At 38.2% G+C, this 72089-nt stretch overlaps 1 long non-coding RNA gene across 1 annotated transcript; it reads right to left on the reverse strand.

Annotated features, from left to right (window-relative positions):
* Positions 1–8883: 8883 nt before the first annotated feature.
* Positions 8884–55931, reverse strand: LOC116486499. The gene is made up of 3 exons (XR_004252959.1): positions 55766–55931; positions 47323–47442; positions 8884–8972 (listed from the first exon to the last, which is right to left on the reverse strand). It is a non-coding gene; the product is annotated as an uncharacterized LOC116486499 (long non-coding RNA).
* Between the last annotated feature and the right edge of the window lie 16158 nt (positions 55932–72089).

The following is a 72089-nucleotide window of genomic DNA, read 5'->3' on the forward strand; positions in this document are numbered from 1 at the left end:
AAAAAATAAAAAAAAGCTTCTATTCCTCAAAATATTTCCCTGGGGGGAAAAAAATATAAATATATATATATATATTGTTCATTATTGTTCATATATATATATATATATATTGTTTATATATATATATATATATGAACAATAATGAGAAAAAAAAATACATTGTCAAAATTAACACTAGTCTAGCCATAAACTTAGTGGACGTGTGTATCTTGCAGTCTTAAAAATTGAAGTTAAATGTCTTTGCTATAAATTCCACCTGTCAGGTCACTCAACAGTAAGCTCAAGTGTAGCTGCTGCAAGTTACTGTGTCATCTTAGAGATAGGAAAGGAATTTGAGGGGAAAAAAATGAAACCCTTAAAAAAAAATAATAATAATGCAGTCTAAATAATGCACTACCTATGCTGGCACATTGTATCTTTCAGGGTGGGCAGGGGGAGTGTTGTATTTTAGTTTGGTTTGGTTTATTTCTGCTCTCTTCTCTGGAGTTATCTTTAATGGTGAGTCATTTGAAAATCACATTGCTTCAAGTGCAGAAAAAATGATCTCTCAGTTATGAGTGTTTCCCAAGTGGTAGACAGTGTTGCTGTTAGTTATTTGTGCATATGTTTTACAACAAGATTTTCTCTGTTAGGCAGAGGTCTACAGGCCTGTTTGTTCTTCACATTATAAAGCCAAAGTTCTATGAATGAGCTTATAACTACTTCATTTCAAGAGCTAATGAATGGTGAGGAGACAGTAGGTGGTGTAAGAAGAATTTGGCTATCCTTCATCTAAATATGCAACAATGCCTGTCTAATACATTCTTACTCTATTCAGGCTCTTACTTCAAACTACCTTCACTGCATGTACTTTCACTAGTTTGTGGATTTTGGAACTGTTTTGGAACAGTCAGGAGAAACTGTGGAATCTCGGAGCAGCCAGGAGTCCTGTCAGATCTAAAACTTGCTGTTCCAAGTTGTCTTGCAGCACTTAGATGCTAATGAACAGGAAATAACTAGTTGTCACAAACTGCTACACTACTAGAACAGTCACCAGACTCTGCTTGCTATATCGTTAGATAACAAAAAGGTCTGAGAGCTAGAAAGCTAGAGACCCATTCCATTCTTTTCCACTATTGTTTTACTCTGCACTTTGTTTCAGCATTTTTAAAATGAAATCTTTCTGTTTCAATATTAGATAATATTTTTCATTTCTTTATTAAGCTGAATTTTTAATGGGGTTAAAGAAGCACGGGGAAAAATTTCAATGTTTCATTTAATCCAAAACACTTTTCACCAGTTTGATGGTATGTTCTTTTATGGAGAAGAGCTATAAGGATCTGTTATACAAACAAAAAAAAAAAGTTACTAATGGCTGTAAATAAATGTGGAATTGGAATTAACAAAATACAGATAAGTAATTATTGTTACGAATTAAAGAATAAAACAAATAATTTTCAAAAGTTTGTTACGTAATCCATAGAAAAAACTACAGCTAAAAATTCTGAGAACTCTTTATTGATCTACTTTATTGCACTTCTAGAAGATATGATGAATAAAGTTTCCCATCTAAGGGTTTGTTTGTTTGTTTTCAATGTTTTTCCATGGTTATTGAAACCTACAACTATGGATACTCTGCTTCTTCAATATCCAAAATCTTTTTACGATTAATAGCCTACAAAATATGAGATTAAAAGTTCCTCAACAGCAGAGAATATTCCTCCTGGCTTCACCTCTTTTTGGGAATCTGAAAGTTAACTAGTCAGACTACAACTATGCGATGGGATCCCTCAATACCACAAAATGCATCTCTGGAGTGAGATTCACTCCACCATCAGTGAGATTCACTTCCATCTGAAGAAAGGGATCCAAAGCAGATCATCTAAATTACCCTCTACTCACAGAGAAGACTGGATAATAAATTGTAAACTTCTGGAAAGCAAACTTAAGTTGAAATTAATTGCATCTCCTGCTGTGTAATGTTTGTCTTCAGCAACATGAAAATAATCTTGAGATTTAAACAGTGAAATCCTTTCATTTTCTCCAGATGTTTAGAGATTCTGGGCTAAAAGGTGTTGCCAAAATACAATAGAGGTATTAGTGATGCTCAGGGACTTTTTATATACTCTGTAAGGATCAATAACCAGGTTTCTAGGCTGCAATTATAGATTAAGCTATTCCCTTTCTTAGTATATTTGATTAACTGCAAGGGTGTTTTCTTTGTTTGTTTCCACAGCATCGAGTGTTCAGGCAGTAACGCTATCTGGCCGTTAAAACAAAACCATGTTTCTGGTCTTAAAAATTCTCAGTGAGAGGATCTGTGTGCTGCACCTTCTCAAAGTAAAGGAATAAACAAAAAATAGATGCTTAATACTCCACCTTAAAAATATAAACATTTCCATGTTTCTTCCTTTTAAAGGCTGCTTGTCCATAGTCTTACTTATATCAGCCATCCTGTGCTGGTTCCACTTTACCTTCTTGTCTTCCTCCACTTTGAAAAAAACTGCAGTGTTCATTGAATTATTAAGATTTCCATCCAGATCTGTCCTATACTCATAACATTATTACATAATTGGAAAATGATTTAGCAACAGCCTGTGAGCAGAAAAAAAAAAAATAAAATAAAAAAAAAAACAATAGTCCTTGATAATGAGATCTGTCCTACTTGTTCTTAATCAATTATTCAAAAAAAAAAAAAAAAAGCATATTACAGGAGGTGCTGCACATTAATAATATTGCAAGCCTATGTTTTGTATTCCTATTATACTAATAAGCTCTTGTGAGGAAGGGTGAACTCTGTTTAAACTATCATTCATCTTCATTTCATATCCTGCCAAGTTCCTAAGCAAGGCCAGAAGGGCATGAAGCTTTTGTGAAATAACAAACTATTCCTAACTCTGAATGGTGATGATATTATCTTTACTTAACTGATAGAGCATCTGTTTTCTACCTCATTAATCACAAACATTAAATTGCAATAAACCCCTTTTTTGAGTCTTAAAGAAAAAAATATTTAGCTTATTTTGGTCTCATCTTTTTGACAGGCTCTGTGGTGCCTACTGTAATGGCAGAATTGTTTTCCTTTTATGTATTTATATTTCGGTATATCAACTTATATATTTATTCAGCAATCTATAAAAAGTAATTTTTTCACTCTTTTGATATGTTGGCTTCTGATCAGATAATTTCACTTTTAAAGAAACAAATTCCATTGCCATTCAGATTAAACAAATTCCCTATGATAGTCATTTTGGTTTTGTTTTTTGCTTGGTTTGTCTTTTAGTACATAAGAACACCTGAGGTAACAATATGCCATTTAGACCTTGACCTGCACTGGTTGCATGATAACTTCACTGCCTCGAGAGAACCAACAACAGGAGGAAATTCTGAAGCCTCAACCTGAAAGTCTTTTTTGGTTCCCCTTTGCTCTAGTGTCCCCACTAACAAAGACTTTTCAGTGAGAGTTTGATTATTAATTTCTGCAAGTCACAAGATAATTCATCTTCCTTTTTCAAAAGGATGCTAAGTTATTTACAAAAATATAATCAGGAAAGCAAACAGCTTTCAATACAAAGAATGAATACAAAGAAAAGAGACTTTTCTAACACTTCAGCACCTTTTTCTCTCCATTCTTCTGTGTTAATACACTTTTCAGTCACAGCTCAATCACACAAAACTTCAGCTATGGAAAGCCATATGTAATATCTGACAAAACTACCAGAGAGCACAGCAGGTATCTGAACAGGTGGTACAGTTTATTTCATTGTATAATTTACTTTAAAAAGAGCTTAGTAGACCGAATTTAAAGCTGTTCTTCCTCATCAGCAAAGTAATAAATATTTTTAAATCTTCCTAAAAGAGTCAATGACAGGGATATTTACAGGTCTTCAGATGTCTAATAATTTATATCATAATCTAATATGTAGAAGCTTTTGATTACTTCATTGAAAGTTGAAACTACTGACAGTCATGTTGTCAGTGATCACCTCATACTTCTGAGGCCTACATCTTTCAAAATTCATAAGGGAAGACAGATTATGATAAAGGTGGACAGCTGGGGCATGAAACTACCTTTTGTTGTTGTTGTCTTTCCTTAAACCATGTTTCTTCACAAATGTTTTGATGTCAGTGCTTTGGGTATAACAGCACACCACCAACAACATAAAAGATATGAGCTTTCTGGTGTGATTTGTAAATACTGACATCCATAGAAAATGCCATGAAAGAGAAAAAAGTCAGACTTGAGAACCAATGAAAGACTTGTTGAGATGCTTACAGAAGAAAAGCTTAAGATCATATCTGATCAAGAAATTGCAAAAAGACATGATTAAATATTCATATTTTGGTGTAGTTTAATGGCAATGACATTTTATTTCTGTTCTGTATTCTTAGTTAGTGGCATGAATTTGGATGAATACTTCAAAATTTCTCCATAAGAGAATGGCTAGAAACTGTCTTTGCTAACAAGAGCTACATCTCAGCATTCACCACAGGGTGTTATTAAAAAATAAAAATAAAATAATACTCAGAAACTGGCAAGAAAAATCAAATGAGTTGGCAACACCACCTACATAAAGTTCTTCTGCAAGTGACCAGAATCTGTCAATTCTCTAAAAATAGGAACACCAAGTTCAGAACTATCATTTCTATGGAGTCATTCTCACATGTTCAGAGTTTTATAGCTAACATTTCATTTGAACCAAGTCTGTTCTTGTCATTTTAACTTAAATGAGCAACAAACCTTATTATCTTTATGATCATCAGCGCACATATCATAGTTTGCCAAGTTCACAGCAGCACATATGTCAATGTCTACAGTTGATTAACAGCTTTTAGAGGTCATCTTTCTTGCACTCTTATCTTTCATTTTGAATGTTGGCCTTCCTGATTAAGTAATTAGGAACTTTCTGTAGTCAGTAATTGAACTAGCTAACAATAAGCTCACAAAATAATTAATGACCTGGAGATGCTAAGTCAATTTTTCAATACAATGAATTCTATTTCTGAGAGTTGATCCAATCTCAAGATTTCAGTCAGAGGAAGAATTCAGGCAGAGTTAAATATATATTTATTTGGTCAGCTAAGGTATTAGATATGAGAACAATAATATAGATGGAAAATTTTATCAAATATGAATTTTTAAAAATTCTTATATAACCCAAGAATGATAAACAAGACTTGTTTCTGTAGCACAGTCATAAGCATGGCCCAACAAAACATCTGTGGTAAAGGGAATTCTGTTCCAGTTCAGATTCTCATCTTGTACCCAGTACTGAGCTTTATAATACTATTTATGCTGAGATCAATTGCCATGCATGTGCTGTAGATTCAGAGTTGCTGAGTCTGTGCATGGGAAAATTAAATAGGCTTTCATATGGGATTGATAGCATTCCCAAAGCTCTTCAGGGGCGAGCGTACAAGTGCCATAATAGTGCTCAAGGATTAACAGTCTAACAGGTGAGCTAGCTAAGACAGAGAGCACACTCTTCTACAAACTTATGTAGGCAAATTAGTTATCTCATAATGAAGGAAAAAGGAGCTCCTTTTCCTGCCTGTGTGAAAAGCAGACAAGAATGTTAGAATTGTTTCACTCAAATTAGAGTTCATTCATAGTGTTGGACCACACAAGTTCCTTGATTGCATGATCTAAATTATCAAAACTAAGCACAAAGCCAATGGTGACTTCAACCTCAGAATCTTTAAGAAAAACACCAGGTATCTTGATACAACTTTGGCCTGTTTATGTCTCTGTTGTTAAAGTTTGGCATTTTAATCTCACAGTATCATCTCTGCTTAGAGAGCTGCAGTAACACCTGCCCACAACCTGGGAAGTCCTGGTCCTGTTGATGATTACCACCCTACTCTTTACTCTCTCACCCCAAAAAGAATTAGCATAAGAACAACTGCAGGGATCTTGAACAGATATTGATTCACACTAATCTGGCTCTGGAGCTTACAGCTAAGATAACACTTTTAAAATAGCTGAGTGCTCTAACCTTGGCCAGCAATACAGAGAAGATGATGGAAGTAACATTTGCTGATAACTGATTTTGATTATCATTCTGTTCTGCCAAGTACCTAAACTGTTGGGGACAAGAACAGGTTGCAATATAGGGAAATAATTTTTCAATTAATTATGAAGACAGACAGAAAGATTAATGGACATGATGTAAATATTTGACCAAGGCCATTTAGAAAGCCCAGAGGTAGCCTTGAAACCAATAGCTACATATCACAGAATCAAAACTGTGGAGTGCAATTGATTTGGTTCTGGAACAATTCCCAGCCCTGCCTTGCATAACAAATAGCTGTAGTTAATAGCACATGTTTACACAGTGCTTTATATCTGAGGATTGTGAAGAGTTAGCTTTTGAGTTAGCTTTTCCTATAGCCCAGAAAAAAATGAGCAATTGTTAGGCTTACAGGTACTGAGGAACTGAGATGATTGCAGAATACCTTTTGCAAGGTATGTAAGAAGTGCTTTGAAAAAGTGTCATTTATGACACTTGGGAAGGGATCTTTAATATAAGTTGATCTTTTTCCTCAACTAAATACATATAAACACATACTCCTTTAAAAACTGCAATGTGTTTTAAAATTCTGCCTACTTTTAGGCCTACTGTCAACCATCAACAGGGAATGTCTCTAAAAGCACTGGTTTTGATGGTAAATGGCAGGAACATCAAGGCAAGATTGTGTGCTCTTGAGCTGTATGGCTGTGTTTGCCTAGCATTACACCATTGGAAATCTCTCCTATATCATACAACCTTGATAAAGTTATCGCTTGCAGCAGCTCACACTGGAGGAGTGCTGCACTGTTCAGCCACACAGACGTGCTCAAGCTAACCTGTACATCTTCCCAGAAGGAAGGCACAGAGCTGTACCTGTAGGAGCAAGTACAGCTCTGTGCAAATAGGACTGGAGAGTTTCTAGCTCACAGTGGTGCCTTCTGTACTGAGCTGCCTAAAGAGGTGGGGTTGTCGTACCTTTCCTTTGGGCAATCACAAGAGGTGATGCTAACCAACAGAACAGTGCTCCGTAGATCGTGCTTTAAACCTTATGCAGAACATATCCAATGTTTGCTCCTTTAATTAGTGGTTCTTGAACTTCAAAACTTTTCCTCTCCCATTTGTTAAACTAAGGGACCATTACAGAACTGCATAAGACCTGGAGTCATAAAGTCTGTCATATTCTTTATTAAGTAATGCTGAACACATCTATAAACATAAGCTCATGAAAAGCTCCTGTCCCACTATGCATTTCCAGATTTCTGCAAAGCTATCATTATCTCACAGAACATTTCACATTGCAACAAATATTTCTGGGTCATAGGAGTTTCTGGAACAAGAAAGAACACGTAGGTGTTGTGAAAGCCTCTCTGTGTTTTGTTCAACTAACAAAGCAATGTGTCCTGTTACTAAAATCTCTGTCCCCTGGACAAAAAGCTCTCTGAATACTGCAACAGATGGAATTCTACATTATTTGTGTCACCACCAGACCTACAAACCAGAGCTAAACCAAAACCAAGGCTCTTCCTGGCTACACTGGTTGGAGTTATGCTAAGCTATGCTCAATACAGAACTGACATTCCCATAGTTCCCATATGCTGATAATAACAGCTATAAAAAGAGTGACAGCAATCTTAATAGTAATAGTAATAATAATAATTATAATAATAATGATATAGCTACATACCTCAAGCTGCACTTAGAATAGTTTAAACACAATAAAACTGATAAAACCAGATTCAGCATGTCACTGTCTGAAGCATCCGCCCAGGAAATTCAGAAACACTTAGCTCACCACAAAGCAAAGAGAAAACAATGAAAACATTTGCAACAGATTCTTGTCAATGGGATACTTATGGGCCAGGGCTTAAACTGGAAAAAAAGACGAAGCCAGAATTACTGATTATTATTCTTTTAAAGTACTGTTTTTCAGTGTTTCCACATTATGACACTGTAAAGTTTAGTGAAAGCTATAATTCAATAATAATCACAGAAATGAGATTAAATTTGCCAAACCAAGGGAAACCCTCAGCCAGTGCAAATCAACAAAGTTACACTGGCATCAGTGAACTTAAACAAACTACACTACCAAGAATTTGGCTGAAAGAGCAAGGAGGAAAGAGAATGCAGTTATGTACGCAGAGAAGCCTGAAAGCTGAAGAAAGATAATTAAAAATACTGCATAAAGTCAGACAATTCATTCTTATTTCAATGTGGAAGAGCCACCATGACAGTCTGGGGAGTGGTGGGTGCTCTCAGGTGGACTTTGATATTGAAAAATAGACACCTAACACTGTTTGAGATGGCATAGGATAGGCAGATTTCCAGATATATAGGGAAGATTTGACAGGGACCTAAGGACCTAGCCTCAATTTTAGAGAAGCACCTGGAAATCAAGCAAAACATAATTTTATTTTTTTCATGCCACAAGAGGCCAATGTCTGATGTTTGAAACCTAGCCTGAGCCCTTGCAGTCAATGAGGACGTGAGGGCCATTCAGCTTCAGAGGTGTAGACATCTTCCTTGTGGTGAGACAAACAAGTGACAAAGTTCCATGCACTGCAGACTGAAATTCCATCCTCTGTAACAGAGGTTCAGAAACCCAATTTACAGGTGAACACACATATGTACCTAAATTCAAATGTCTGAATCTGCAAAGTCATTATAATCCTGCACTCCATAGCAAATGGAAAAAAAAAATGTGCCTTCACTCAACAACAGTTACCTGATCTTCTTTAGACCATCTAGGTTAAAAAATGATATCTTTTCAATACAGAGTGGAGCCAAATTTCTAATTTTCAATCCCTTTCCCAAAATGGACATCTAATCTTAAATGTTCAGTGTTCAATATTCTTAAATGTTCGAAACATTATTTGATGTTCTCTTTTGTCTTCAGTTTCCTTTTCATAAGGACACACTTACCTCCAGAAATGTTAGAAATAGGTTTCATTTTTCTGGACACATGCCTTTCAATCTTCCAAGTATCTGTAAGAAAGAAAGAACATGTTTTCATTGGTAATGGGCTGGTACTGTGAGAGAGAAGTCACTAAGGAAGACTGAAGTGCACAAACACCATGGCTCACAAAAATATGTTTCCACTTAGATGTGACTGAGTATCCAATTTGTCTGCACTTTTTCTCCTGAGATATCAAATTCTTTACTGTGTCTGAATGCTTTGAATCACAATACCTTTTAGCATTAAACATAAAGAGTCTCCACAGCTGGCTTTTCCTTTGTGCTTTTCCTTGAATTCTGTTCACTTCCCTCATCCCCCATCCTCATCTTCCCACAAACCAAACGCTATCTAATGGAGCCTCATTTTTTTCAAATGCTGCCTGCAGAAATATGTTTCTCACTGAAGGTGAACAGGAGCCAAGTGTAAGTATCTTCCCACTTCATCCAAACAATGACATAAAGGCAAAACTCAAGTGTTTTGTGGTGCCTACACGTCTCACACAGCTCCAGCCACAGCAAGGTGGAATTCCCCATCCCCTCATGCTTACACCACCCTTTGAACAACACAAAACTGTTAAAAAATTTTTCAGCACTGCAAAGGACTGATGCCTGAGGCTTGTTTTATTTTCTTTCTCTTGATCACTGTCACTGAAACTCGTGCCGCCTTTCACAGCCATGGCACTCCGTTCTGTGTTTATGACACTAATTCTCTTGGTCCATTCTGCCTGTTTTTTTCTTTATCAATGCTCCTCCATGCACAGGTCCTTACCCCTCTTGAGACTGGGGTGAAGAGCTTGCTCAGTGGCTCTGGAGGCTGCTCCAGAGGCCTCTGAAGTTTCCAGGTAACAACCATGGCAGTGCTCCTCTACCACACATTCCTGAAGGCCAACTCACCACGCTCTCTGAGGAACCCAAAGGAGCTGTAGAGTACCCATGTGATGATGGAGATTTAGGATGTCTCCTGAAAGAGTCTGAGTTAGACTCACTAGTATACTCCTGTATCATGGCTCCTAATCATCAAATAGCAGGATGTAAAGATTTTAGTGTATAACAAGCAAACAAGCCATTGAACATTGAACATTGAACATTGCCTTCTTTTGATTCCAACTCTATTTCCTCAAGCCTAGTTAGGAATACAGGTGTTTTGCCTAAGCAAAAGAAAGAGAAGGAGAGAGAAAAAACATTCACTTCTTTCTTCTTTTTTGTCTGCTTTGAGTTGCTCTTACACCTTGTACCCTGCGTATTTTTTCCTCCTGTCACTACTTCTCCCTGGCAGTTTGAATCCCTTGTAACATGTAGAGGCTTAGTACCAGCACTCTCCAAGTTGTTACGGTGAGCTGAATTGACTCCTGTTGTTGTGGTTACACACTTGAATAGAAAATCACAAGTAAAGCTTTCTCGTAAACATACTTTTATTTTCTGCTTTCAGTCTTGGCTGCAACCCAAAAAAAAAGAGATGCATGAAAAAATGGAAAAAATGTAATGTTTTGTGAGAAGGAAGGATTGCCTTCCTGTATCCAAAATAAATAAATAAATAAATAAATCTCACATGTTACTTTCCTTTCAAAATGCTATAGAGTTCTTTATTGGGAGTTAGCTTGTTTCTGCCAGGACATGCTACAGATCAGGAGCTATGAGATTTGCAGCATGGTAGTGCTTATAAGCTACAGTCCTGGACCAGCATCCATTTCTGCTAGGTAGAACAGAAACATTTTCAATACTTAGTTTAAAATCTAAGACTAGAAAGGAGTGATGCTAGCTGTATTTCAGTAGCTGTTTTAGGTTCTCCAGAAAGTAGTGCTGTAAAGCTCTTTAACAGTAATTGCCAAATTTTAATCATTTTAAAACTGCAGATGAGACCTAAGGTAACAATCCCATCCCCAGTCTGTGCTGTAAAGTGGAGTCATCAGCATCATGCATCACCAGAGCCCTGAGCTAAGCAGAACCCTGTCTCATGGGATAGACTATGCACAATAGCAGGTGACATTAATGCATGGAGCTTCAGAGATAGCCAGACTCATTAAATTCAACTACAATTTCTCTGTTTTAATTTACCGCAAGCAAATTAAGTGACTCATGGTCTTTGATAGGAACTTCTTTCATTTTTGCTATCCAGTAATCTGCCTGTGTACAGGTGGACAACTGCACTATTTATCAACTTCAGAGTTGCAGAGGATGTAAAAAGAGCAGAGCAGAAGACAGAGCAGACAATCTGAGCATCCTCTTGTGCTCATGATATTTGTACTAACATTCAGAGAAACACCTTTATAGCCAATTTGTAGAGACTAGTATTTTTCTCTCCTTCCAGAGCTGAATGAGAGAAAAAAAAAAAAAAAAAAAAAAAAAAAGACAAACAGGTTAGGCTCTGTTGAATTTAACAAGACACTGCATGATTAAAAAAGTCCTGCCCAACTTTCTCTAAATTATAGTAATGCTATTTTCTATCATTTATCCAATAATCTATGTCACCACTCTTGAAGTTTCTTCTGCTGGAGCTTTTGCTACTACTTTTATTGACTTGTTACTAATGAGAACTTTATTTAATCATATTTTGAGTCACACTGTTTTCGTTATGGGGACTGACATTAAAGAAAGCATTTCACCTTGGTCTCAGGAGAATTAGCTTGTGCAGATTCATTAATATCATAGAGCAGAAACACATTTTTGTCACTTTTTTTTTTTTCTTTCTTCTACAACTGCATAAATCCTTTCTTTAAAATCCCTCACTCTAAATTTACTATACACAAAGGCAGAGTAGAGCCCACTGGATACCCCCTTTTCCTCTGTGAGACTGCTTTTTTGCTAACCTGACATTGAAATAAGGACAAAAGAAAGCATGAGGTGCTTAAATTTAGTCCCAAAAAACATGTTATGGAATTCATTGTGGGACTTATACTGGAGAAGTTTTTGTTACTACATCAATAGATCTCATTACCCCTCCAGAAATTCAGTACTCTTTATTACAGTAGGAAGAAAAAAGTACACAGAGATGAACATGAACAATGAAAGGCCTGCAAAAACACACATTTTCATCTAAGAATTGAGATGATGACTTTACCTTGTCAAAGGATTGTACAGGTCAAGAAACAAAGAACTCAGAGAACAGAGCATTTAATGAGAAGGTAACTTGATATATATTACCCTTTACAACATGCTTATAAATATTATTAGATTTGAAGCCTAGAAGAACAGTTGTGATGACCTGATCTGACACGTGTATCAGATAGTCATCTGGTAAGATCTGCAGCAACTCCATGGTGTCCATCTGAATTAAAGCATTTATTAAGACACATACTCTTAATTTTACAACATTCCGATTGATGGATAATCTGTTGCAACTCACATATTAGCCTATTGTTTACTTATTCTCACTGCTAATATTTGTAGCTCACTCCTAGTTCTTTCATCGCTCTAAATTTGATAAAAGCTATTAGCTTTCTCCCCATCACTGGTGGCAGGTTAAGCCATTTTTTATGAATCAGTTTCACCTTCCTTATGAAGATACTGGTTGATGCAATCAAATTGCGTCTTCCACTTCTTTTAAATCTGCAAACCAGATCTGGATCATGAGCCTTATCAGGCAGAGGATCAACACTGTAGCTCTTCCGGTTCTATCCATCTTGCTAATCTCTCTAATAGATAAAGAATGAGACTTAATATTACACCAGGGATAAAGCATATTGCATTTGCAGAATACCATTTCTTGCTTCTGCTTAATTTTCCATACTCTTATCCAAGGATAATTCTTTCCTTGTTGCATCATGTCATGTTCAGACAGGTCTTCACCCAAAGGTAGAAGACCTTTCATACCTTCCAGAGCATCGTCTGACATATTGTAAAACTGGCCTGTGCTTTTTCTTCCCAGATGTGTGACTATTTATTTGGTAGCATTAAAAATAATATTTTCAGTCGTTCTTAGTCAAATAATTCACACTGATGTGTATTATTTATTTATCTTATTAATAACTTCTCTACTAGTCTTTGTCTTACAACCATTTATTTTATACTTTCTTTCATATAACTGACAGAAGTATTAAATAATATTTGGCCTAGGAACACATCACAGGATGATGGATTCCCATATGTAATATTTGGAGATCTACCAGCAAGCCAGTTTTTAATTTAATTTACAGAGTACTATACTAGGTTATTCATTCTTTTCTTCTTGATAGTTTCCATACTTCTGTATACTGTCTGTAACACTTTCACCTTCTTTTGTGGCTGAATAAACCTATAAATAATTTCTGTTTGAAAGCCATGAGTCTAAAAATAGAGTGTGGTGTAGCTGAATATTTTAGGACACAATGTACCTTATTATTTTGTTAAACGGGTGGGGAGGTGAAGTAGCTAACATATATTTGAGCAGTTTCTCAAAACTTCCTGATTTAAAATAGATCAGAAAGTCCTGAAGGACATGTGAACTATCTATCAACACAAAACATGTCCAATCTAATTAATATATGATCTCAACTTTTGTCTAGTAACCACTGCTTCTAAAATGCCTTCATAATCATTGTAGAAACAGCACCTATGAAGAAAGGGAGATACTGCCTAAGTCAGGATCTAAATTTCTCTTTTGAAACTGGATATCTATCTAGACTAAAATAGTTGTTCAGGCTCCCCAGGCAAGGAAGGAGAGATGTGCACCTTCAGACAATTTTAGATACTGTAGTTTGGATTTTAGGACAGGATTAGTAGTATTCTGAAGGCAACTATAACTGTAGAAGTCTAGATGACTACTTTGTATTAAACATAAAATTGCTTATAAAAGTTGAGAGATGAATGAGATGTATGTGCATCAGTGTATGTGCTTACACTCATGGATGGCAATTCCCACTAGAGCCTTACAAAGTATTCCACATCCTTCTGCTGTTACACAGAAAATGTATATAGGTGCTCACAGACTTCACCAAGAACTTCATTAATACATATGTACAAGTGAGATGCCTACATTAGGCAAAATATTTACTTTTATCAGGCATTGCTGCAATCTGATGAAACAGATTTCAAGTTTTACATGTCTTATTTTTCATAAAAACTTGCAAATTGTAATATTTTCACTACCATCCTTTAACTTTACACTTATTACTTTCCAGATTAGTGTTTCTGTGGTTTTGACAAAGATCAGTAACTTTGCTCACATTACCAGTCTATAAATACCAGCATGTGTTAAAGATTTCTGAAGGATTCTTGATGTTTCCTAGAGTTGCAAGATCTGCAAATAAGTGAAACAAAATGTTCAATCCCTTCCTCTGGCATTCAAGGGTGCCAGTCCTGCTCATTTCAGAAAAATATTGTCCTGGTTTCAGTTAGAACAGAATTAATTTTCTTCCTAGTAGCTGGTGGAATGCTGTGTTTTGGCTTAGGATGAGAAGAGTGCTGATAACACCCCGATGTTTTAATTGTCGCAGAGCAGTGCTTATACCAAGCCAAGGACACCTCAGACTTTTGCTCTGTCCTGCCAACAGGCAGGCTGGGGGTGCAGTAAGAGCTGGGAGGGGACAGACCCAGGACAGGTGACCCGAACTAGCCAAAGGGGTATTCCATACCATCTGACGTCATGCTAAACAATATATAGGGGTGGCTAGCCGGGGGGAGGGGGCCGGACTGCTCGGGGTTAAGCTGGGCATCGGTCAGCGGGTGGTGAGCAATTGCATTGTGCATCACTTGTTTGTACATATTATTAGTAGTAGTACTATTATCATCATTGTATTATTATTATTATTATTATTATTATTTTCCTGTCTTATTAAACTGTCTTTATCTCAACTCACAGGCTTCACTTTCCATTTCTCTCCCCCGTCCCAGAGAGGGAGGAGGGAGGGTGAGCGAACGGCTGCGTGGTGTTTAGCTGCCAGCTGGGTTAAACCACGACAAATATTTAACTTATATTGTTTATGTTTATGGTCCTCCCTATCTGCTGGCTCAACAGAAAGTATTTCCTTAACGCTTTATCATAGGAATACATCATCCTGCTTTTCTTCAAGAACGGATCAAAAAAATATTTGTTGAACACTTCCTTTTCTGTATTGTATTTACTACCTTTATCTAGTGTCAAACTGATACAATTGTTAAACTGCTGTTTGTTCCTGACACATTTAAGAAATTCTTTACTGATTTTAACTCTTCTGGTCGGGGGGTTTTCATCAATAACTTGAGCTTCTCTGATTAGTCGTCTACCTTTCCAGTGATATTTATTATCATATATTAATATCAGCTTAAACATTTTTTAATGACCTGTGCTCAAAACTATTTTGAGCTGTTTGATCTGAATATCTTATTGTGTGGGCACAGAAGTGGGGACTCCCTAGTAAATATAGAAGTGACAGCAGAAGGTTATACCAGTCAAAATAAATGACAGAGAAGGGACCTGCCTTGCAACTCCAATCCTTTCCAATTTACTGTAAGATCCAAGCTCCTGGGGTCTTTGTCACCATTTTGACTTAACCCCTTTTTGGCTAGGATTATCTCTCTGGATTTGTAGCTTACCCATATTGGTCACATAACTACAGTTGAAATTTAACTGCAATCATAAAATACAAAAACTGCAACAATATACTCTTGCTGCCAAGTCTCCCTTAGTCTCCTTCTGCTTTACATCTCTTTCCTGCTTACTTGTATATTGCAACCCTGTTGTACTTTCATTTTTCAACCAGAACTTTTTCCCTTTTTTTTTTTTCCATGACTGCACCATATCAGAACATTAACTTTTTTTTCAGAACACTGAACCAGAAGTTTGTAAAGTTCCTACTGTTTATTTTTCTTAAAGCAGATTTTGCTGTTATAACAAGCTGGTGCAACGCTGAGAAACACAGCCAGTCAGCAGTCTGCATTTCAGTTTTTCCTTTTCAGTTTATCACTGCTGCTTAGATGTCAATCAAAAACACTTGTTATGAATAGATTTGATGCATACAGAGACTAACAAATCCAGACCCCATGATGCAATCCTCAGAACCAAGTAGAAGGATATAACATACAGAAGTCAGGATTCAGTGAAGCATAATAGCTATGTCTACTCTGTCCAGATGCTTGGGGGGACCCAGATATGTCAAATTCTTCCATATCTCAGTAAATCACATTGTTGAACAGGAAAATCAAAACACCATCAGAAAGGTTAGTCCCATATGCCTGCAGCCTTTCTGAAGCCAGAAAATGCCAAGAATATCAAGATTTATAGCTCATTTTCTAATCCAAATAAAAATGAGACTGGAATTCTTTCTACTGTGTAGGACTACTGTCTCACTTGTGTATTACAAGGGTGAATGAAAATGCACATGCACTCTTTTCTAACCACCCTGCATTTTTTGAAATTTAAAATACACTAAAAGTTTCAGAAAAAAAAAAAAAAAAAAAAAAAAAAAAAAAAGTGAGATTATTCTACACCCATGAGGTGAGCAATTTACTCATTCTTCAGTCAATGGAGACAGACAAACACCTCTAGAGGGTATTTCTGTTTATTCTGAAAAGGAAGTCAAAGATCATATTTGCTTCCAATAAGTATACAATGAACTTAGGGAAATTCACTCGGAAAGACACGTCTATTTATAGACAAACGCATTCAGCATTAACTGAGGTTAACCCTACACTGCTTTTCCAACTTTCCACAACTTTTATCTTATTTTTTTTTCCTTTCTTTTTCCATGTTCTTGGCTACCCTCTGAATAACCCATAACCCAAAATAAAGCTATATAGATGACCTTCAGTCTCTTCTCTGTGTGGTTTCCTTCCATTCCACAGCTTCCCCAAAGGCCTTTTAGCCTTCAGGTAAAGTCTCTTTCAAAGTTGGGTGCGTTCTACCAAACACATCTGTGGAGATTAAGAGAATATTATGGAGCAGTTATCTTATTAACGGTGGTTCCTGTCACACAGGTAATGTTTTCCCTTTGACATCACAACCACAGTGTGAACTATAAATTTCTGTACAAGCAATTTGTTTTAGCAATTGCAAGTGACTAGCATGGCACCATTTTAAATAGCAAAGATCTAGAGAGGATTTCTCAATCCAGTAAGAGAAGTCAACATTCCTCATCATTCTGGCTTCAAGAAGGTGAACCAATCCTTAATCAAAGAAGTCTGCTGAAGTATTAGATCAGGTGATGTCTAGGTTGCATGCACATACAAATTCACAAGAGTACTTTCCAAGCTGTTATGACTACTTTGTGTATTAAGCTTCTTTTTAACTAGTTTGCAGTTTGATTAGAAAACCATCTGAAGTTGGTTTTCTACCATCATATTTCTACATATTTCTACCATATTGAAGCATCATAATGCTTCAATAACATTGTTCAAATTACCTCGATTCCTCTTATAAAAAATCCTCTTTTTCTGTTTATGAATTTCCTGAACTTTATAACACCACTCAGTATTTTTCATGCTAGGACCATCCATTCTGATGTACACGGAATGGAGGGAGATCAAGAAGGGCAGAGGGACATAGTCTCAGCCAGAGCTACATGCCAATTTCTTTGAATGAGGGTAAGAGATAAATAAGTAATTTTTCCCAGGTGAGAACACTTCCACAAGTGATTCCTTGACAAATTTTTATGTTTCTGCACTTTGAAGCAGTGTATGGAAATTTGCAAGATGAGGAGGGACCAAAAAGGTCAACCCTCCAAATCTACCATCCCTATAAGAATGTTTGGAGAAAAGGAGGTTCAGCGGCGACCTTATTGCTCTCTACAGGTACCTCAAAGGAGGCTGTAGCGAGGTGGGGGTTGGTCTGTTCTCCCACTTGCCTGGTGACAGGGGAGTTTTAGGTTGGATGTTAGGAAGAACTTCTTTACCAAAAGGATTGTTAGACATTGGAACAGGCTGCCCAGGGAAGTGGTGGAGTCACCATCCCTGGAAGTCTTTAAAAGACGTTTAGAGCTTAGGGATATGGTTTAGTGGAGGACTTGTTAGTGTTAGGTCAGAGGTTGGACTCGATGATCTTGAGGTCTCTTCCAACCTAGAAATTCTGTGATTCTGTCTGTGCTGAGTCTTTCTAAAATTTCAATAGTCACACACTCAGTAATGTTTTTCTAAATCATGGAGAAGAAAATTATAAGAATCTGCTCTATTTTCTGTGTGCTGCTGCAGATAGTCTAGCATTTCAGTTAAAAGCAGAGATGCTCCTGCAAATGATATTCAATCTGCTGATACTAATGTGAGCCTCTTGTAGGGAAGTAGCCTGTCCCTAAGCTCCTGCCTTTCATCTATTGTACCCACACAGTGGCCTAGGCCGTGTGGAGCTGAAGACGAAAGACTGTTGTTAATTAGGTAGCAAAGAAGTGGTAGTAGACAGAGTGGTGAGTCAGGATTGGTTGAAGGTTTAGTCAAAAAGACAGATGCTAAATGTTGTTGCCTGCCAAGCAGCAAAGACTTAAACCCAAGACTAAACCAAAAATATTGGTTTGGTAATAATTACATGGAAACCTCTTGGTACACATACATCTTACTTCCATTTGATGACAGGTCCAAATGATAGCAAACTCCAGGTAGATCTGTTGATGATGGTAGGTTTATCAGACTCATTTGTGTTGCTAACATGTATGTCTCAGATTTTCCAGTGACCAACAGGGCAGTTATGGAATTTCTAATTCAGGTTGCCTAATCCACCTCAATTATCTGCTCTGCATATATGTCTGATGACATATTCTTCAATGATATAATTTCATAATTTGCTTTCCATTTAGTGGATGAATGAGCAATATAAATGAGGCAATATTTTCTTTCCCTTCTCAGCACTCATGGTGAAGTTTTAAGCCCCATTTACGAGGAACAATCCAAACTTTTCACAGAAGACGAAATTATTCATTGTCTTATGAGCTTTTCTATGGGCATGCCTACACCGTACAATGAAGGGCGGTGTAGACTCTTTGGAGAGTGCTACCTGAGCCAGCTCTTGAACCAGAAACTTTATTGCCACATCATCAGGGTGCTGCCACTGAGGTAATTAACTTTGTTGAAGCAAGAGTTAATTAGTATGGTTGCAGTATTGTATCAACACAACTTTTTATACATTTGATATCTGTATGGCTGTGCATGTGGATATTTTGACCATCTCATGGCTAACTGGAGAAACTTTACACCATACTCCTGTGGTGGAAATATGCCCAGTGATAGTCATCAACATAACACCAAGTGAAACATACATGTGCATTGTGGCAAAGTACTTTCAAGCCTATATCTTGCCACCTCCCCATTCTTTTACCTTCATTTTAGCAACACTGTCTAACTCTGCAATTGTTTCTTCCCACAAATAAACTGAAAAGCACTTGTCTTCCAAAAAAATAAATAATTTAGAATGTCTACCCCAAACTTCTCTGGAGACCAACAAATAATTTTAAACCATTTTCAAAGATGATCAAGCAAGTTTTCAAGATATTGTGTTTTCACTAAAATAGATATTTTATTTTTTTGTACTATAAATAAGATTAATTTAGCTTCCATAAATTATAGTGATATAATTTAAAAATAAAAAAAAAGAAAAAATGAGGTTCTGAGGACTGTGGTGGCTGATGCTAGTTTAACTACCACTATTCTATAACTTATAGGAAAGCTGCGTAGATAAATACATGAAGACATCAGTTACTAGAGAGAATGTTTTACTTTGAAATTTACTTTATACAGCAGATGTAGTGTGAATAATAGATAGACCGTGTCCATTCCATATACGACAAAAACATGTTAGAGCTTTTCTATTAGAGACACAAATTAGTCATGAGCCAGCAGGTTTGAGAAACACAAAGAGGTAAATTACAAAGCAATGTGCAGGGATTTAGCTGCACGACTCCCATTAACATCAATGGGATTTAACTGTGTGACTCCCTGTGCAACACTTTGCAAATTTACCCTAAATTGACTAGCGTGGTAATTCCTGGACAGCATGCAGTAGAGAAATGACTGCTTCTGTAAACACAAGGAGCTGTTGATTCTCAAATGTCTCCATGCTGCACTCAACAAACATTCAAAGAAACATTTTATTCCCTACATCAGAGGAGGCCAGGAAATAAAGACACTAGCTCAGAACTCCTGCCCCATAGGGGAATCCAGTTCCAGAAATGCAATTTAGGAAAAACAAAATTGTTAATGATCACTGCCACTGTCACATTCCTGGCCTGCTGAGCCAAAAGAATCTGATCCTCTGGTACTACGTGGGAGCTGAGGCAGCAAATAAAGGCAATTCCTAGTTTCTGTACAAAAATAAACTAAGAAATTAAAAAGAACATTTGATTCCAGTACTCTCTTTGATATTGCTCTTCCTGTAAAATTAATCTTGGATTTGGTCAGAAAGGTTTTTAATTTATTTTCTTTAAAAAAAAAAAAAATAGTTAATCCTTTGCTTCTCTCTGCTCTTATAAAATGTCTTCTTTCATTATCTAGCTAAAGATCCTCACTCACATGTTATTACCTTTGTATACTAGTTTGAACGGTTCTATTCCTGTCTGAATAAAAGAGGACAAGAAAAGAGGATCTTGTTCATATTGTGTGTTTCCTAAGGCAGAGGACAAATGTTAAATGAATACAAGAATCACACCTTATGCAGGACAGCAGAGTATTACCATGCAGGTGCTGTTCATTCATGACTTGAGGGGGAAGAGACAGTTAATTGAAAAATTTGGAAAATATTAGAATTCACGATGCAAACAAAAATTGTGTCCCTTTCTTCTAACGGAAGACCTACTTCTGGATTTTCAGAGCTACTTTTATTTTATGTTCTGTATATATAAGAGCAAAACTATATTGCTCTTTGTCTTTTCTTTCACCTCCAGTAACAACACAGACAAAAGGATTCTCGTGGTTGTTTCATTCCTCTTTCCTATATGTTCTCCAAGTGTTCAACAGTAGCTGGATTTTTCAGATCTGGTTGTTGGAGAGGCACAATAGCTTTCAAGCCTGTGAAAGCACTACTGGAATGGTGAAGGCAGTCATACTTGTATATGTCTAAAATGTCACAGTATATTTTAGACATTGCATATGGATATGCTTGCATATCCATCCATCTGTACCAAACAAGAGTTCAAACAGAGATCATGGCTTTGCAAATGTGAGCTGGAAGTAACCATAGTACCCATTCAGTCCAGTATAAGCCAAGGAAAACTCTTTGCCAAGATAGTGCCTGATTCAAAATTTTTCTTAAAAAAAAAATAATAATAATAATAAATAAATAAATAAATAAAATAAAATAAAATTGTAATTATAGGAAAAAGGCAGAGCAAGTATAAATCAGCATAGACTCAGCAATGGTTCCTATCCTGCAAATTTTCCTATCAAACCTGTATTTAACTTACAGCTCATGCCAAATCACTGTGACAAAATCCACTCAAATATCATTGTCAACACAGCCATGTCACCTTTCTGTTTGAAACCATCCTTCTAGTTTAAATATCCTGGGTCAAATCTTGGTCCCAGCTGACTCCAACACACAAGGCTTTTTAAAAGTTTCCTCTTCAAGAAAGAAAAAATTTGATGACTGAGGGGTCAAGTAGAAAGTGTCAACTCAGCTAGCATGAAAAAAAAGCATCTTTTTCCTCTAAAAAGGGGGGAGTAGATTTTGTTTCTTTATTCAAAATATACTTTAAGGATTTTTAAGTTATATTTTCAAGTATATGCAATTTAGTTCCTGTAAGTACTTTTTCAGTTTTTGCTAGGCAGCACCAAGGTATTTCAGACAAAAATCAAATCGGCACCTGCTTAATCTGGGGAAGTCTGTATCCCCATTTTCTGTTTTCAGTGTCTGTCTGTCTTACTGTGATACAGAAAGAATATGAAGGAAAGAGAGATGTCTGATGGGAGGCAGATATCCACCTCTTTTATGTGAATTTATGACCATTCCACTGGATATATCAGAGCTTTTCCGTCAATTTAGCCTGTTACCATGTCATAATTTTTCTTCTGGTCACTGGTGAAACCAGTGACTAAGCACTAAAAGGGAATGAAAAAGGAGAAAGACAAGACACTACATATGAAAATGTTTACTTCATACTTAGTGGCAGGCAAATATTCTTTTCTTCTGAGGGAAGAATGAGGATATGAGAGAAATGACACCTCCACAACATTTAAAATACAAATGCTCTGATTCATAGCAAAGACATATTTTATACTATGTGACATGAATGTGCTGTTCTACTAGAAGTGTAAATGTTGTGGCTGCCAATGACCCTGTTTCTCAAAAGGTAATCTGATAAAAGTTAATGTGAAGAGAGAATTCTGTTCTTGGGGAGACTATAGTGTAAATAACAAATAACAGGATTGAATCCAATACTCCACAGTATTTATTAAGAGAGCAGTTTCAGTTTTGTACCACAATATATTTTGTTTTTCTTTTTCAAGATGTATTTTTTTTCAGCTACTTATGCAACATTAATATCAATGGCATAAATCTCACCTTACCTAGAGCTTGCTAAACACTTCTGAACTGTGCTGGGTACTTCCAGTACCCTTGGCACGAACATGACATGGGGATATGAAATCCATGAAACAATGTTGTAGATCTGCTGTACAAACACAACAGCAAAGATGAGCTATTCTGGTTGTGTTATTCTTTTTGTCAGGTTATCATTACTGCTGTTTATTTTGTTACATATAATAAAATATGGATGGACTCCCTGAGAGTCCCAGAAGTAATACAGCCCATCTCTTGGGTGCAACATTAAGACAGGTAAAGCCATCAACCCTAAAAGAAGGGGCTTGAACTGAGTGATAAAACATGTGGGTGTGAAAAGCAACAGACAGTCAGACACGCATGAGTTATGTCTAAAAAGACATCATTATTAGCCTCTTATACACTTTATGAAACTCACAGTCTACCACCCAGTCCACTACGTTAATTTTTTCCAACAGAAAGCTTCCCTTTCTCCTTATATTAAGGTTTTTCTAGTCCTTAAATATTCCCTGAGTTGGAATATGGAATTCTGGTCTACTGGAATGAATGAGAAAAAATGATAAAGGACAGTCCTAGATGGCATCAGCTTCCTTCCATACTCTTCATTGAGGTTTTTGGTTTTCTTTTTTCCCCCCCCCCCCCCCATTTTTTTTTTTTGTTTTTTTTTTTTGAGCCTGGGGGAAGATCAGCAGGTGTCTATTTCCACCCTATTTTATCTAAGGATTCTCATTTTCATCTTCCCATTTGAGGGGTAAGTAATACTTCTGTATCACTTAGCTCCTCTATTAGCACTGAATCTCCTGAGCCCCTTTAAAGTGGATTCTCAGATTAAAATCAGCTGTCCTCACAGTCTCTTCATTCAAAATGCGCTGAAAAGCACTGAGAGGGAACTGTATGTTGGATAATTATCTCGATATCTCAGTACAGTGAAAGGATACACACATCCCTTTCATGTCTGTGTCATTCTATGGGGTTAGCAGTTCAAAACTGCTCACTATGATTCAAATACTAAAAGAGAACCTGTCCTAGGTTTGATGTCTTTCAAAAATACAAAATAAAATCAATGTATTTTTCTTTATTATTATTACAACATCTCTGAGAAAAAAAAATATATATAGAAACAAAAACAATTCATCCACCACACAAAGTACTAGTCCTATTGAAAGAATACTTTTCCTCCCAAGCATCTTCCTTCCTCAGCAAAAGTGCTCCAGCTGATATTGGAGCGACCACTACTAACCCCAGCAGACAATTCTGCTGATGAACACTGCATGTGCCAAGGCAGAGGGAGACATGGATATGGGAACTCTGACATCATTTTCCATTCTGAATTTCACAGTGCAAGAATAAGCATAGTGGATATTAAATGTCTCCCAAAGTTTTCTATAAATACAGGCTGACTGGTACTGTCTGCAAGCCCTTCTACATGCACTTCATCTGGTCCATAATGTGTAACCCACTGTATTAATCATAGAATCATAGAATATCCTGAGTTGGAAGGGACCCTTAAGGATCATCAAGTCCAACTCTTGACACCGCACAGGTCTACCCAAAAGTTCAGACCATGTGACTAAGTACACAGTCCAATCTCTTCTTAAATTCAGACAGGCTCGGTGCAGTGACCACTTCCCTGGGGAGCCTGTTCCAGTGTGCAACCACCCTCTCTGTGAAGAACCCCCTCCTGACGTCAAGCCTAAATTTCCCCTGCCTCAGCTTAACCCCGTTCCCGCGGGTCCTGTCATTGGTGTTAATGGAGAAAAGGTCTCCTGCCTCTCGACACCACCTTACGAGGAAGTTGTAGACTGTGATGAGGTCTCCCCTCAGCCTCCTCTTCTCCAGGCTGAACAGGCCCAGTGACCTCAGCCGTTCTTCGTACGTCTTCCCCTCCAGGCCTTTCACCATCTTCGTAGCCCTCCTCTGGACACTCTCCAACAGTTTCATGTCCTTTTTATACTGTGGTGCCCAGAACTGCACACAGTACTCGAGGTGAGGCCGCACCAGCGCAGAGTAGAGCGGGACAATCACCTCCCTTGACCTACTAGCGATGCTGTGCTTGATGCACCCCAGGACACGATTGGCCCTCCTGGCTGCCAGGGCACACTGCTGGCTCATATTCAACTTGCTGTCTACCACGACCCCCAGATCCCTCTCTTCTAGGCTGCTCTCCAGCGTCTCGTCGCCCAGTCTGTACGTGCAGCCAGGGTTTCCCCGTCCCAGATGCAGGACCCGGCACTTGCTCTTATTGAACTTCATGCGGTTGGTGATCGCCCAGCTCTCCAACCTATCCAGATCCCTCTGCAAGGCCTTTACACCCTCATTCGAGTCCACAACTCCTCCAAGTTTGGTGTCATCAGCAAACTTGCTCAAAATACCTTCTATTCCTACATCCAGATCGTTTATAAAAATATTGAAAAGTACCGGCCCTAAAATGGAGCCTTGAGGGACCCCACTGGTGACTGCCTGCCAGCCTGACACAGCCCCATTTACCATAACCCTTTGGGCCCTGCCCGTTAGCCAATTGCTCACCCATCGTATAATGTTTTTATTTAGCTGTATGGTGGACATTTTTTCCTATGGGAAAAAATTTTTTCCATTTTTTCCTATGGGAAACTGTGTCAAAAGCCTTGCTGAAGTCCAAAAAAATCACATCAGCTGGTTTCCCTTGGTCCACCATACGGGTGATCTTATCATAAAAGGAAATCAGGTTAGTTAGGCAGGACCTACCCTTCACAAACCCATGCTGGCTGGGACCAATGACTGCTTTGTCCCCCAGGTGCACCTCAATAAGTTCGAGAACCAACTTCTCCATGATTTTACCAGGCACTGACGTGAGACTGACAGGCCTGTAATTGCTAGGGTCTTCTTTCTGATCCTTCTTGAAAATCGGCACAACATTTGCCAGCTTCCAGTCTACCAGGACCTCTCCAAATTCCCAGGATCGTTGAAAAATAATTGAGAGAGGTTCCGCGATGACGTCCGCCAGCTCTTTCAGCACCCGGGGATGAATCCCATCCAGACCCATGGACTTGTAGGGATCCAGGTGGAGTAGCAAATCCCGCACACGTTCAGGGTCAGTTGGGAGTTTGTCATCCCCACCGTCCCGGTCCTCCAGCTCAGGGCATCCTGGGTCCCGAAGCCCATCATCGGCATTGAAGACAGAGGCAAAGAAGGCGTTAAGCGTCTCTGCTTTGCCTATGTCATTGTCTGTGAGGAGACCTTCCCTATCAAGGAGCGGCCCTATGTATTCTTTAGTTCTCCTTTTTCCATTTACATATCTAAAAAAACCCTTTTTATTTTCTCTCACAGACACAGCCAGCTTCAACTCTAGGTGTGCTTTGGCCACCCGAACTTTCTCCCTACAAACACGAACAGCATCCCTGTATTCTTTCCATGACACCTGGCCCTCCTTCCAGTAGCGAAACACTCTCTGTTTCCGCCTAATCTCCATTAGAACATTCCTGGTCAGCCACGCCGGCCTCCTGCCCCGCCTGCCTGACTTGCGATATTTTGGAATTGCCTGATCTTGTGCTTCTAGGAGGCATCGCTTAAAGAGTGACCAGCACTGGTGGACATCGAGGCCTTCAAGAGCAGTTTCCCAGGGGACCTTGCTGACTAGTTCCCTGAGCAGCCTGAAGTCTGCTTTCCCCATATCTAGGGATGAGGTTTTGGTGGCACTTTTCCTTCTGTCACCATAAATTTTGAACTCAACCACTTCATGGTCACTATGACCGAGGCGGCCACCAATCACCACATCTCCCACCAGACCCTCTCTGTTTTCTAGCAACAGGTCTAGGAGGGCACCTTTCCTAGTTGGCTCTGTTAGCACCTGCACCAAGAAGTTATCATCTAGGTGCTTCATGAACCTCCTGGACTTGCTCGTGTCAGCCGTGTGGCACTCCCAGTTAACATCCAGCAAGTTGAAGTCCCCCATAAGGACAAGGGGAGTTAATCTCGAGGCCTCTCTTAGTTCTGTAAAGAATAATTTATCGGCGCTATCATCCTGGCCAGGGGGTCTGTAATAGACTCCCACAACGACATCCCCTTTATTCGTTCGTCCCTTGATCCTTACCCAGAGGCTCTCAACTTTGCCATCGCCGACCTGAAGTTCCACACAGTCCAGCCCCTGCTTCACATACATCGCCACCCCACCACCTCGCCTACCCTGCCTGTCCCTCCTGAAGAGCCTGTAACCATCTATCGCAATACCCCAGTCACAGGACTCATCCCACCAGGTTTCGCTTATGCCGATGATGTCGTAGTTGCGGGACTGGGCCAGGACTTCTAGCTCATCCATTTTATTCCTCATACCGCGTGCGTTCATGTAAAAGCACTTCAAGTGCGTCTCCTTACACTCAGCACCTTGTGGATCTGACCGAAAGACCTCACTGGCACACAGCCCTTCTGATTCTAGCGTACCATCCCTTAGGTCTTCACCGGCGTGCCTGGTTTTAGCCCCTTCCCCCTTCGACTCTAGTTTAAAGCCCTATCTATCAGCCCTGCCAACTCCTGACCAAAGATCCTTACCCCTCTCCGAGAGAGGCGCATCCCATCCGGTGCCATCAGGCCCAGTGTAGCATAGACCTTACCGTGATCAAAGAAACCAAAATTCTGCCGGTCACACCAGTCTCGAAGCCACGAGTTTATGTGAACAGCACGCCTTTCAGCTTCGATCCCCCCTATCGGAAGGACAGAGGCAAACACAACCTGCGCCCCTGATCCTCTAAGTAGTCGCCCCAAATCCCTAAAGTCTCTCTTGATCGCCTTCGGACTTCTCGTTGCTACTTCATCACTACCAGCCTGAAAGACCAGTAGAGGGTAGTAGTCAGTGGGCCGTACCAGGCCCACATAATTTTAATGGCAAGCTTCAATCTGATCATCTCTTTTACTTAAAACCCTCATTCCCAGAACCATGCAATTATAAAAATGATTTGGCTTTATTTATTTATTTTTCCTGGCTGTTTCTAGTTTTCATGCAAACAGCAAGTAGCAGGAAATACCTGCAAATGTGTTTCTAAGCAGATGAAAAATATAAACAAGAAAATCACCTTCTTATGTTGAAATTATTCTTTGAATGTTGTAAGCAATTTCAATACCTAAACAATTAACTTATTTTATTAAAATAATCATTCTTCAGCCAAGCTATGATCTCTTGAGATCCTGGCCTCTGACATATGAATGCTTGGGGCTGGAATATGTCAAAAACCCTGTGGTGGTGACAGCAATCCAGAACATCTTGTGTTGAACTGTCTGCAAGCAAGAAGACTCCTGAATTTCAGTTGCGTTCAGTTGTTGTCTGACTGAAGAATGAAGTCTACACCCACTTCAAATGTCTTATCTCTTCTTTGTCATGACGTACCACACCTTTCTCATATAAAATATACATCCACTAAAACCTGGTCACAGAAGAATGACACACTAAAATTAGTTTAGCCTATAATCAGATTGATGTAACATTTCTTGTGGTGCAGAACTAGCACTTCTCAGCCATCATGTGACAGTCGAATGCTTTCTCATCACCTGACCAGCAGCAGGTACAGTAGCAACTGGCTCCCTCCCAGCTTCTTCCTCTATTTCTTCTCTTTTTCCCCATCCCCTCCCCCCGTGCTTAGTGTCACAAGCAATTGAGTAGTTTCCAAAAAATAAGTGCAGGAATCTCCAGAAGGAACTGAACTCAAGCTGGGGTAAAAACTCAAGCTCCTGAAGCCACATCAGCCTGCACAGCTCCCCAACCCCACCGCAGTGGGAGGATGCAGGAAACCTTACCCTGCAATGGCAGCAGACAGCCTGCCCACATGGCACCTGGCTTTAAACATGGTGGTGTGAAAATCTTCCAATTTATATAAATATAAACTGAATATGCAGTTATTGGGATGGGATTAGCAATAAACATCCACTGAGATACATTCCTAAACACTTCTCTTCCTAGATCTCCAGACCACAGGCTTACTGCTCAGCCAGCGACAAACATCAGCACCTAGAAACTACATATATTTTTTTAATGTAATCTGGGAAAGCAGGACTGAATTTCTACAGCCAGACACATACACAAAATAATAATAATAAATTTTAAAAATCACCTATCTTTGCACTATTTATCTTTTAAATTTGTTTCATTCTTCACAGGGCAGATTTTGATGTACATTCAAAGTAAAGAGGTCAGTCTACTATAAAACTATTGAAGTATTTTATTTTTTGCCTAATAGGACTACCACAAAGTACTGTGCACCATGTGTGGCAACTGTTTTTATTGAAACCTGGAGATTTGTTGACCAGAAATTCAGGTAAACATTTTAAATTCACCAGTTTACAAAATTCAGATAAGAACAAGAACTAAGGATAAACACAAGTGGTCATTATTATCAATAGATTCAAATCTTCCCCCATGGATTTAAATATCCTTTTACTACATCTATGCTGATACGTCATCAACAACTTAGAAAATCTCTTCCTTTTCAGTTCCTGGAGGCTTTCAGCAGTTTCATGAAAGCTCCAAAACAAGGAGTTCTGTATGTACTTCATAAAACCTTATTTGGCAAGCATCTTTCAGTAGCAGGAAATAACTGTCAGCCGATAGCAGATAATCAAAATGCCTAGTGTTCTGGTCACAGAAATTACTATGGTATTCATCAGGTAGGAGAAAAAGAACCCATTTGTGTTAGTAACTATGCCAAAAACAGTTGATACTGTAAAGTCTGAAAGAACATACACTATATACATAGCTTTTATTTTCCTGGAAAAGTTACAATCAGATAAAATATATTCATTGGCTTTAAATCTCAGAGAAAGCTATCCAAGACAGTCATTGTAAATCTATCATTCAGTGATGTCTGCTATATTTCACCGAGTCTTTGATTTTCATTTCTATATACAGCTTCAGGTGGAGACATTTTGGCTAGCATTAATGTGATAACATTAATAGCCTCCTTGCACCATTTTTTGACTGCCTAACAAAGTAATTTATTACTTAACTTCAGGAAGTTATAATACAGAGAACAAACTTGTAGGTTACAATCCATTAAAGCTGTGTACAAGTGTTTGGATTTCTCAGATCATGGGCTGAGTATCCAAAGCAAGGAAAAAGACAACAACCTCACTGCTTGAAACAAGAGAACTTTTATCATTAGAATGAGTTTGAAATTCCCAGTACTGTCACCACAGATCACTGTTCTGTTCGTGTATTTCAATGCAACAAGTAATAAAGAGGATACAGTAGGAGGATAAACCAGGAAGGAACTTGCCTGACATCCGTTGTAATAAAATGACAAATAGTAATGCACAGAGTGTGTTGACAGATTCACGTGATATTCAGTGCCCTGTATGCTACCTTCTGCATAAAATTGGGCCAAAAGCTATGAGGTACAGGGTATTAGTAGCCAACTATGTATGTCCTGTGTTGTTGATGGAACTTTTGAGCTGCCTCCACAACTTTGAGACAAGCTTTGACAGATGCAAGCCACAGCTGTACACAGAAGTGCTGCTACTGAGCTTGGACATTTTTCTAACTCTGATTCTGCCAGCTTCAAAAAAAAAAAAAAAAAAAAGAAAAAAAAAAAAAAAGAAACCTAGGTTCATTTATGGAGAAGGAAAACCATCTGTGCTGTGAAACATACTGAGGCTGTTCTCTAAAGTTTCTTTCCATCAGCCACCTCAGTATTCTACAAGTTTTAAACTAGTCTGTAGAAAAACTAACCCCCTTCCCAGGGCTACATCTCCCAACTTTGTAAGAGAAAGGCAAACTCCTTGCAGAGTGAGCTGTCATGTTTTGCAATTGTTAATTCATGATTTTCCTGGGCATGCTGTGGTAATTCTTCCTTCCCATATTTGCCTAGTTTAGTGTTCCTTTCTTAAGGAAATCTTTGATTCTACTTCCTGTAAGACTTTTGCCTAAGAAAAGGTCCTAGCAGAAAAAAAAATTAATAGTAAGGTAAATCCCACTGTGGTGGAAAGGCAACATTCTTTCCACTCTAAAACTAAATCAGCTGAAAAGTACTTTAATGTGTATTGCACTTGAGGGGAGTTCATGTGTGAACTTGAAAAGCTGTCTTACAGTGGTCAGAAAAATGTTTTGAGATGTCAGCTTTATGAAGTAACAGAATTATGTGAAATTGTGGCTGGGGCACTAACATAGATAAGAAAAACCTTGAACTTGGCTAACTTCTGAAGTAGTTATTCATTTCAAATAATCCCAGCTGTTTTTACTGCTCCAGAACTATTGTAAAATGTACATTTGAAAAGACTTCAAGTGGGGAAAAAAATCCAAGTAGAAAGTGGGTTTTGTATGTCAAGAGGTTTAAATCTTCTACCGGTGATCCTGGTCTCTAAATGAAGAAGTCCTCAGCATATTTATATCTAAGAGAGAAGATAATTATGAAACTGCCAAATTTTAAGTTCACTTATAGCTAGTCAAGAGTTTTCAAAGCTCATTACTACTAAGATACAACAAAAAAAAAAAAGAAGTCAAAAGAAATCCAAGGAAATTAATTGTTTTCTAATCGTTTTCTAATTAACTTTTGCCTTTTCAAGAGAATTATAGTGTAGATGAAACATATGAATTTATTTTTAACTATAAGATTGAAGATTATAAGATTGAAGTCAGAATTTTTGTCAGTTCTGTGGGAATATTGAAAAAGTTTAAGGAAAACTTCAGTGAAATATTCACTGTTCATTACCCTGTTATATCTCAGTGTGTTACTAGCAGACAACAAATACAACCTCTGCCAAAAAAAAAAAAAAAAAAAAAAAAAAAAAAAACACTTAAAATTTGCAACGTTATGTATCAAATCTAATAAGGGTGTCCTTCGCAGTGAACTGTTCCTGTACAGCCTGTACAGCCTCTAACATCCACCAATTGGTATAGGCTGCAACACCATGCAGTGGCTTATTTTACTCAACTTTGAATGAAAAAAAACAGCACTCTCTCAGACTCCCTGATACTGAGTCCAATAACAAACACTGACACCAATGAACCAGGAGCTTAAAAATGGATAGGAAATTATTTCTTACAGCTTGTGTTACTATTAGGTCCATCTGAGTTTATTAGTAAGATGGCAACACTGACACAAAAATAAAGTGATGTAATATGGGTCATGTTGAGGAAAAAGCCCTGGAGAAACTAAGAGAAAACAAGATGTAGGTTAAAGTTTGTATTTTGTTGCCATTTAAATCAACTTCTCTGAGTAAAAGGCTACTAAGACTCCAACTAGGACATCAGCATAAAGTAGAAGTAAGTTCAGAAGAAGTTCATGCTAGATCCCAACAGGAGAAGGGGGGAGAAATGTTTGAGTTTTTTTTTTTTTTTTATCTGTTTTTATTTTCCCCTTTCACCTCTTTGCACATTCCCCCCCCCTCTCACAACAGCGCTTTCTTTTTTACCTGAATAAGATAACTATTCAAAAGAAAGCCTCAAAGAAAACACGTTGGTTACCATTAATCATTTATCAGCGAGGACTGTCAGATTCAGGAGACTTTAGAGGAGAGAGACCCCAGAACCGGCTAGCACAAGAGGCAATGCCCAAGCAGACACCAGAGGCTTCAGCTTGGGGTGACCCTAAAAAGGGAACACTTTGGCCACTGCAGTACTGAGAGGAAGGACTGAAATTATTTCACAGCTGTATGAGACAAACTTACAAAAGCTTGATCTCATTTCACAATAAACATAAACAAAATCTTAGATTTTTAAAAATTTCACAAAATTAAATTGTTTTGACCACAGACTTACTCAGGTTGTACTTTTTATTTTCTCTTGCTTTTCTAGTATACTAACTAAAAAGCTTTTTGCAGTAGCCATTTTGCTTTTATAAGTCCTGAATAAAATCATAGAATCATTAAGGTTGGAAAAGACCTCTGAGAACATCTGTTCCAACCATCTCCCTACCACCACTATCATGCACTAAACCATGTCTCTAAGCATCACTTCCAACCTTTCCTTAAACAACCCCAGGAACAGTGATTCCACTGCCTCACTGGGCAACCCATTCCAGTGGCTAACCAGGCTTTCTAAGAAGAAATTTCTCCTGATTTTCAACCTGAACCTCCCCTGGTGCAACTTGAGGACATTCCCTCTAGTGCTATCACTAGTTACCTGTGAGAAGAAGCCAACACCCAGCTCCCCATACCTTTCTTTCAGGTAGTTGCAGAAAGCAACAAGGTCTCCCTTGAGCTTCCTCTTCTCCAGACTAAACAACCCCAGTTCCCTCAGTTGCTCTTCATAGGACTTGTGTTCCAGACCCTTCACCAACTTCATAGATTTTCTCTGGACATGCTTCAGGACCTCAGTGTCCTTCTTGTAGTGAGGGGCCCAAAACTGAACACAGTACTCGAGGTGCAGCCTCACTAGAGCAGAGGTGAATACAGAAGGATGATCAACTCCCTGGTCCTGCTGTCTATACTATTCCTGACACAAGTCTATCTTTCACAAAAACTTTAATTTCAACTCTTCTCATTGTCTTCCTAAATTTAAGACACAACTTTATCATGAGAAAGAGTAAAGAAAATATATCACAGCTCAGGCTACAGATCCGAACTCCACAGCAAATGCTTTTGATCACAGGACTAAAAGCATTTGTCACAGGTTAAGGAAGTAATTTAGGTCTTTATGGGACCCAACCATTAGAGAACCCTGCAGGAATAACCAGAAGGCAGGTGACCACCATTCCAATAGTTCATAACAATTTCAGAAAAGCAGATAAAACAAGAAGTCTCTTCCTTCGCAGGTCTCTACCAGAAAAAGACCAGATATTATCTTCAAGCAGGAGTAAAGATGGACAAATGCTGTGTAATATTGTTATGAGGAATACTGGATGTTGAAAACCATGTATGTGTCTGTTATCATTATCTACATAGGATCAAATTTTGCAACACCGATTTTTTGCAAGTTCTCTTCTCAGAGAGCCAAGAAAACTGGCTGAGTAAATTGCTGTTCGGTTAAACAAGATAAGGTCACAACCATCAAGCGTTAAATGACAGAAGTGGCAAGGATCCTCTCTGTATTTTGTTGGTCTTTCCTTGCCCTTCCTTGCAGTTTCTAACACCACTCTTTTCATTCTTGTATAAAAGAATCCATGAGAATAAAACACCACCTAAATCCATATTTCTACATGTTTATCTTGTCTAAGGAACAGATTTTAAGCAAACTTTCCATAAAAATAAGGTTGTAATACCATCAGTCTTTCTGAGGATGGACACTGTGGTTAGAAAGCGTTTTGGCTGAAGGCCAACCCTCTCCAGGTGGTGAGAGGCAGAATTGGTAAGTAAGCATAAACTCTGCAGTGTGATGAACAGGAATATGTGATATAAACATAAGCTCAGCCAGTTAAGTATGCAGAAATGTAGGTCTGCAGGATTGGTTCGCTTGGTGTCAGAATCCCGTTCTTTAAATTCTTTAAATGCCAATCCCCCAATCCCCCAAAAAAAAAAAAAAAAAAAAAAAAAAAAAAACACAGACTAATACAGAGCAGCAAAGTGTGACCTGTCTGCATAAGAATAAAAAAGTGTAGAACTTCATAATATAATGTGTAATCTCATAGCCATAGGGACAAGTCATTAAAAGCAGAGTTACCATGATTACCCAACAAGACATCCAAATATTTATTATCCCAGTAAGGTGAATCCAGTACCTTTTAACACACACAAAAAGAACCATCTTAAATTTTGCTTCCAATGACTGTCAGACATCCAACCTTTCTCCAGCATTACAAAGCACCAGTTATCAGCACAAAGGCAGGTTGTCCCCTCTACCTGTCATTCTAAACTTGCAATACTACCGTGGTTCCTTATAATTCTCCTCTATTACTACAAAGTAAGTGTAGACACAAGGTATTTAAGCAGCAAGGCCACAAAGGACATTAGTATCAAGGAATATATTCATACTGTGATTCTGACATGCAGGTCTTGGATACACGACCAAGTTATAACACATATTCTGTGATGACTGGTTATATATGTGTTCTTAAAACAGAAAATAATAATAATAATAATAAAGTTTTCTATCTGTACCAACATGTTATGCTAAACCAAATCACCTGTTATATGCTTAAAGTTTTGACTATGCAGAATGCTGCAGTACCCTCACTGATGTATTAGAGTTTGTTAAGCCACACTAACTTCATCATGAACCTTAAAACTTTGGGTCAGAGTCACATTGTATTCCTTAACAATATTTAATATCATATTCACAAAGGTCTCATTCTGACACATTTAATAACAGTAATCAGATTTTTTCCTGTGATTACTCCCCGGACTTCATTAATGCAATACATTGAACAAGATGCAATACATAGCAAAGGATAGCAGAATCTAACTCACCTTGTTAGATAAACTGACCAAGTACAGCATCATTATAAATCTGCTTGAAAGTTATCTTAAAAACAGAACTGGATTTACTGCAGTTTTGTGCTCATGAAGATGAGCCATTACTTTTTCTGCAATGCTTCTCACCAGAAGCTACTGAGTACTGCCAATGCATGCTGCTAGCTGATAATCATCAAGCAGCAGCCTGACCTCTTGTGCCTTATCCTTCCCTTAGCAAGCATCCTGTACCCCACACAAAGAAACACAGGAGCCCAAAGAACACAAATAACAAAACATCCTTATTGCCCATGGAAGAACAGATATCAGCCTCACACAGTGATCACCTACTTTGATCAGAGCTCCATACACTACTTACAAATGTCTAAAGCCAGTGTGTATTTCTGACCCCCCATATCTCTTCACAATTACTCAGCAGCACACAGTTTTATCCTGCAATGGTCAAGAGGACAACACATTTTTGCCCACTTTTCCCAGCTTGGGCTTGTTGCCTTTATTGATTATGATCAGCTGCAAAGCCTGTGAATTCTGGGTGCTCCAGGGGTTTTCTTGACAGCTAACTGAGCCTGAGGCAAACACAGATTCATGCAGCTCCAAACAATCCTACCTGGGTTTCCTTCTCCTCCCCCTTCCACCGTGCACTGCGTTTAATAGTAATTGTTTATGATAAGGAGATTGTAATTAGGAACATGTACTGGCGTTAAGTGTCCAGCATTTCATATGCCAAGCATGTGCCACCAGCACAGTCAAGATACCTCCAAAGATTCTTTTAAATTTTTATGATTTTCTTACAGCAGAGAAAGAAACCCTTCCTCCTATGCATGCATATATTTATGCAGCTTAACTCCATTTTCTTGTGACAGCTGATTCAAATACACCCCAAGTTACTAACACTGTACGAATGAAGTCCTTGGTTCTTTCCCAGTAAGTAGGAGACAAATGTCACAGAAACCAGTGCAGTGGGCTTTTAAAATGGCAGTCAAACAGAGAAATTTAGGGCTGAGCATACGCACAGACAGCTATCCAATGTCTCATTCCCAGCCTGGCTTTCCTCAGGGGATGAGAGACAGCGTGGTGAGACCACCTTTGTATTTGCTGTTCATGTTGCACAGATTATTAAAACATTTCAGAATATAAGAATAAGGTACGTAGATTATACAGCTCCAGCTCCCATGCAAGCACACACAGCTCTTGAGTAATCCACGTGCACCCAAAGAAGGAAACACTCCTGTGAGAAGGGGAGTTTGGAGTTTGTAGCAGGCAGCAGTGGGAAAGATAATTGGAGTCTTATGTTAACACTCTTTCTTTAAAAGGTGCTTATTCATTCAAGCAATCAACATGTTGACTCATTTCTGTTTGGCTAGAGGTAATAGCTGTATTCTCCCATGTGTTCAAGTTTCAACCAAATTAGATCACAAGGATTCTTCGCCCCTGGCTGACAGTGTTACACAGCTGTCAAGACAGCAGAAGGCTTTCTCCAGGTAAATGAGATCTGTATTGCTATGGCACAGTTCCTGCTAATCCTTTTATCTGATGTTGCCATCAGTGAGACCAACTAAGGAAGAAATACATGCCTTGCCCAAAATTATACTCTACTAATTGAGTTTCCTTGCAAAACAACAAGTTTCTAGGGGGAAAAATGAATAATAATAACAATAATTAAAAAAAAGAAAATGCAACTGACAGAATTAATGCCTCAGCCTTTTGGACCACACTGCAAATATACAGAACAATACCACATCAGTCACATATTTTTACAGGATTTACTGAAAGAAAAGCCAAGTACTGAGCTAGAGACACTTTTACAATTTTTACAGTTTAGATTGTTCTGAAAGATGGCTATTCAATTTCACAAAAAAAAAAAAAAAAAAAAAAAAAAAAAAAAGTGCAATCACCATTCAGAAAATGATGGGTTTCACAAATAATTATCAGAAAGTTTGTTGCATTCTTGAAGTTTTATTGTTCTGCCTAACTAAATGGAGCTCACTAAAGAAATGTGACTGAGAACCTCAAAGGCAGACTATGCATTACCCAGCTGTTAACTACTATGTCATATAGAGCAGAGTACTGCTAAATGTCTAGAAACGCAGAGAATCCGACAGGCATTGTGCTTAAGATCAAGAGGTTTGCAATATTTTTATTCTGCAGTATTAAGAGCCCAGAAGGTTTGGGAGCTGTACTGTGACTCTAGCTGCCTTCCCAAAACTCTGGGTCCTCTGTATCATAGTTAAGAGACATAGTTAGTATTGAAGGCTTTAACCTTTGAAGCATTTCTATTCCTTTACAAAATCTATAAAATGAGGTTGTGATTTTTTTTTCCTTCCTGCTTCTCAGCTATGTTTCTCTCAACTTCCAGAACATTAACAGAAATTGTTCCTCAGCTTGTCTCAGAAAAGAGCTATGGTTCCCTGCTTCTTCTGTGCACTAAGATAACAGTGCAGAGCAATTCAGCTCTTACAACAGATTGTTTCATCTGGTCAGTCAATACAGGTTCGCCTTTCTTAGGAAAAAAAATCAATCTTAGCTATTATGAGAAGCAATGTCTAAGGTATGATCAACAGCATTAAATAATAGAAGCAACCCTAATATTTAGGTTGCTTTTCAATTATGAAAGATTATGACCTTTCCCTGAGATAGCTTTGTAATAGAAGCCTTTGCTGCAGACCTTTGAAATTCAGCAGAGAAAGCCCTTGGGCTAAAGTACGTTCCCCTTTGTCTAATGAAATTCCATATGATTTTAGCTAGAATATCAACAGTTAAAAAAAAAAAAAAAAATTCTTTCTCTTGCATTCCCCAGAATATAAGAACAGCTGCAGTGAGTCAGACAAAAGGTCCATCTAGCTCAGTTTCCTGTCTTTCTGACAGTGGCCGGTAGCAGATGTTTAGGGAGAACGTATAAAATGCAGAGCATGCATACAGTGATATTCCCTTGTAAACCTAAACCTCCCACTTTCTGGCAGTCAGCAGTTTAGGGACTTCCTGAGCCTAATTTAAAGCCCACTATTCGGTGTATGTACTTAGTATATTTCCCATGTGCATTACTTTGCATTTGTCAATATGAATTTTATCTGCCTAGTCTTTCAGTATTTGGGGATCATTGTGCAGCTCTTTAGACTCCATTTATTTATTTTTTTGTCACTGAAACACTTTGTACTATTGTCAGTCTTTGTCAAGTCCCACTTCTTCCCTTTTTCTACATTACTTAGATGGCACGTTATGGAACAAATCCTGTAAGATTCAACCAGTAATCCCATGCCATTCTAAAAAACGACCATTTATGCTTAAACTTAATTTATATATATATATTCTTCATCCTTCATATCCTCTTGCTTAATAATATAGTTTTAGTCACTTTACACTAGATTAACAGCCTTCATGACCTGTTCTGTCAGGTTTCTTCCAGGTCCAAGTTTAAAAGGTCCTCTCTATTGTTTTAATTTATATTTTAATAATCTCTAAAACTAGGTTAAGGTGAATTCCTTCTGCTCTAGGATGTTCCTATTTGTCTAAACTGTTTTTGAAGATCTCCAGCTATGGAGAACCAAGCTTTCTTCCAGGAAGTCTATACAAGAACTATACATATTTTACAAAATAAATAAATAAATAAATAAAAATAAAAATAAAAAAGTCTCAATATCTAGCTTGAACCTTTACTGATAAACTTTTCTTCTTGCTTAGCCACCACAGACATGGCAAAAATATTACTTTTTTCCAGTTTGTCTTTTAATGACTGGAAGATTATCATCATATACTCAGCCTCAGTGTGTTCCTCATAAGACTGATAGTCCAATATTTTCCTGTAGGCAAAGCCTTTCTCCCTGGCACGTGACCAGATAAGTGCTCTTATCTGGACCAACAGGGAACAGGAACCCAGAGCTCACACATGTCTCCCTCCACCTGAAGATTTGCCTAAGTAGAGTAAAGCAGTCATTAGGTTCTGTCCTGTGAACTTCTATGATCTATCTCACTTCCTCAGTTGCCACTGGGGATTAATTTAGGAGCAAAAAGCTCTGATGGGGATTTACAAGCTTTTTAATGTCATTCTGAAATAAGCACACTGGGATTTTTAACTGAACTACAAATTACACACAACTTTTTCAAATTCTGCCTAATTAGGGGATCAAAAAACAGGGGTGTCTGTTCTCTAAACTACAAATAATGTTCATAAAATTGCAGCTGCTATTTATACCCTTTTCACATTACAAAATGACTCCAGCCATTTGATTCAAAAATACCTACACAACTGTTTTGTGTTCAAAAGCAGCTGGAGAGTGAAAGCATCTTTGGTTTGAGCATGGCTGGTCTGTGTAATTCCACTGCCTGATCAGTCTGTTAAGTATGATAAATCCTCTCTTTTTCCCTGATACAGCCTCTGGACACTCATAATACACCATCTGCCAAACAAAAGGACTCCCTTTGGCATCTCTTACAGGGGACACAAAACTTGAGTGTAATAAGGGGATTTTTCTATTCAGAATACTGAGCAGAGATGCTACCTACAGTCCTTGTTGGCTCTTTCTTTTGTAGACCACAAAACACAGACAGTATTACTACCGGTGAGCTGATGTTTAATCTTCTCTTTCATGTGTTAGCTTTTCAAAACTGAATCATACACATGGATGACCCTGCAGCCAGCATAGGAAAAGACATTATTTGGAACCATGTTGAATTATTTTTCTATCGTTTAATATTTTTAGTTTAACATATATTCTTGTATTGGAAAGCATGTTTGTGTGCAGAAATTGTCTAGGCAAGGCTGGATGTTTCAGAAAGTCACCAGAAATATAAAGCAACTGAAACTCTTGATTTAAGGAACTCATGATCTTGGCAAGAATAAATGAAGCTTTCTGGAAAAATAGGGGCAGTTGCTTTAAACTTACACCTTCTCTTTCACACAAAGCTGCTTGTGCCATACCTCACATCTACAACAAGCTACATTAGCCTGAGTTTTGTACTAAAATAAGTAACTATTGAATTTATAAAATCTAAGTGTTCCAAGTAGGAATCAAGGCCTTATTTGCCAAAGTGTTAGCAAGGCAGATAATCCAGTACCTCCACTCTTTCAGCCAGCAGGTATGCTGAAATCTCTGCCAGTCCTTGCAGCATGAAGGTTTGCAACTAAAGCCTGGATTTTACTCAGCTAATACCTCTGACCAAGATCCTCAGTCTTGGATCATACCTATCAAAGCCAGACAGTACATATACCTAGTTATGAACCTTTACACTTGGTAGCTAGGTGTAAGCTAATATACTATAACGTATAGTAGTACAGCCTCAAGGGAGGCTGTAGCGAGGTGGGGGTTGGCCTGTTCTCCCACGTGCCTGGTGACAGGACGAGGGGGAATGGGTTTAAGTTGAGCCAGGGGAGTTTTAGGCTAGATGTTAGGAAGAACTTCTTCACTGAAAGGGTTGTGAGGCATTGGAACAGGCTGCCCAGGGAAGTGGTGGAGTCACCATCCTTGGAAGTCTTCAAAAAACGTTTAGATGTAGAGCTTAGGGATATGGTTTAGTGGAGGGCTGTTAGCGTTAGGTTGGAGGTTGGACTCGATGACCTTGAGGTCTCTTCCAACCTAGAAAATTCTGTGATTCTGTAATTCTGTAATTCTGTATTATTATTATAATTAGCTAGGAAATATTATTTCTGCAACTGCTGGTTTCCAGAGTAAAGATCTCACTGGCAAAACAAGGCAATGTTTAGCTGTACAGTTCATTGGTTAATGATTCTTTATGCTTAGAAGCCTGGTTGAAAAAGTTGGGCAATAGGTTGCCCCATATTAAAAATAAATTAATTAATTAATTAAAAAAATCACAGAATATGTCTTCAAGAAATTCAACCAAATCTTCAAAATCCAAGCTGAATTAAGGTCTGTCCAAACTGTTTCTTATTAGATAATGCAAAATGAAGGAGTTGATAAATAAATTTTGACTAGAGGGTTGAGAATACGGTTCTTGGTGTTTCACTTTATCATCTTCACTTGACTGTGGAAAGTATCTGAATCATGAACTCTACATCCATGATCTCTGAGACAACCACACAGCACAACTTTCCAGTCTAAAACCAGATATGTGGAGAAGAAAAAATGATGGGACAGCAAAAACCACTTAATTTCTTAACTTGGTTTGAGATTGCTAAAGAAAGATCAGATTTTTTACACAAAATTTAAAACATTTTTTTCTCAAAGTATTAATTTATTAAAATATTTTTTTTAGGTTAGTTGCTGATGTTCCTAAACTTGTGTCAGCAGTATAGACTGGCATGAGCATAAAGTGTAAAACCAGCAGTCAGAAATCATCAGCTCTTGTACTCGTGGGGGACTTCAACTTCCCTGACATATCCTGGAAGCACAACACAGCCCTGAGAAAGCAGTCTAGGAGGTTTCTGGAGAGCGTGGAAGATAGCTTCCTGATGCAGCTGGTTAGTGAACCTACTAGGGGTGGTGCCCCGCTAGACCTTCTCTTCACAAACAGAGAAGGACTGGTGGAGGATGTGATTGTCGGGAGCTGTCTTGGGCAGAGTGACCACGCAATGGTGGAGTTCACTATTCTTGGTGAGGCCAGGAAGGGGACCAGTAAAACCGCTGTATTGGACTTTCGGAGGGCTGACTTTGAGCTGCTCAGGACACTAGTTGGTGGAGTCCCTTGGGAGGCGGTTCTGAAGGGCAGAGGGGTCCAGGAAGGCTGGGCGCTCTTCAAGAGGGAAATCTTAATGGTGCAGGAACGGTCTGTCCCCACGTGCCCAAAGACGAGCTGGCGGGGAAGAAGACCAGCCTGGCTCAACAGAGAATTGTGGCTTGATCTTAGAAGAAAAAAGAGGGTTTATAATCTTTGGAAAAGTGGGCAGGCCACTAGGGAGGACTTTAAGGATGTAGCGAGGCTGTGCAGGGACAAAATTAGGAAGGCCAAAGCTCATCTGGAGCTCAATCTGGCTACTGCCGTTAAAGATAACAAAAAACGTTTCTATAAATACATCAACACAAAAAGGAGGACTAAGGAGAATCTTCATCCTTTACTGGATGCGGGGGGAAACTTAGTTACAAGAGATGAGGAAAAGGCTGAGGTGCTCAATGCCTTCTTTGCCTCAGTCTTTAGCGGCAATACCGGTTGTTCTCTGGATACTCAGTACCCTGAGCTGGTGGAAGGGGATGGGGAGCAGAATGTGGCCCTCACTATCCATGAAGAACTGGTTGGTGACCTGCTACGGCACTTGGATGTGCACAAGTCGATGGGGCCGGATGGGATCCACCCGAGGGTACTGAGAGAACTGGCAGAGGAGCTGGCCAAGCCGCTTTCCATCATTTATCAGCAGTCCTGGCGATCGGGGGAGGTCCCAGTTGACTGGCGGCTAGCAAATGTGACGCCCATCTACAAGAAGGACTGGAGGGCAGACCCGGGAAACTACAGGCCTGTCAGTTTGACCTCAGTGCCAGGGAAGCTCATGGAGCAGATCCTCCTGAGAGTCATCACGCAGCACTTGCAGGGCAAGCAGGCGATCAGGCCCAGTCAGCATGGGTTTATGAAAGGCAGGTCCTGCTTGACAAACCTGATCTCCTTCTATGACAAAGTGACGCGCTGGGTGGACGAGGGAAAGGCTGTGGATGTGGTCTACCTTGACTTCAGCAAGGCTTTTGACACCGTCTCCCACAGCATTCTCCTCAAGAAACTGGCTGCTCTTGGCTTGGACTGGTGCACGCTTTGTTGGGTTAGAAACTGGCTGGATAGCCGGGCCCAAAGAGTCGTGGTGAATGGAGCCAAGTCCAGTTGGAGGCCTGTCACTAGTGGCGTCCCCCAGCGCTCGGTGCTGGGGCCGGTCCTCTTCAATATCTTCATCGATGATCTGGACAAGGGCATTGAGTGCTCCCTAAGTTTGCAGATGACACCAAGTTAGGTGCATGTGTCGATCTGCTTGAGGGTAGGAAAGCTCTACAGGAGGATCTGGATAGGCTGCACCGATGGGCTGAGGTCAACTGCATGAAGTTCAACAAGGCCAAGAGCCGGGTCCTGCACCTGGGGCGCAATAACCCCAAGCAGATCTACAGGCTGGGAGAGGAATGGTTGGAGAGCTGCCAGGCAGAGAAGGACCTGGGAGTGATGGTGGATAGTCGGCTGAATATGAGCCAGCAGTGTGCTCAGGTGGCCAAGAAGGCCAACGGCATCCTGGCTTGTATCAGAAACAGTGTGACCAGCAGGGCTAGGGAGGTGATCGTCCCCCTGTACTCAGCTCTGGTGAGGCCGCACCTCGAGTAGTGTGTTCAGTTTTGGGCCCCTCACTACAAGAAGGACATCGAGGTGCTTGAGCGGGTGCAGAGAAGGGCAACGAAGCTGGTGAGGGGCCTGGAGAACAAGTCCTACGAGGAGCGGCTGAGGGAGCTGGGCTTGTTCAGCCTGGAGAAGAGGAGGCTCAGGGACGACCTTATCGCTCTCTATAGGTACCTCAAGGGAGGCTGCAGCGAGGTGGGGGTTGGTCTGTTCTCCCACGTGCCTGGTGACAGGACGAGGGGGAATGGGCTTAAGTTGAGCCAGGGGAGTTTTAGGTTAGATGTTAGGAAGAACTTCTTCACTGAAAGGGTTGTGAGGCATTGGAACAGGCTGCCCAGGGAAGTGGTGGAGTCACCATCCCTGGAAGTCTTCAAAAGACGTTTAGATGTAGAGCTTAGGGATATGGTTAATTGGGACTGCTAGCGTTAGGTCAGAGGTTGGACTCGATGATCTTGAGGTCTCTTCCAACCTAGAAATTCTATGTGAAATTCTGTGTGAAATGTTGTTATTCCAAATGATGATCTGCTCTGAAATTGCCATGTTTATAAGTTGTAACTTTCAAAATGCTGTTATGTTGGAGGTTTTAACAAAAGTTTTGTAGACATGTAGACAAAAGTTCACTTTTCACCATGTTTAACTTCTTGAGAAGAGGATTCAATAACAAAAATCAGTGAGCTGTACATAAGCAGTCAGTCTGTGCAATATATCCCACACACTACAGCCATGTTACATATACTGAAGATACATGTATGTACATGTTACATGTACTGAACGCATGCCACATGCACAGTCCATGTGCAAAATCTCACCAATACTGCATTGACACATATCATCCTGCTCCAGGTTCCATCACTGTGTGACACAGCTGCAGCTCTGCTCCCTTCCAGCCCCACCAATGCTGACCACACTGCCTTAGCCTCTGCTGGGTAGAAGCTAGCTGAAACATAAATACTAGTTTAGTGTAACAAATTTTTAGAGTAATTTTATCAGACTTTACATTTCATATCTCTTTGATACTAAATGCACATTAATTGGATTATCTAATAGCCCAAACAGGTGGCACTGCACAACTGCAGAGCTCCTTAAAATCACTTTGGAGCTCCAATATTAGAAATATGCTACTCAACTCTACTTTTCCTTGCAGTAAATTCATAACCATAATACATGTTAATGTGTATTTGATACATTGACTTCCTTTAACCTTAACCATTTAAAAAGAACTAATAGAGAATATTATTTTTTTTAGAACATAAGAGAAAAGAAAAAAGCTTAAGCATTCATACATTCCATCCCCATTTTCCATGGAACATTTCCAATCATCATTTTCATTCCTTCTTTAATGTTGGCAAGGAGAAATTAATTGCATTAATTCTTTAACTCTTCAACTAAGGAATCTAACTTTGATTTTTAAGATATGGCAGTTTCCTAATTAATTTCATTTGAGAACTTTCTTCCCTGAAAAAGGACTTCAGGCAAGGTTATATGTAACTACATATTTTGCCTTTGTTTAGAATCCTTGCGGCACATTTTTTTTTAGCACTTTTAAAGTAATTAATGAAGTCAAAAACTCTCTCATGACATCACATTCCAGCCATGCTAAATCCTCCTGCTTTAATATCGACTCTCTGAGCCTGGAGTAAATATGTGGAATTTAGCTTAGCTCAGTAAAATAAATTAGTGCAAGAAAAATCAGGTCCATCATGTGCTTTATTCTGTAGGCTTACACACTTTCATGAAACTTCATGCCAGTGGTGTACCTCTCCCAAGATAAATATAACAATATTTTATAAAACTGCAAAAAGGTTAAAATAAAGCGAGGCAGGAAAACCTGGCTTTTTGCCAATTTCAAATAGCACTGAAATATGTTATTCTTATCCACTGCAGGTTTACAAATTTTGCTGTGAGCAAAACACATTTTGCTGCATCCTTCCCTAAGTAATTTTCCCAGGGTAGAGTATGGTTCTTCCTTGAAGAATTTCCTTTGTGAAAAAAAAAAAAAATAATGGTAGAGCTTTTTTTTTTTTTTTAAGCTTATTTTCTTCTTCTTCTTCTCATTAAAGACAGTTTTGTGGAGTACATTACAATGAAATACCCGCTCCTAAGCACCTAATTATTCCAGCATCTATAGAAATCAGAGACAGGCAGTGGCAAAGTAACAGTTCTAAATTCTTCCCTAAAGGTTCCTTCTCTCCACACTTCTCCAGCCTGCTGAAGCACATGCTAGCTCAGTTGCTTAGAGACATACACCTGAGGATGCCAGAAAATTCTGCTTTTTGAACTGGAAGTCAGGGAACAAATCTTCATTTTGGTGAAATACAAAAATCCTCAAACCATCTTTCCCAAGGACTTTTAGTATCACATTGCCCAAACAATTATATTATTCTTTAACAACAGTAAGACTAGCTCTCAAAACTGTTAATTCATTGCAACTGGGGCACTCCCTGAAGCAGATGACTGCCACTTGTTATACAAAATAAGGAGCAGATCCCTTTTCCATTCCTATGTGAACAACATGAGAAAAGTCCCTCCTTCGTGCTACTGAGGTATATTTATACCACAGGTCATGTAGTTATCTTAAAGCTAGTTAGTTCATTTGGCCAAGTAGCCCAGAGCTCAGCATGGACAACAAAAGTCTATGAAATAGAAGCCCTAAGAAATAAAGTAAATATTCGATAAGTAGCCCAAATACAGCTTGCAACTGCTATGACCAAAGTGCTACTGGGCCCTGGGCTAGTTTGCTTAAAGCTGCTAAAGAATGTCTTAATTTATGAGCTATGTCCTCAGCATTCTTTAAAAGCTCTTTTCCTTTCTGCTTCGCCCTGACTAAATGCAGAATTACCAAGGCACTGCTGTTAACTTATTTTATGTGTGAAGTTGGCAAAATCCCATATGTCCAGTAGTTAATTTCTTCCTCTATAACCCTTTCATTCCATGCCAGTGAGGATGTCTTTTGTTCCCTGACCTGATATGCCGAAAGGTTTGCTTTCTTTGTTTTTTGCTTTTTTACATTATACAAAATTAAAAGGAGTTAGATCTTGTCATTGTAAGTTAAACAGCTCACCAACATTTTGCTGCTAATAAAGCACTTTCCAGCTGCATTTAAAAATAATAATATGCTGCATTTAATAATAATAATAATAATAATAATAATAATAATAATAATAATAATAATAATAATAATAATAATTAATAATTAATAATAATAGACTTCCCAAGTCACTAAAAAATAGCACATTAATATATTTCATCAGATGAATAAACATAAGAGAAGTTTGAAAGAAAACTTGAGGCCAGGGGCTCCAAGGCTAACATTAACTCCCAGCTGTCAGAAAACTACTCAGTGCTAGTACAGGAGGATGGAACAGCTAAAAGAGGGCTGAAAGCTGAACTATGATTTCTGCTTGGGCCATTGAAGTTCTAAGGACTATTTGCACCTAATTCTACCCCAACACAAAATTTCCCTGACCCCAGCCCAATGCAGTGAATGTGCCCACGCATTCAAAAATATGATGGTTCTCTAATTTAAATTTAACCTGAGTCCACCAGAACTGTAGGCAGGCACGTATACATCCATGGGACTGGCAAGGTTCTGAGGTAGAAGAATCACAGAATCACAGAATCACAGAATTTCTAGGTTGGAAGAGACCTCAAGATCATCGAGTCCAACCTCTGACCTAACGCTAGCAGTCCCAATTAACCATATCCCTAAGCTCTACATCTAAACGTCTTTTGAAGACTTCCAGGGATGGTGACTCCACCACTTCCCTGGGCAGCCTGTTCCAATGCCTCACAACCCTTTCAGTGAAGAAGTTCTTCCTAACATCTAACCTAAAACTCCCCTGGCTCAACTTAAGCCCATTCCCCCTCGTCCTGTCACCAGGCACGTGGGAGAACAGACCAACCCCCACCTCGCTGCAGCCTCCCTTGAGGTACCTATAGAGAGCGATAAGGTCGTCCCTGAGCCTCCTCTTCTCCAGGCTGAACAAGCCCAGCTCCCTCAGCCGCTCCTCGTAGGACTTGTTCTCCAGAAGCCATCAACTCAACTCTGTACTGTCAGAGGGAGATATCTAACACATGCTATTCAGTGGGTTACACATTCCCCATTGTCTTCTGTCTAATTCCACAATTAGCCGGGAGGCCAACAACACATATCCAGTAGTATCAGAGCTAAAGTTTATAACTCATGATTCACCAGGATATTTTTCTTCTTTTAAATGATGGAAAAACAGACAGCATTGCTGAGAATTTCAGCGTTGAATATACTTTGGCAAAAAGCATGCACACTCTAGTCTGTGAACTTTTCCCTGCTGAACAAATCATGCCTTCCAACTACAACAGAGACGAAAATGTGCTATGCAATATATATAATGTGTGAGTAAAATATATAATATTTTTCACATGAAATATGTGAAAATGTATAAGATGTATGCACAGTCAAATGCAGAATCTAACCTCAAATGCAGCATTTAGGTTGCTCAATCAACCCCTCAAATCAGGAAATTCCAAGAGGTAATGGGCCATGGTCCTCTCTTCTGTATCTCCATTGAAGCTGCTTTGCATTCCCAGAACTCACTGAAATAAAACATATAAAGCATTTCTATTCAGTTTGATTTATTGATATTTGTATAACTTAATTCATGCTTGAGACTAGTAGGAGATTCTATAGGGACATGTTAACATCATGATGAAACTGAGCTAATTTCTTCTTGGGTATAGAATCTTTGCATGAAAAACCTGAAATCAAGACAAAGTGTTCCTAAGACCAGTGAAGAGCTAAGAGCTCAGCAGTTAGGCTAATTTCCTCTCTCTCCTACAGATTTCTGTGCAGCCTTTGGCAAGACACCTGAACCTTCATGTAATATTCAAATATTAGCACATTTCATATAGAACAACACCATTTCAGCTTGAGCTATTTTAATTCCTTCTGTGAGGACAATGGAACAAGCCAAGCCTGAATCTGGCATCAGTCACATTTTTTATTTATTTGAATACTTATTTTTAACTCACATCAACAGCAGCATACTTTTCTCACACTGTCATAACAGAAGTAGCCCCTCTAATATGTTATAAAAATTCAAAATAGACTCACTAGTCATGGAAAAAGTCAATCTGAAAGAGCTTTTAGAGGGGTTAGAACAGCAATTTCAACTCATGAAGGAAATTTGGACGTTTATCCCGTTGACTGTGTTCAAGGTGTCACCTAACACTTCTGTTATGTTAGCTGTGACTGCTACATTACATGTTCAGCCAATCAGGAAGAAATACAGTTAAGTTTTGTTAAAAATATTTAAAGAAAATAAAAATAAATAAAAAAATAAAAATAAATAAATAAAAAGATATTGGTCTTCATTTCTACTGTGTTTTTTTTTTTCAGGAAACAAGACATGTAAGAAACATTTTCTGTTGCATTTTAGTTCCTGCTTTTCTTTTCTCCTACCATTGAAAGAGGTAGGTGTGGAATGCTTAATATTTTTAGATTTTATTAATTTAAATTATATTTAATAGTAATAATATATAAAATAGTATGTTATTTAAAAAAGCTTATCAACTCTAGTTAAGCAAGCTGCAGTCTGAACTCCTGCAAAATACTTCCCTAAAATTGCAAATGCTTCAGTGTTTACTTACAGAAGTTAAGCTGTAGCATATTTAGAAAAAAAAAATAATAAAGGAAGGAAGGAAGGAAGGAAGGAAGGAAGGAAGGAAGGAAGGAAGGAAGGAAGGAAGGAAGGAAGGAAGGAAGGAAGGAAGGAAGGAAGGAAGGAAGGAAGGAAGGAAAAGTTATAGGCACAACAGAATAACTCCAGACTAGTTTATATTACAAATAAAATTTTCCTATTATTTTTATTATTTTAATGTACCTTCTGGACTAAATATTCCATATGCTTTCATATATTTATCTCATATATATATGGATTTTAGTGTAGACCATCACTTCTCTAAAATACATAATATACTTTTCATATTTAGAGAAGCATAATTCCTTTGACATGTACTCACAGCTGTATTGAATTGTATTGTAACATTATGAAATCAGTATTCTTACAATGTAAGTGGCTTTTAAAAATATACCATAGAACTTCTTTCTGAAATATGGCAAAACATTTTTATCCTAATGTTATCCGGGATCTAACTGGGATAGCCAAAATATGTGTATGATATCCCTTTTTGATATGTATATATGACAGAACTAGTTATAGATGCTCTGCTTTCCTTTTCATAAGCATTTCTATACTAGTGTAAACACAGAATTAAAAATGCTATAAAATAAATGGGAGAAAATCCACTGATATTTCTCATCCTTAAGGTCTGAATTTTTAAAGATGTCAGATTTCACATTCTGTTTGTGTTCTGAGAGATTTTCTTGTCTCTGTAATTGTCAATACCTTGATAAATAAGTATGAAGAGCATTTGCAAGGCTGTCACATAAAAAAATAGCTGGTTAAACTCTCTTATGTATGAAAATAACTGGTGGAAAACACTGTCCAACATTATATCAATGTAATAAGACTGATTTCACTGGAGATTTTATGTATGCTCTGTTACTGAGGAAAATATCAGGAGTGAAGATTCTTTTGTTTTGCAGATCCAAGTTGCCCCAAGAACATGATACAAATCCAAAGAATGCTCCTGAGTGTTTCATTTTACATAGGAATCTAATTTAGCTGATGGGTGTGAAAAAGAACATGTAGCCAGATGGCTCCAAAATGACAATACAAGTGGATGGAAAAGAGTACATGTACTCAAAGTAAGGCCAGTGTTCACATGTGCTCAAAATTAAAAACTATACTCAAGGTAAACAACTGCATACCATCATATAATGTGGCCAAAAGTACTTGAGAAGTGTTTGTCCCTCTGCAATCAGCAATGGTGAGACCACTTCTTGAGCACTACCTTCAGTTTTGGTCCCCTCACTACAAGAAGGACAATGAGTTGTTTGAGCATGTGTTGAGAAGAGCAATGAAGCTGGTGAAGGGACTAGAAAACAAGACATATAAAGGCTGGCTGTGGGAATTCAGGTTGTTTAGTCTAGAGAAGAGGAGGCTGAGGGGAGAACTCACCACTCTCAACTACCTGAAAGGAAGTTGCAATAAAGTGGGTGTTGGTCCCTTTTCTTAGGTGACAAGTGATAGGAAGCAAGGCAATGGCCTCAGTTTGTGCCAGGGAAGGTTTAGATTGTTTTTCAGGAAGAATTGCTTTATTGAAAGGGTGCAGAGGCATTTGAACATGCTGCCCAGAGAGGTGGTAAAGTCATCATTTCTGGAGGTATTTAAGATGTGGGGATGTTGCACATTGTTTAGCAGTGGACTTGTAGTGTTAGGTGGATGGTTGGACTTGATGATCTTTTAGATCTTTTCTAACCTAAATGATTCTATGATTCTATGTCTAATTAAATTAATTTGGTAAGAGTTATGAACAAGCCCTTGCTTGTCCATAAAAATAAATAAATAAATAAATAAATAAAACTAATAAAAAAATTATTGTTAATTATAAAGTTTTAAAATCATCTGATATATGACAAGTTATCTCATATATCAAGTTTGAGAACCACCTGATATGTAAAAGCAACTTTAACATGACCTTATGTTTTGTATTTCTTGCTAGGATCATGTGGTAATTTAATGGTTCATTAAAGATGTCCCCTGACTGCCACACTCAAGAGGTCCCTCCATTAACAGAACTTGTCTGCTGCTTCTTTTGCCAAGAGTGACCACTAGGATGGAGAAAGTCCTCCTGTTTCACAAGCACACAACTGTCCACTGTTACCTCCTATGTGACTTGCAATGGTCTGAGAGAAGATTGTTTTCTAGCCAAGTAGGAAAAGACAAAGTAATCCACAGTGTTAGGAACAGGGGGCAGAAAATGGAATTTCCTTGTTCACAAGGAATTGACCTCCTGAATGGTTGAGAGAGGTAAATAGCTACTGCACACAGGTCTCAGTGCAATGTAGGGATGTAGAATCTCTGAAATTCCTTTAAAGCATTGGTATATAATCACTTATACTACATGTAAATCACAAATGAGGAAGCTCCAAATTGCCTGGAAATATGGAGAAGTGATAGGTGTCAGGCCATTCTTGACAGATTCAGACATATCAATGCCAGAGAAAATGTCTTCTCAGCTAAAACTACAGTCAAAGCAGAAAGGAGTATGCATAGTTACCACAATGACAGCTGACTTATTTAGTTCCCCAAATTGTCTTCATTTGAATTAAAAATGCTTTCTAAGAAATAAAAAGACCTAACATTTTTCTGCACTTTTAATTTTTAAAAATAACAGCATTCAAATATTATGACATTCTTCTAGACTGGCTTTTCATTTTCTCTCTTTTTTTTTTTTTTGTTTTGTTTCTTTAACTATGAGATACACATCTTTTACTATAATACACCGTCTGTCAGAAACAAACATGTTAATTGGGTACACATTTCTGGTTTGTGCGACATGTCTAGTCAGCTCCCAAAGAAAATGAATGCAGTTTCACGGACCACAGGTTTGAGTAAAAATATGAAAGCTGTAGTGGAGAGTATATACAAAGGCTATCTTCGGCCTCAGGGGCTAACCTCCTTCTGCAATATTGTCTGGCTACTTCCTTGCTACAGAGCACAGGGACAGCTTAGGAAGAAAAAGCCCCAGGGCTAAATTAGCTGTTGTGAACACCCCACTTCTAAACACGCAGGATTTTTCATTATGAAATTAAAGTTCAGGTAGTTTTTAAATTCATCATGTGCTCGTAGACTGATGTCTTGATGTTGCCTCCAAACCCTTCTGCAGCTAGAGTTCTTCTCACTAAGCTCATTGCAAGTAGCTACAATACCCATATGTATCACTCTATTCTACCTGACTTGAAATGTCAGCAACACACAACCTTCCTGAAGTCTGCAGAATTAGCAAATACTGCAAACCTAGAGCTAATCATAGAAAACATAACACTTAATGTACAGAGCCAATGAATGTTCTAAGAGATCACTCCGAAGCTGCACAAGATGGACAGACAAACTAGCTTCTTTTTACAGTGCTAGAAATGTTTCAATAGTCACATTTTGCATGCACATGCAAGTACTCTATAGTCAAGCAATCTACACTCTGAAGTACAAATCTGAAATAAAGCAGCTTTTAATGGAAAATACATATGTTTCCAACAGTATTTTTCCATTGAAATGTTCTTGCAGGCTAATCAGAGCCATCATTTAGAACAAATTCATGCTCCTCCTGGATCTCAGTTCATGAACTCTGCATAGAAAGGTCTGTGGGTTCCATAAAAAGCATCAGTCCAGAAATTGTTCCACAAAGCTGACCTTCTGTCTGGCTTCCAGTGAAATTAATGGAATTTTATTACTATGGGCATCTTAAAATGGGGGCATGTGATAAAGTCTGAAAGAAAAGATCAATATTTAGGTTAGCAGATAACTCTCCAGAGTGCCCAACCTTTTTACAATTGCCATCCATCTCCTGCAAAAGGAGTTTCACATCCAGAGAAGAACAATAAATCTTACGAATGTAACAAAAGCAAAGGGGATGAACTTACTCTAAAAGCCATCCAAAGCAATACACAAAATGCATTCTAGAGAGACAACAGGAATATCTATATGGACATAATCCACAATATACTGTGCCAGAAATCTGATAACTAAGGACAAGAAGAAAAGACACATGCAAGAGTTCAGACCACATTTATGAAGAAAAGTTCTAAAAAGTGAAAGCACAAGCTCTTTTTCCAAGTCCCAATTCCTTTAATTTTGTCACAGGAGACAGTATTATCTGCAACAAAATGACTAAAAGTGGTCTCATGTCATTCAACATCATCTAGATCGTCCCCTAATAGAGAATGACTTCAGCCCACATTTTATTCTCATACCTAGGTAAGCCACACTTTCAATTTGCTCTAGTACCTGAATAGAATCTGGAAGAGGAAAAATCTATTTTTAGGCCTACTTTTTGAAAGTTCATGTTAGTAGAAGTATATCACTATGACTTCTAAAGTCTCTGGGGAAAAAAAAAAAAAATAAAATAAAATAAAAAAGACTAAGATAATTAAAAACAAAATAAAATCCCCAGAAATTCCCCAGAAATGCTCAAAGATACAAGATCAGATCTGACAACCATACCTACAAGTTGTGCATACAGTAAAGAACTATTCAACACAAGAAGAGATTGTAGGTTCTACCTTTATAACATTCATGGAAAATTGCATCATTTTGTTGGTACTTAGTGAAGTACAAAAATAGGAAACAGTGAAAGGAAAAATTTTAAGAACAATTTTGTATTTCATACTGTTAGTTAACACCAGGACTTGTTAATACACTTAAAAATAAAATAAAATAAAATAAAATAAAATAAAATAAAATAAAATAAAACAAAACAAAACAAAATAAAATAAAATAAAATAAAATAATAAAATAAAATAAAATAAAATAAAATAAAATAAAATAAAATAAAATAAAATAAAATAAAATAAAATAAAATAAAATAATAAAATAAATTCTCATTTGAGCTGTGACTTTTGACTTAAGTTGATTAACTTCCCCATTTCTACTATGTTCATTCTTGTTGCCTTAACCAAATCCAGTTTTCAAGAGGATGCCGAGTTCTTGATGGAAACAGTCTTTTATTGTATGTTAATATTGTACTGGAAGTAGACTGAGCTTATATAGGAATAATTAATCACAGTTTACATTTAGATCATTCAGCACATTTAATACTCACACACAAAAAACATATAAAGATTAAAAACATTGTTTTGACACAATTCAAGAAAATATAATTTAAAAGTATTCTAGGTCATTTGGACTCATCTTTCTTCCATTAATTTTAATGGAAGGGATGGACCAGATTCATAAATGGTTTGCAGTGACATAATTTCAAAGAAGTCATTTGGACCATATTGATTTACTTCTGCTAGGTATCAGGATATAGATCTCCCAGAAGAGAGTCAATTTGTTAATCAACATGAAACTGTGTTGGAAAAATGCTCTCTTTTGGTGAAATCATATTGATCGAAAACCTTGCATTACACCTTTTCTTTCAAATGTTTCATTTTTACTGGTCTCACCTTTCCTAAACAACAAAATATTTAACTCCCTTTAAAACTGGAAGTCACATGAGTAAGGTCCTTTAAATGAGCACAAAATTAGTCAGTTAATTCACTTTCTGAGAACATTTATATTCTTAGAAAATATTGTTGTTAAAAAACAGATATAATAAGAAATTCTTCACTTAGAGGGTGGTAAGGCACTGAAACAGGTTTCCCAGAGAAGTTACAGATGCCCTATCCCTAGAAGTGTTCAAGGCCAGGTTGGATGGGACTTTGAGGAAACTGTTCTAGTGGGAGGTGTCCCTGTGCATGGCAGGGGGGTTGGAACTAAATGGTCTTTAAGGTCCCTTCCAACCTGAAACACTCCATGATTCTATGATTCTATGAATCACAGAACAAATAAGTTAGATGAAACATATGAAGGCCATCTGATCCAACGCCTGCTCAACAGAAGGCCAATTTTGAAGTGACAATTCTTCATTAGGTTAGGTTGCATTGTAAATGCCATCCATGCGACTGAGTTGTGCACAACACACTACACCTATTTAGCTAGAGGCATTTTTTTATAAACAGAACAGACCTGAGGCACTGATGAACTGTTAATTCATCCATTCAGGAATGATTTTTGTTATCATGATGGGCCCAGTGAAGGTAAGGGACAGAGGAATGCCTGAAGTTGTCATCTCCATGACAACTTCTTTACTCATACTTACATGTATTTACTCTTATGTTTGCTGTTTTGTGGACTCTGAAATTCAGTTGATATGTTGAGTGATTGCTTTGCAGGTTTCTAAAATGTCTGATATGTGGGACAGAAGTTTTTTGTTATTTATTTATTTTTGAGCTTCCAGCAACGGTGGATGGCTAATCCTTCTGAAATAACAAGCCTGATTTTATTGGGTAAAAGCTGTTTATTTTTTCCAAATAAAATATAAATGTAAATATATATCTGCATGTAGTCTAAATCCGTGTGGAGACAGGAAGTATTATTTAATTGGTTTGTGCTGATAGCTTTCTATTTTTTTTATATTTTAATAAAACATCATAGCACAATTGTGGCTTTTCATCTCCTTAGTTAAGTGGAGAATACCACATGCTATAACAAACATAGACTATTTTTTTACTTACAAATCTATCCAAGTAAGAATTTGAAGACAACACAGTAAAATATTCTGCCTGCTAATAACAGGCTGAAAAGCTGTGTAATCTGTAAAATAAGCAGGGCAAACAATGGGGGAAAAAACCTCCAGGGATCCTCTAAAAAAAGTTGTTTCAGTTTATAGCTATGATCCTTTTACTTTCTTTTTCCCTACTACATTTTACTATACATTCTGGTGGTATGCAGTGATTCTATAGTGGCTAAAGCAATGTGTTTCCGTCTTTCAGAGGACCTTTGTTATCTTCAGCATTGTAAAGAAGACCCCTCTGGAGAAAAGGGCATTGAGAGGTGATGGATTTGGCATGTAAAAGACATCACAGAGCAAAGTCGCAATATTGGGATACAGCTAGAACACTCATTAATCTCATCTCATTAAAACTACTTGAGACATTTCATATGTACCCAGCCTTGCAACCATTTCCTGGACTATGTGCTTTTAACACCTTGCTCCTTTCTTTGTGTACCTCCAGCACTCCCACTTTTTATCTCATCAACCATGAACTTCTCACCTTTGCCTTTAAGAGCCTGCTTCTGCTAGCTCTCATGGACTAGCAAAATGTTGCCCACATCTTAAATTCACAAACAAGCATTTTCACGATTCAAGTCCCTGACAGTGGCTAGGCAGCCAGTGCCCTGAGATCATTGCCACACATAAGACTCTGCATTGACTCATCTCTTCGTGCTTCCTCTGGTTTCAATGGCCTTACCTGTTGTGTCTGTCTTGTCATGTGGTGAAGAATTTTCTTCTGAGTGTTTGCAGACCACATGGTACAGGTGTGTCAGGGAGCACTGAATATGCAACAGTAGCATACAGCCAAGGCGTGATAGATAAATATTTACTCACAAGAAGCTAATAAATGCAATGTTTATTGCTTATCCTCTCCTGTAAAAAAAAAAAAAAAAAAAAAAAAAAAAAAAAAAAAAAAAGATAGGATACTAAGATTTGACTTCAATATTATACAACAGAAATTAAGGAAGTAATAGGACTGTTGTGTATTTGCTAATGTTCCCCCAAATAAACTACTGCTTGTTATGAACATTCTGATGAATTTAACCAATTTTTAATTAACAATTTTTTTCTGGCTTTGGAAAGACATATACTTAAATACTTAAAGTGATTTAAAAAATAGAAGAATATTTGAAGAATTACTGTACATAAAGTTGTAATTTGCTTAGCATTGTGTCCTGTACAGAGTATGTATAGTGTGCTCTGTGATTTATTGCTGTTCATTTAAATGACACTTGCTGAATTCTGAAGGACCTTCATCTGACATGTAGAATTTCTTTTCTAGTCCTTGAATACATGCACATTCACACACAAAAACACATTGTACAAGACAGATGTATTAACATTTGTTAGCAGGTCAAACTAAAACATTATCAAGGATGCAGAGTTCTCTTTGACCAACTAAAACTTAAGCAAGCTGCAACAGCACTACATAATTAAGATTGTAATATGCTTTACTTAACCTTTGTTAACTAACACATGAAGTAGCAGCTTTTCCTTTTCGTGAGGACAAAGCACGGTATTTCAAAAGGGCTTACGTGTGTTGTGAGTAAGGCTCTGTACACAGTTAAATCCTTCACATGACTGCTGAACCTACCCTTTCCACCCAAATCCACACAGAAACAAAAACAAAACAGAAGAAAATATCTGAATTGAAACAATTTTGAATTATTTTCCATACCAAAACCAAATTAAATAATAATAATAATAATAATAATAATAATAATAATAATAATAATAATAATAATAATAATAATAATAAAGGAAACACAATTTCCTATATGTACAAAAGTTTCCTAGGAGACAAAATTAAACACCTAAGTGCATTTATTGGGGGGTGGGTGGGGTGCAGTGGGGTGAAGGAAACGAAGGATGAGATTCACCAATCTATTACATGATAACCTGCACTTGCTTATCCACTAGTTCAATCACTGGAGCATGTGCTGCAATGTCCAAACTACAATTCTTGCCTCTGCTTATGGGACTTGAGGGTAGACTCTTCTGACAGTCCTCTGCAGTGCATGTCCTCACCAGAGTGCTATAGAGTACTCTGAGGTATTTCTCAGAGTGCTGAGGCCCATGTAAATGTCCTCATCGCCACACTGGAGGGTAACTCATATCCCAGTTCTGTTTCAGGGGTCATTTGAGCACAATGCAAGCTATGCAGCAGCTTCTGCTGCAGAGGTTGTCAGAGCAAAGTCATGCATTTGGAGAAAAATTTCTCGGTGCAGACCAAGTATTTGCCTAAAACAGGATTCTTCCATCTGGATTCAATAGCTCAGTCACCAGTGATAACTTCTCAACCTTTTGAGTCTCCTAAGCCTTTTCACTGTGGTCTGTGATTGCACTTGACCTTTGTATAGGAAATACAAAGAGAGTGGGGGAAGGAAAGAGTTCTGCCTGACACCGTCTGGCCCTAACAAAAATATCAGTGAAAACAAAGTTACCTTTGCCCTCCCAGCATTGTTCCCTTATTTTCAGGAAACAGATTATCTTGAAGGCTGCAGAAGTGAGCTGCAGGTGTGATTGTTACATGAACCTGTGAAAATGATTTATTAAGTGACTGATATCCTTTATACAAAAACTCTAAATCTTTTCTGCATCACTGAAAAAACAGTGCTCTGAAAATTTCCAATTACATCTACTTTAACAATTCAAGAAGTAGCACAATTCATTAATAGATTTTAATTTTCAAATCAGCTCAGCCACAAGCAGGTTAATCTCACATTTCTGTTTCACTTGGTTTTAATACGATCTCAAATAAAATCATGTTCTCCAAATGCACTGCTGTTTTAACGAAAACTTCCAGTTGGGATAAAGTGTATGGCTGGCTCATTCAAGATCATCTGGGTTTAGACAACCTGGCATTTAGGTCCAGCATTACAGCAATTAATAATTATTCAACCGGTTGCATTGGGAGGTTTTTTGGAAGACATCTCAGCATTTATGATTAAGGGATTGACCAGCAGGCTTTAGGTGTTGAAGACCATAAATAGATAAAGCCTTCAGCCCATAAGCATTTCCATGCAAAAATGTTGAAGTACTGCTGAACAAACTTCTCAATGTAATGCGAATTTCAGGTGTGAATCAAGCTTTTCAAATATGGCTCTCAACTGTACCACAGAATGGCTGAGGCTGGCAGGGACCAGCACCCTGCTCAAGCAGAGCCACCCAGAACAGGGTGCCCAGGACCATGAGTTTTGCTTGAAGGCTGCAGAAGTGAGCTTAACATATGACTGTGCCATGAAACTGTGAAAAAGATTTATTATTACAGGATTATTGTTATTAAGGGATTTTTTAGTATTTATATTTTAATATTCATATTTATTAAAAGATTATTGTTATTAAATGATTTATTATTAATTAAGGCAGCTTTTGAAGATCTCTGAGGAGGACAAAACAGAACCACATCTTATCATACTTAAGGCCTACAAGAAAGCTGGAGGGGGACTTTTTGTCAGGTAGTATAGTAATATCACAAGTTTAAATGGCTTTAAACTAAAAGGGAATAGTTTTAGATTAGATATAATGAGGAATTTTTTTACTTAGAGGGTGGTAAGGCACTGAAACAGGTTGCCCAGAGAAGTTATAGATGCCCTATCCCTGGAAGTGTTCAAGACCAGGCTGGATGGGGCTTTGAGCAACCTGGTCTAGTGGGAGGTCTCCCTGTCCATGTCAAGGGTGCATGGAACTGTATGATCTTTAAGGTCCTTTCCAATCCAAAGCATTCTATGATTTTGGAGCCTCCTGCCAGTGATAATGGAGGGCTAAATCCACACGTGACCAAAGACCCTCAAGACCCTTATCTTCAAAAGATAAGAAGGCAACACCCAGGTGAGTAAAATAAAAAATGTGACATGAACAGTGGTAAAAGAAACAGCCCAGGGAGAGCTCAGAGTGCACAGTACATTTCATGTCCCTACAACTCCTAATTCTAGACTGCCCTGGGAACTGTGCTTGGTCTGTGCCAAACTTTGAACATGCCCAGGCACTGGCTGGGTGTCCCTACTTACTGAGGGAGAAAGCATTGAGCAGCTATACTAATGTCACCCAATGGGGAATCAGATCCCAACACTCAGACCTAGACTGTGGCACTCCAAATTTCCTAATCTCCATAGCCATGGAGATTAAACAAACTGCCAAACATAGAAATATATCATAAAGACAGCTTAGAGCATGGATTATTTTGACTCCTACATGACTTCTGTTTACTTGACTACCCTTCACCTCCAAATCACAAAACTTTATTCTTCTTTCCAGGAACTCACTATAGAGAGCCTAAGTAAAAGCGACATTCCCTGCAAAGCTCATGCAAAATACCTTCCTGAGGCAGGTAGGTTGACCACCAATAGCTGGAAAGCATCATTCTAGTGAGTGTGGCAAATCTGGGAGTTCATCAGAGACAAAAAAATATTATAATTGAACCTTTGCATCCCATATCTGTGAGGTGGTCTGGGGGACTTTATTCCACTCTTTCACTATTGTCACTCACTGTGAACAGTGCAGTTGTGGCTGCATTCAGTTCCTCAGTTTACTCATTTTCCAAAATCTTCCTTCCTAGCACCCAGAATTAAATGAGTCTCTGTTCTTACCATCCAAATGTAGAAAGATAGGTCTTGACAGGTTATAATTTTGAAAAAGAAAATGAAGGGTAGAGAGTTATAGTGATCAAGCTATAATGAGAATGATCTAACACCAGCAATCTCCTTAGAGAAATTAGTAAGAGATTAAAAGCCAGATTTCTTTTTTGTTTTTTAACGTACTTAATTATAGGATTGGCAGTCCTTGATGGTTCATGGCATTGGGCAAGAGGATAATTGAAGATATACCTGTCTTGGATCATCTCTCTGATCATCAGATCTAGTCTTGGACCACTTTGGGACCTCAGGAAATGCTTGCCAACTGGGACAAAAGTTTCAGAGAGAACTTATACTGTAACTTAGTCAGTATAGTAAGTTAGTAACTTAACCTAGCTCAAAGGATTCCAGCCTTGTAGATAAATATGATTCTACAGTATCAGTAGAATGGATTCAGCTGGGGAGGACCTCAGAGAGTGAGATTTAGGGGAAGTCTTTGAACTGAAAAACTGGGATTTTAGGATGTAGATGGGACTGCATGCCTGGAAGGGACTCCTTTATTTTGAAAGGGCTCAGGGGAAGAAGGTCTACCTCTCATGGTCTACCTCTCTTCCCACTCTCATCTCCCTGCTTCCCTATCATTTTCTTTCTGCATGCAGTCAAACCACCGAAAAGTTAATCAAAAATCTCTCCAGTGTGGATCAAAAATTGTGAAATAGCCTGAGAAAACACCATCTTCTGTTTATCTTCTTTTCTTTTCCAACATTAGTCCCCGGGAGGGTTACAGAACAATCTCATTTTGTGATGCAACCTGTCACTGGCTTGAAAGCAGGCAAAACAAGGAAGGAGGAGGAGGTAAGAGTGGTAAAAAATGAAGAGATTTCTCAAGACCCTCCCCTGGAGGCCTGGGAAGATGTTAACACAAGGTCTCCTAGTGGTTAGGGCCAGTGCTGAAGGCAAATCAGCAATAATAAAATAATCTTAGAATAATAAAAGCTGAGAGAGGTTATGTAATTCATCATGTCCCCATTTTTAAATGTTCCAGTATGAAAGGGCCAGTAAATAAAAGACTTTCAGTTTTATTTAAATAAAATTTACAAAAGATATCAGTACCAAAGGCATATCTGTTTTATTGCCCAAAATCAACATTTTATTTTATTTTTTTTCTAAAAGACTTGCTAAAAGTGAATATGGTTGTTAGGAAATGTACATTGTTGTTCTATGTGTGAAAATTCTGGTTCACAATGTGCTCAAAACACTCTCTAACACAACTATTGTTTCCTTCCTCAGAGTGTTTGAAACAATGGTGACTACATGCAAGAACAAGTTTTCAGTATCTGAAATACATTCTGTACTAACAGAGTAAATAGTTTACTTAGCTTCTAAGATCTTTCCTTCCCAATTCCCCTAGCTTACTAAGGAAATTATTGACAAAGCTAAACTAAACAAGAAAGACTTAAAGGAGAAGACAGACCAACTAAAAGAACAGCCTAGGAAAAGTTTTTTTCCAGGTAAAGGCTGAAAAAAATTACAGATCTAAGACATTCTATGCAGCCAAAATTTCCTCCTTTCACTTTCAGCCCTTCTTCAATATATATGCTGACTAAATGCTATATATAGCATTAAAAAAATCACTTAATTGTTTGGTCAGAGCTCCTGATATGTGACATGGGGACAGTAACAATATCAAGTATTTGCTCTTTCTGTGTTGCTGATCCTGCATCAAAATCTCTAAACATTTAGTCATCATTATAACCAGTAGTTTATGTAAGTAAAGCTATATAAGTACTTTTCTTTGATTTGTCTCTGTTGGGAATTATTATCCATTAAGAAAAATATAGTTCAGAAAGAAGAAATTTTAGCTAAGCGTATCATAATATTCATCTCCATAAACAACTTGGTTGTTTATTGTGGTGTTGCAATAGCTTTTTGATATTCCCAGTTTTAGGTATAAGTTATAGTTCTATTGCAAAGTTATGACATATCTCATTACTGTTTTCAGTCCAAACAAAAGCACGTAATTTAAAAAATCTTGTGTACATTAACACTTGAAAGTTCAGCTGTTTAGGACATACTTTTTTGGTGTTTCTTTATTGTGTAACTAAATATTTGGCAATTTATTTATTTATTTATTTATTTATTAAGGAATATGTTATCCCTAAATACGTTATCTCCCTCTTTCTGCATTGTTTAAAATCTAGTAACCTCTATATGTCAGCCAGCATTTTACACTACAACTATTAGTTAGTTTAGTTAGGCATTGGAAGGTGGCCCAGAGAGGTGGTGGAGTCACTGCCTCTGGGGGTGTTTAAGGAAAGGTTGGATGTGGTACTTAGAGACATGGTTTATTGGGTGATATTGGTGGTAGTATGATGGTTGGACCAGATGATCTTGGAGGTCTTTTTCAACCTTAATGATTCTACGATTCTATGATTCTATCCTGTTAAAGTCACTATACATTCAAATACCATGGATATCAACTCAATCTCCACATTGTTTTTGAAGGGGAATATAAAACTGGTGGAAAGATTTATCTGTAATTTTTTCGTCTTCCCCTTGTCAAAAACATTAATTGGTATTTCTGCTTTTAATACGTGTGTTGCAAATCATTGCTTTAATTCCTCAACATATCTACCCTAGGAAAGACAGACTGAACTCAAGCACTCCCGGGACAGCTACCTAAGTCCTAGGTTTCCCATTTTGCATAGAAGGAGCTAAGGCAGCAGAAGCTTTCCTACACAGCTTCATGTGTCACAGGTTTGGCACCAACAGCTACAACATGTCCAGCCTAAACCTAAGGTTTTCCAGCAGGCTTTGAAACAGTGTGTGTCAAAAATACTTCCCTGTGAGAAGATATGTAATGTTTTTTTTGGGGGGGGTGAAGGGTCTCTATTCACGTAGTAAACTTAGACTATTGCACAATTTTGATTACACTGTGTCTGTTTCAATCAATCACTTCACTCTTTGATACTCGATAATATTTATATATATATAATTTTCTCCTCAAATCTACCATCAAGAGCACCAATTACTATTTTAATAAACTTCTGTTGAAAACACAAGTTTTACCAATCTCAAAGGCTCTCATCTCCGAGTACACCAAACTAATTAGTAATTTAGCAGGAGTAGAGGGAAAATGTTTACTTCAGGCACTTTGGTAGACAGAGACAAAGTTCTTTCATATGTATTAATGCGTTTAAAAATAGAATTAATGACCTGAAGCTTAAGCAGTACCTGGGATGGTTTTATGAAATCAGTGTTTAATTTGAAAACATTTATACAAAAAATATTTAATGAAACTAACTAGGAACAAAATTATTTTCCCCTCAAAGAAAGGAAAACAAGATTAATAAATAAGTAATCTTAAAGTGTGTAATATGATGAAGCCAGTATTAGACTCAATAGAATCAGGCTAAAGCATGGCACTGTCTACCTCCCACCATTCAAACTGGTAAATCTCACCAATATGTCCATCCCAGCTCCAACTGCAGACAGCCACTATATTTGCCACAAAGCCCATTTCACTACTCTGTTTCACTAGCTGCTGTCTTACTGTGGGGCTTCTGATTTTCCTAGGGAAAAATGATAATTTCACTTTCAGAATAGTTTGTTTTTAATTGCATAACACAAGTCCATGCTATTTCTGAAGGTACAGTGGACAATCTTTTAGTGGTTCTCAAGCAAAGCTGAACAGGAACTATTTCAGGCATATTCAAGGGAAGAGAGAAAAATCCTTATTTCATACATATTGACCTCCTAGATCAGTTCATGACTCAGTAGCAATGAATTGTAAAAATCTGTACCCTCTAAATCAAAGTTGTATCAAATTTATTGTTTACTTCACAGCCCAGAATGTACAACAGACATTGCCACTTCCTAGCTAGCTACAAGTCTACCTAGCTTGAATTTCTTGCCTCCAATAGTCCAGTTTCAGGGAAGTAGGATATTTTCTATAGTAATATTTTTGTACAAGCATTTCTTATTGTTTTGTGCAGAGAATGATGTGTTAAACATCAAAAATCAGTATCCAGCTAGTTATCATTGCTTATGATGTGTTGACAGCTGCATGCATAAAATCAAATGAATGAATGTATAGAAAGGTTTTTATTTGTGATTAGAAAGAAGGAAAAGGCATCCCAAGAGTAATTAAATGTATCCTATTGTTTTTTATTTTTTTACATTTAGTCTTCCAAACAAGCAACTTGCATGATGAGAACTTTCAAAACTTCTGCAAAATCCTAGAAAATTAGGAAATTATTTTGTGAGCTGATAAAAAATCTGGTTTTGAGGTCTTTAAAAATCCACTGTTTGAACATCACTACCTTGAATTGCTATGCAGATTATTTTTAAATGGAATGAAGTGATAAGTATTGGTATTTTTGTGAGACTTAGTGAAAAGTATGGTATTATAATTTTACTTTTCCTTTGCATAACTCAATCTTTTTTTCTTTACAGTGTCAAAAATAAATATAATATCACTGCACAGTTCCTCCAATCAAACATTACCTTTCACTTACTATTTTAAGGTATTTTTTCTGTTTTGGTGTCACAACCCTGTTCTCACCTCTCGTAGGAACCAAAATGTCAATATCAAATTGTTTATGAATGTAGTGAAAGGATTTCACAGCTTTTTTTCATACTTACATGAGATTAATCTCACCTCTATTAGATATCACTGACTGTGTATAAAAGTCCTAATCTGTTAAATGGCTAGTAGAAAATGGATGAATGAAAAATGAAAAAATGAACAGTTAAGGACCTGCTACTCCACCTGGACCATGGTACCAGATGGTATCCACCCGAGGATGCTGATGGAGTGGAAGAACATGACAGCTGAATCACTTTCCATCATCTCTCAATGGTCATGGTCAACCAGAGAGTTTCCAGATGACTAGAGACTTACTAATGTGACACTCATCTATAAGAAGGGTTGTAAAGAGGACCCAGGAAACTACAGGCCTCTCAGATTAACCCCACTGCCAGGGAAGGTTATGGAACAAATCATTTTGAGTTGCAATCACACAACATGTGCAAGACAGCAAGGGGATCGGGTCCAGCCAGCATGAGCTCATGAAAGGCAAGTCCTACCTTACCAATCTCAGCACCTTCTATGACCAAATGATCCACCTGGTGGATGAGGGAAACATTGTTGACGTAGTCTTCCTAGACTTTAGCAAGGCCTTTGACAAGGTCTCCCACAGTACTCTCCTGGAGAAGGTGGAAGCCCATGGGTTAGACAGGTACTTTCTTAGCTGGGTTAAAAACTGGCTGGGCAGCCAGCTCCAGAGACTTGTGCTGAATGGAGTGAAATCCAGCTGCTCACCGGTCAGCAGTGGTATTCCCCAGGGGTTAGTGTTGGGGCCCATCCTCTTTAATATCTTCATTGATGGTTTGGATGAGGGAATTGAGTGCACCCTCAGTAAGTTTGCAGATGACACCAAGTTGGGGGAAAGTGTCAATCTGCTGGAGGGTAGAAAGGCCCTGCAGAAAGACCTGGACATGTTGGATCAATGAGCAGAAGCCAATGGGATAAGGTTCAACATAGCTAAGTTCTGGGGCCTGTACTTTGGCCACAATAACCCTATGCAGCTCTACAGGCTTGAAGCAAAGCGGCTGGAAATCTGTGCAGAGTAAAAGGACATGGGGGAATTTGTTGATGTTCACTGAACATGACCCAGCAGTGTGCCCAGGTGGTCAGGAAGGCCTGTGGCATCCTGGTTTGTATCAGGAATAGTGTGGTCAGCAGGACCAAGGAAGTGATCATCCCCTTGTATTCTGCTCTGATGAGGCTGCACCTCAAGTACTGTGTTCAGTTTTGGGTCCCTCACTACAAGAAGGACACTGAGGCCCTGAAGCGTGTCCAGAGAAGGTCTATGAAGCTGGTGAAGGGCCTGGAATATAAGTCCTGTGAGGAGCAACTTAGGGGTTGTTTAGTCTGGAGAAGAGGAGGCCCAAGGGAGACCTTATTGCTCTCTACAACTACCTGAAAGAGAGGTGTGGGGAGCTGGGGGTCGGCCTCTTCACTCAAATAGCTAGTGATAGGACTAGAGGGAATGTCCTCAAGTTGCACCAGAGGAGGTTCAGGTTGGAAATCAGGAGAAATTCCTTCTCAGAAAGAGTGGTTACGCATTGGAATGGGTTGTCCAGGGAAGTGGTGGAATCACCATCCCTGGGGATGTTTAAGGAAAGGTTGGATATGGTACTTAGGAACACAGTTTAGTGGGTGATATTGGTAGTAGGGGGATGGTTGGACCAGATAATCTTGGATGTCTTTTCCAACCTTAATGATTCTGTGATTCTTAGAGTCAGAAAGGAATTTTTACCCTGGAAACATTTTTAAGACATGGGCATACTTTTGTCTTAATTGACTGAAGTATAGATAGACAAAGCAAAACACAGAGCAAAGGAAGCAAAACTGTAGTTCATTTCAGGTGGGGACTAAAGGTACCATAGGGCTGAGAACCAAGTCCTTATATACAGCCTGGGCTGCCCTTCTTGACCATCTAAGACTTCTCAGGGTTCTCTGGCACTTTCAAAGCCATTCTCAGTATACATCCATCCCCATGCAAGCCTCTAGGTACTAAGGTCTTTCTTCTCACAGTGTCACACATTGAAGGAGTTAGTCTTGATTACCCTAAGGGAAAGGAATAGCCTTTCAGCACAAGTTAGTCTAGTAGTCTTAATCTGGATATCCCTCTACCATTTCAAGTCTGCCTTACCACAAGAAGACCACTTATGCAAATAGCAGTAGAGATTTGCAAAAGATGCCAAAAAGAAACAGATGCACAAGAAATGCAGAATGTGAAGAGAAATACAAATTTAACTGGCAGACAAAGACAGACCCAGCTACTAGGAGTAATACACACACACCTGAGCCTGTTACAATACCTGTTTGCAGGGGTGATCCCAAGTGAATCAAATTTCTTTTTTTCTAGAAGATCACCCATTTGATTGAGTCTGCTCCTTACCTGCTTAAGCTCTTCTCCTTTTAGCCTTTCAGAGCTTTGCTCCTAGCTTGATAAGAAGGCTTTTACCCTACCAACCAACTTCTGAAATCCTTTCTTAGATGTCCATCATTGTCACAACTCCATATACACTGAAGTTGGCTCCTGCTTTGGGCTGGACATTCATATGGGTAGCTGACCACTGTACATGTTTTATTACACCTGTAATCCAGCTTTGAGACATAATGCCTTTGGAGTTTTTTGCTATTTTGTTGTTGCTTGTTTTGTTTTGGTGGTCTGTTTGTTTGTTTGTCTAAAGTATCCAAATTCCTGTGTTTTGGAAAACCTTTATGTCAAGTGATTTGGCCAAAGGGACAGAGACACTTTTCAGAAGACAGGGTCCTCTCATTCCCAGAAAGATGTTTAATTACCTCCAAATTATTCCTTTCTGACAGCTATAAGGCAGCAGAATTATTGCATAATAACTGTGCTTAGAAGCATTTGGACCATGCAAACTGAAGAACTGTAAATTGATGTATGGAAAGCTGACCTGAATGGAATGCAGATATTTTTTTCAGTCACTTATTCTCTGAGCTGGAAAATTTGAATTCCAAACCACAAATAAATGTAACCACTAGCAACTATTATTTTTAAAAGATGAATAAATGAACTTTCCTCAAGCTGGGGATACTAGTATTACAGTGGGATGGTATAATTTAAAAACAATCTGAAATAAGGAAAGTCACATTTTATTTCAGTTTCTTAATTTTACTTGTAAATTTTTACCAACATGCCATAAGTAAAATGTTTTCAGGACACCTTAATCATTTAGTCTTTTGCCAGTCACAGTCACATATGTGGAATCTCTGAGTAGGCCACTTTCTTGGATTTGAATCCAAATGACAGAATTATTTGGATGTAACACAATTAAGTCTGTCCAGTTATGATGGCCATCTAATGAGCTTCAGCAAGGCAGAAGGAAGTTAGCTCTACCTGTCTAGTCAGGGTTTTAATATGCCATAATGCTAACATAATAAATAATTTAAGTGCTGAAATATTACAAAGCTAAGACTTTCCCACTGACTCAGTAATGTGGATTGTCACGCATGGAGACAGCCATTAGAAATCCAACAGATAACAAAGTGAAAAAGAGTAGATCACAATACTTGACTGCTAAATAGTTAAAACTGTGCTGTCTCTCTTCATAGGAATGTGTTACAGTTTGAGATAGTTGTAACTTGCACTTGACAGATATTTATGTGGCTCTGTCTATAGGTCTGCTCTCCTGTGCCATGTTGCTAGAAGGCACAGTCCTGGGGAAGAGTGAATGAATGAATGAAGACAGGGAGCATCTCATGGTGTAAGGAATCATACACTGCCCTATTTTAAACAGAAAACCCAAATGATTTCTATCAGACACTAAATTAACCCAGCGGGGATTTCTGACTGTTCCAGGCAGAAAACTACTTTATTCTTAAGAATAATTGGATATTGGAGAGATCATCACGTTTCACATTGTGAGTTGTAAATGTCGGCTCATCCGTAAAGGATTATCATGGGGTCTGTGTATTTTTACCAAGGCAATTATGCAGCTGGTTAAGTTCAGCAATGCCCTGAAACCTAGCTCTAGGACAGAGTCAAGGTCCTCAACCAACAGAAGTTAGCCTCTTCGGTGTCAAGCAGGAATGAAGTTGGCAACACTGTGCTAGGAGGTTCCTTTGTCACTTACAACACTGACCAGCTAAAAGAAAATGGAAATCATGCTATCAGGAGAAATGTATGGATGGGAAGGATGAAAGGACTGTCCACCTTTAAGAAAGAAAAGTGAAAATTAGCCTTGAGTTACAGTCCTCCAGGAATTAAGGAAGGGTATGATTTTTTACATCTGTTGAATTTTCCAAATCTTCTTTTCTTTTGGGTGACAAAAAAATGCATAATTCAAAGACAAAACATTTTTTTGCCACCATAAAAAGTTCACAAGTTATGAGGTAATTGCATTAGCACGCTGAGAAAAGAGGAGAGTATGCAAGAAATCCTGATTGGCATTTCTCTGTTTAAAAGGAATTATTTTCCAATACCTGAGCATGCCCAGAGGAGCTAGTCTCTGAGCAGCTGTGAAAGAGAACCTTTTTACATCAGGGTTAGTGCAGGGAGCTCATTAGCACAGCCTCAACCTTCAGCTAAACAGCCTTGTTTGCATATTGAAGCAATAGAATGTGAAGGTGTTAAAAAGGAAGAATTGCAGCTACTCCTGACTGACATGTCTATCTGGGCTCTTGTGTTTACAAGAGAATAACGAAGCTGCCCCAAAGCCCCTACTGGGCCTGATTATTATGCAGAGGCTTCTTAGATTATGTATAATTGATATCCATTTTCCCTCCAGCTAACCAATGGCAGCTCTCAGGAGTACTGCTCACTCTCGTGCATCTTACCAACCAAGCAAACACTGGAAATTGTTATCTTTTACTAGGTTTAATAATTTTTAAAGACCAAAAATTGACATTTACATTTTTCAGAAGCACGGATGACTGCACTGTTGGTGGGGTTTTCCTGCTAATAACAATCAAACAGTGGAGATTCTATATTTAAGGATGATGTTGGTTTGCGTATAATTTCTGTATATTTATAGACCTACACATTCTATGGGTTGCATATAAAGTGTGTGTGTTTGTCCAATTTTTACCATACATTAACAATACGGTAGCAGAAAGAAAAGGAAAGTTCAGAAAGCTCATTTTCTTACCATTTTTGTAAAAGATTTGCAAGGTGAATTATGCAGGCAAGGACATTCCTTCAATTATATTTACTGGTCCCCTTTCTATACTTACAGTAGTTATCTTCATCCTCACAATTTACGCCAAATGTCCAATTCCTAAACCTGACGCAAGCATGAAATTGAGTAGTGCAGTGCTCATTTTTTGTTGCTCAAACAGTTCTCTGCTCATCCAAGAGAAAATCCTATTGAAATTTTTCCTCAAAAATGAGATATTATATTTGGCCTTTAAAATACAAAGCAGTTATGAAATACAGGGGTTTATTGCATTGGTTAATTCTATTTTTCTCTTTTTTCATCTGGTTCAGAGCTTTTGTAAGAACGTTTGTGGGGGAGAATTGGGCACCATAATTTTTAAAGTTTTTTTTTCAGTAAAGAGCTGATCTTGAAAATGAAATGCTAATAACTTGAGATAAACAGGCAAAGTCTGTATAACACTCTCAATGTACTGTACTTCAATCCTGACCTTCAGTCTTTTTGCTTTTTTGGTCCTGGATATCTCTTCAGCACAAACTGTCAGTCACATGGAGATTTTTTTTATCTAATAAATAGTTGCCAGAATAAGGATGCGTCCGGTCCAACCATTTGCATGTCACCTTTCTCTCTAGAGGTGAAGACCTAGCTCACTAATCCTTTCTGCTACCTAACCTTGGCAGAATTTTAATTTTAATCTGCTCTCTGAGGAGATGCAGAAGAAAATGCAAGGAATATTAATACATGGGCTGAGCTGGGCTGAATGTGAAAAGGTGATAGTTCTTTCAGTCACTTAGATATATACCTATACTCAAAAGTATAGCCATTATAAGTGAACTAAAGCCCCTCTCTATGCACAGAGCAAGTCAAACCAGCAGAAAGGAAGACCCTAAATTAATTGAACCATTTGTACCACCTAAACCCCTACCAAAAATCTACATACTGTTTCCATCCACTGAAGATCCTGAGCAAAACTGGATAATAATAACCAAGGAGCATACAACCTTTACATAGCTGACTTTTGTTCCAGCAACTTTTCAGAAACCAGAGGGCAGTCACAAAAAGCCGAACAGTTTGCAGCTGCCCTTACCTTACCATAACTGCCTTTATGTTACAGAAACACAAATAGACAGAAACAGACCGTAACAAAAAAATATATATATATATTCTGCCCACAGAAAATGCAAGTCCCAACAGGCAGTCATTCACATAATGACCTCCTGACCCATATTTAACAAAAGCTACGCTCTAGTACTAAAAAAGACTGAAGTCAAATAGTCATTTAAGAGTTGCACCTTTGGCCAGTGGACCACAGGACTGCAGTATGCACTATCGTACAAGGCTTTCAGGCCACATAATTACATTCGAAGCAGTGTTAGTCCTACACTGACCATGTAGATCAGTTAAGAGAGGCAGGAGGTCTTCTTCTTTTTTTTTTTTTTTAGTAATATAAGCTTTTTCTTTTGACGTAAGCCTCTGCAAAGTGGTCATTGCTGTTCTGCAGAGAGTTAACTGGTCACATAGATCCGTCTCCCCACCTTCTTTCAGGTGCTAACTTTCATTAAAGGAAGATTAAATTAAATATTAATTTATTACTTATTTATTATAGAGTTCTTTTCCATGCTAAGAACTGCTGAGCTTGCCTTACAGATACTATTTGATCTCTGGGAGGAAAGGAAGCAGCCTGTGTGTCCATGGATGGGAGGGGGTCATGACTGGTATTGAGATGCAACCCACATTGTGAAAGAGTTCAGAAGCATACAGTATTAAAAATAAAGCTCAAGACTACCCCTTTTTTAAGGCATGTTTACAATGTTCACACTTTCATTATATGTATTGAAGATGTCACCTGAAAGTATTTGAGATTTCCCCAGAACCCTTCCTTGACAAAAACATTATCAGGAGAGTGACACCTCTGCTTTCACACTCACTCTTATGCACGCTGAAGCACAAGCCTTCTTTGACTTCCACCAGTGTCCAAAGGAAGCTACAACACCTCATTTTTCTTCAGAAATATAAAACCACCTCACTGTTTCAGGTTTGGGGTCATCTCCTGCAGGTCTTTGTCATGAGGACAGAGCATGTCTGCTTGCCTGATTTTGCCATTTGCAGAAGCTATCAACAGAGATCAGTACTGGTTTTAATAAGACAAAATCTGGACTCTCTCTTATGGAGATGTGACTTATTTCCATCATTCTTTTGTTCTATAAGCATAAAATTGAGACAAAGCCACTATTGCTCAGTCTGCTTCTGGAGAACAGTCTGTGATTGTGTCTCAGCACAGACTCTGTTTCTCAGGATAAATGTCCTGAGGAGTGATATAATGAATATTGAATGCTTTTCTTTTATAATGTAAAATACTTTCCCAAGTCCATTTACCATCATCACAGGGAGAAAATTTGTGCTGACTATCTGACAAAGGTCATAATCAGTAAATATGCAAGGTGATGTACAGATGAGAGCTTTGGTCCAGTTTGCCAGATGATCCATCGACAGTAATTAAGAAAAAAATCATCAAAGTTTGGCCAGAAAAAGCATTTAAATATTAAGTTATATATACAGATATCTTGAGTTTAAAATCTGACTTAGAACCTTAAAATCTGACTTAGAGGTGTTCATTTTATTTTCATTTGCTTCTAGTTTACTCCAGACTTTTCTCACCCTGTATTGGAAATTCCCCTTCCAGATCCAGTGGAAACCAAAGCATGCAGCCACACATGGAAATTCTATATTGTAAATCTGCAACACATTTTTCTA

The sequence above is a fragment of the Aythya fuligula genome, chromosome 2 (genome assembly GCF_009819795.1).
Source record: "Aythya fuligula isolate bAytFul2 chromosome 2, bAytFul2.pri, whole genome shotgun sequence".
Lineage (NCBI taxonomy): Eukaryota > Metazoa > Chordata > Aves > Anseriformes > Anatidae > Aythya > Aythya fuligula.